At 39.2% G+C, this 72,089-nt stretch overlaps 6 pseudogenes; all 6 read left to right on the forward strand.

The window, feature by feature from the left end:
- The first annotated feature begins 29,778 nt into the window (after positions 1–29,778).
- On the forward strand, positions 29,779–30,051 carry LOC148348254 (U2 spliceosomal RNA; annotated as a pseudogene).
- Positions 30,052–30,079: 28 nt separating this feature from the next.
- LOC148348255 (U2 spliceosomal RNA) lies at positions 30,080–30,307 on the forward strand (annotated as a pseudogene).
- Positions 30,308–30,335: 28 nt separating this feature from the next.
- LOC148348256 (U2 spliceosomal RNA) lies at positions 30,336–30,623 on the forward strand (annotated as a pseudogene).
- Positions 30,624–30,651: 28 nt separating this feature from the next.
- On the forward strand, positions 30,652–30,879 carry LOC148348257 (U2 spliceosomal RNA; annotated as a pseudogene).
- Positions 30,880–30,907: 28 nt separating this feature from the next.
- Positions 30,908–31,195, forward strand: LOC148348258 (U2 spliceosomal RNA; annotated as a pseudogene).
- Positions 31,196–31,223: 28 nt separating this feature from the next.
- On the forward strand, positions 31,224–31,451 carry LOC148348259 (U2 spliceosomal RNA; annotated as a pseudogene).
- Positions 31,452–72,089: the final 40,638 nt, after the last annotated feature.

The raw sequence follows: 72,089 nt of genomic DNA on the forward strand, positions 1-72,089 counted from the left end.
AAAACCTCAGGATAAGGAAATGAAGAAGCCTCGAGAATGGGTCGCATTTGAGGTAATACCTCTTCCCGGATGAGCAGGCTGGAATGGGTATCAATATACACAGACCTCAACATGAAATATTATAGGTAATAACAGAATATCCAGTTGGCAGCTTCTTGAGTTTGACATCATCCATAAGCTATTGAATATAGTGTTTTTTAAGCCTAGATTTAAACACTTCCACTGAGGTTGCAGATCAAATATCATAGGGCAGAGCATTTCTGAAAATCAAGCAGAAATTTGTCCCCCTATTGGCTTTGGAGCTAGTGAAGTATATCGTGGTCAAAGATTTTCAGAAAGAAAAAACTCCCACTAACACCCACTGCAGCCGGCAAAGTTTCATCAAAACTCTTAATAGGAAAGTCAAAGTGCGAGCTGATTTCATGCAAAAAAGGAAAAGGAAAAATCGCTGGACTGTGGGAGCCGTAAAGGATGAGTGCCGTTAAAACGTACTTTCCCCCCCTCAGGCGATTATATAACACGGCCATTCAAAAGCACTTATGGTATTTCTATTTTACTTATTCTAGGATTGAACGGGTACTATTTTTGGAGGGCTAATATCATCGTTACTCCATTTTAAGTAAAATGCAGTTTGTGATAATATGCATTTAATGATTTAGTTTGAACATTTTTGAAGAGTACAACTGATTCAGTTTAACCTACATATGATTCATTTCAGTTGTGATATACTCCTTTTAGGATGTATTTCAACCATTCATTCATTATCTGCACCGCTTATCCTCAGTAGGGTCGCGGGGGTGCTGGAGCCCATCCCAGCTATCTTCAGGCAGTGGGCAGGGGACACCCTGAACTCGTTGCCAGACAGTCGCAGGGCACACAGAGACAGACAACTCACTCATTCTCACCTCGGGACAATTTGGACCGGCCAATTAACCTGACATGCATGTTTTTAGAATGTGGGAGGAAACCGGAGTGCCCGGAGGAACCCCACGCAAACACGGGGAGAACATGCAAACTCCACACAGGAATGTTCGATCTCATGACCTCAGAACTGTGCCGCACCGCCGTGCTGCCTAGGATGTAATCATATCAGATTTTTGTGTGGTCTGGAACAATTTTTGTTTACGATTACAAAATAACAGAAACCGTAAAGTCGTCAAGTTTTTGGGTCGAAAATAAACTCGGATTCAGTACTTTGTCCTGATTTTCTTTGACCCGTTTGGATCAGCGTTTGTCATAGTCTGATCCTGACAAAAGTTGTTATACCAGTTCATGATTCACTTCGATTATTGATGTTGAGTACACTGCGATCCAGTTCAACCTAGATCCAATTCAGTTCTGTTACGATTCGTTCCAATTCATAACACAAACTTACCAATAAGAATAGTCATTATGTCTGTTGTTACATTCAAAAACAGTTACCGAGCTTCGATTCCATCCATCCATCCATTATCTGCACCGCTTGTCCTTAGTAGGGTCGAGGGGTGCTTTCGGGCAGTGGGCAGGGGACACCCTCGCTCATTCACACATGGGGACAATTTGGACCGGCCAATTAAACTAACATGCATGTTTTTGGTATGTGGGAAGAAACCCACACAAGCACTTGGAGAACATGCCATCTCCACACAGGAGGTTCGATCTGCAAAAAGCTCCTGAAAATATTCTATGAGACAGTAGTGGCAAGCGCCCTCTTCTATGCAGCAGCGTGTTGGGGAGGCAGCGTCAAGAAGAAGGATGCCTCTCGTCTCAATAAACTGGCTAGGAAAGCGAGCTCTGTTGTGGGCAAAGAGCTGGACAGCCTAACAACAGTAGCTGAGAGACGAGCACTGAAAAAGCTGAGGTCAATCATGGACAATCCATCGCATCCACTACACAGCATTATCTCCAGACAGAAGAGCAGTTTCAGCGACAGACTGCTGTCACTGTCTTGTACTACGGACAGACTGAAGAGATCTTTTCTTCCTCATGCCATGAGGCTCTTTAACTCCACCCGGCAGAGTAAAGGCCCACATTAAACCACACCACCTACATTGGATATTACCGAATCTTACTGCAATATGTATTCTGTGTAGCACTATTTAGTTACTCTATATAACACGCTACAGTGAGCATTTGCACGTCACACTGCGTATTTGTATATTGTATTCTTTTGGCTTTATTATTGTACTGTTCTCAGCTCAGGGATGCTGCTGGAAATGTGAATTTCCCTTCGGGGATGAATAAAGTATCTATCTATCTATCTATCTATCTATCTATCTATCTATCTATCTATCTATCTATCTATCTATCTATCTATCTATCTATCTATCTATCTATCTATCTATCTATCTATCTATCTATCTATCTATCTATCTATCTATCTATCTATCTATCTATCTATCTATCTATCTATCTATCTATCTATCTATCTATCTATCTATCTATCTATCTATCTATCTATCTATCTATCTATCCATCTATCTATCTATCTATCTATCTATCTATCTATCTATCTATCTATCTATCTATCTATCTATCTATCTATCTATCTATCCATCTATCTATCTATCTCATGACCTCAAAACTGTGTCGCACACATGCTAACCTACTTTGATTCCCTCTGGTACATATCCACTTTTTTACGTATAGATTAACTGAACTAAATAGACCAGAAAAGTCGTCATGTTTGACAGTTGTTTTGATCCAAAAATGTCTCTAATTTGGAACTCGGGCTTGGGCAAAGTCCGGCATAGTTTGACCGTGACAAAACGAATATCCATTAATGATTCACTTTTATTATTTATGTTAAGAGTACGACCTGATCCTGTTTAGCCTTAATGATATTATGTCCATTTACGATTCACTTCCGTTCAGGTGTAACAAGATCCCTGAAGCTGTACAGTATGTCTGTGATCACCAACGAGAACAGTCATATTTATTGGTTGTTACAATCGAAAACCGTCTGCGGTTTTGTATTTTGAGTCACTCCAGTGTAAATCAATTGGGATGCACTTTGTTACTAATCAATTGACCTGAATTGACCTATCAGCTCGGTAGCCTAGATGTTAGGGCGCCCGCTCCGAGATTGGGAGGTATCTGGTTCAAGCCTCGGCCGAGTCATACCCAAGACTTACAACATTGGTACTCATTGCCTCCCTGCTTGGCGCTCGGCATTAAGGGTTGGAATTGGGGGGGTTTGGTCACCTAATGACTAAAATGGCTGCTCCCTGTTTGGCTGCGGCTGCATCGGCTCGTTACAGTTTAACTGTATGGGTCAGGTGTATCGACATTTCGTTCTGTGTGCATGGTTACAAAGAATGACATTAAAAATAAATTCTTTTTCTTCTTCTCAAATAACTCAACAAGAATAGTCATCATGTTTGGCTGTTTTTACGATTCAAAACAGTCTCAGATTCGGATAGGATCAAACTGAATCGAGTTCGACTTAAATTAGATTCAATTTAGTTGTGATTCACTCCGGTTTGGATCTTTTGTTTTGGTTGTCCGACTCGTTTCAATTTGGATATTCTTTGTTCACACTCAATTGACCTATGGCTAAGCCCGCCCTCAAACACAATGAGCTTATCAAAGTGTGCGTAGCAAACCCATGGACTTTGACATTCCGAGTTCCCTCGCCCATAGAAACTCATCGCAGTTCGTCAGTTTGCGTTCATTTTTTTTAATGTCAAATGTTGTGCATAAGGGTACTAGCAATTCTGATACGAGACATTCTGAGAAGCTGGGTAATAGTGTGTATTTTTGACCCTTTCCAAAGCCACATCTAAATTGAGACGAGTGTCTGCTTTGGATACAGCTACATGGTCATCCACAGCACCAACTTAATGTGAATACATTTATTTAGGATGTCTGCATCTATTTTAAAGTAAGTGAACATAGTATTTGAAGCAGCATATTGTCATTTTGCTGGAGAAAAATATCAAGTTATTTGTAGTGTTAACACATCTAACGTTCGGCTGACGTCAGCTGATGTTAGCTCTTGGCCGCATTCTACATAACATCACAATGTTTATTGAAAGTTCATTGTACTTTCGTAATCATATGTGAGTGAAAAAAAAACTAGCCATTGGTAGAATTATTTAACTTCATTAGAATAGTCATGTCTGTTCGTCAAAAACAGTCTTGTTTATGGTACTTTGACTTGAAGCACCTAGATCAGTTTCAGGCTAGTTGTAATTTGTGTGAGTTGTTACGATCATAAACAGTCTCAGATTCAATTGGCCTCCTTGGAATTGATTCACTTAAATCAGTTTGAGAATAGTCATCATTTCTGTCGGTTGTTACAATCAGTAAGATTCGCTACTTGGACTTGAGCCACTTAGCTCCGTTTGAGAATAGTAGTGATGTTTCATGTTGTGATTGAAAACAATCCTGAATTCTGTACTTAGACTTGATCCACTTTAATCCGTTTGAGAAAACAGTCTTGGTTATGGTACTTTGACTTGATGCACCTAGATCAGTTTCAGGCTAGTTGTAATTTTTGTGGGTTCTTACGATCAAAAACAGTCTGATTCAAAACTTGGACTTAATCCACTTAGGTCAGATAGATTACAATTGGATCCAATTTTAACAAAATCATATTCAATTTAGATATAAATCATTTCAGTTCAGATCCAATCCTTAGGTAGTCTGACACATTTCAATTTGGATGTACTTTGTTAATAATCAATTAACATAACTAACTCAATGTGAATAGTCATCATGTTTGTCAGTTGTTATGATCACTCGGACTTAAACCACTTAGATCCGTTTGAGACTAGTTTGAATGAATGAATGAAACTTTTATTTCAAACACGACAAAACAAAAACAAAAAATCAAAAAAAAACAAAACAAAGAAAACACAAACAATGTACATGTTCAAAAGGGAGTAGGAAGAAACATATATTTAATAAATCCTAAATCTTTGAATTTATAAATAATTGTGTCCCACAGTTAGGTTTACTGTGTATTTACAAACAACAAACACCTCTCGAATGTACATATTCACATTGGCTCCTTGGATACACATTCTCTTCATTATCATAATCATCACCATCACTACTTCCGTCAGTGTTATTATACTACTAGATTAATTTAGTTTTACCCATCTATTAACTCTATACTGCTAGTACTTAATGTAATTCAGTCACCAAAAATGACAACAACAATTAACAACAGTTATAATAACAGTTATGATAATTATTACAGTATTATCATATTAAAATTATAATAATTATAATAATGACAATGACAATATAGATTTACTATTTACCTTTTGCTATATCATTAAGACGTCATTTTCTTCCTCTGTGCTCTGCCAATATTGTTTTTTTTTTTTGTATCTGGATTCGAACAGGTGAATATTCTGACATGTTTGAGCTCATCGTGTATTTTTTTCCAAAGTTAAACTCCACATACAGAAACACACATAATTTTCCTGGTAGTTCTCACCAGATAGATTTTACAGTTACTACATCCCATCTAATTATAACTTTCTTCTTTTTGTGTGAATAATTTTTGTATGTTCTCTGTCTAAGTATATCTTTGTTCACTTTGAATAGTAGTTGGGAAGTGGAAAACTCCACTAAATCAAACAGTTTTAATAATTTGGACTTGAGAAATCGAATATTGGTATGATTACAGTATCCTGCCTTGTGTATAATTCTCATTGCATGTTTTTGGAGTAAAGAAAAAGTATGGAGTGGACTTTTGTAATTATTGCTCCAAACCTCTGCAAAGTACGTTAAGTATGGCATAACTTGAAAGCAATATAATAAATGCAATGCAGTATGATTTAGAAAAAAAATGTGGCTTGGTTAATTGAAATGCTTTTAGATACCTTGGTTTGTATGTGTCTGATGTGTGTTTTCCAGTTTAATTTACTGTCCATTGTAGCTCCTACTAAAGTTTTTATTTCTGATGCATTGCCTATGGCAACACCATCCATTTTTACCGCCAGGTATAGATTTGCCTTGTGATTACCGAATAATATCACTTTAGTTTTATTTAAATTTATAGATAATGTAGTTATATCCAACCATGATTTAAGGTTAATTAATTCATTAATATTTGTTACTAGATTAATATAATTATCGTTGGAATAGAAAATGTTAGTGTCATCTACAAATATGACTAATTTTATTAGTTTGGAAACATTAAATACATCGTTAAAAAGGAAATTGAAAAGCTTTGGACCTAAGATAGAACCCTGTGGTACTCCACAACAGATGTCCAAATATCCAGAGGTCAATGCTCTAATTTTCACATATTGTTGCCTCCCAGTCAAATAGCTTTGAATGCATCCCAAGGCCACTCCCCTGATGCCATATTGTTCCATTTTTTGAATAGTGAATTACGATTAACAGTATCAAATACCTTTTTTAAAATCAATGAATATCCAAGCTGCGTATCCCTTTTTTTCTATGCTATTGGTAATTCATTCTATCGCATTAATAACTGCCACTGTTGTTGATCTTTTAGCCCTAAAACCATATTGACATTAATTGATTATCTAATGCTTATCCATACATTTCTCTAGTCTATTACTATAACGTTTCTCTAATATTTTGGAGAACTGAGGAAGAAGAGCTACCGGTCTGTAATTTGTGAAGATGTGTTCCTTTCCATTTTTGCATATTGGTATCACTTTTGCTAGTTTCATTTAATTTGGAAATTTCCCTGTTGAAATGATACAATACAGATGTAGGTTAAAGGTTTCACAATGTTATGTAAAATTGTCTTAACTTATACCATATCTATGTCACAACAATCAGTAGACATCTTATTTTTACAGTTGTTTACCACGTGCAATAACTGATTCGGTCATGCCACACAAAAACATTGTCTTTGGGTTTATTTGTATCAGTGACTCAAATTGTTTGCTACTGCACACAGGAATTTTTGCAGCTAGTTCCAGTCCAACTAAAAAAACGTATTCAATTACAATTTGATTTAAAGCCCATCCCAACCATCTATGGGAAGTGGGCAGGGGCCACCCTGAAATGGTTGCCAGCCAGTCGCAGGGCACACAGAGACATAAAAGCATCTAATCGCCCACTCACACCTAGGGACATTTCTAAATTTTATCTGACATGCATGTTTTTGGGATGTGCGAGGAAACCGGAGTGCACAGAGGAAACCCACCCTGGCACGGGGAGAACATGCAAACCCCACACGGGGAGGTTGCGGTAGCTGGGCTTCAAACCTGAACCTCTGCACCGTGGGGCTGTGCGCTAACGACCCATCCGCCGTGCCACCTATCACAAACCAATAATCCATTGTCAAGATTGTTGCACTGTGTGAAGTATTTCAACTGGGTCTTAATAGTTGTCATTTATGTGGGTTTTTATTATCAAAAACAGTTTCAGATTGGGTACTCGGATTAGATCCTCTTAGCTTCCTTTAGAATGACAGTCATTTGTGTTAGTTGTAAAAATCAAAAGACAGTTTCAGATTTGGTACTTGGACTTGATCCACTTAGCTTTGTATGAGAATAGACATAATTTGTTATGATCAAAACCAGTTTCAGATTCAGTACTTAGATTTTATCCACTTACATCTATGTTAGCAACATCTTTTAGAGTTCAACCTTAACGAAAAATGATCAACCATCTCAAACTATGGATTGAAATCCTCAAACAAATCGAGCTACCAAACCTGTCCGCTAAGCACCTGACCTTGCGTTCCTGTCAAGGTCTTTATTCTTCGCCCTACCTCCGGAAGCAATCACATTAGGACAACTCGACATTACGAGTGCAGAGAAGAAAAACCCTGTTAAAAATGGGGTGCTCATTTAATCAGCACCCGACCCATCAGCTGGTCTCCCCAGAGGCGGGGTGCTCATCGTAAATCAATGCCTAAGTGCTGATGCTAAATAGGCGATCGACGAAAAGGCGGACGTCGGAATGCTAAGCCTTCAGCGTTAGAAAAACGAGATGCGCTAATGCGATCGCTTTAATGAATCCGTTTTCGGGAAGACTTTCTTGGGGCGATACGATGATTCATTTTCAGTCCAAATGGAAGTTTCTCATTATGACAATGTTTCTCTGTTGGCGGCCAAACTTTGTTCCTACTAGCTTACTTTGGCATTTAGCAATTCTAAAACCAAGCCCTTTTCCCACCAATTGTTTTTGGTACCCAAATCGGACCTTGTGCTTGATACGCATGGTCCTGGCAATAACTGCCAAGTATATTAGCATATCTAAAGTGATGTGATTGGCTAAAGCAGGGATGTTAAACAGGCGGCCCGCAGGCCGGATCAGGCTCGCTTAGGGATTGAATCTGGCCCGTGAGAAAACGCTGAGAGAAGCGCAAGAGAAAAACGAGCTGCAGGTTGAAATATGTCCACTTGATGTTGCCAAGGCCAGGTGCCTCTCTTGCTTACCCCTTCTTTTTTCCTCCCCTTCTATCTTTCTCTTCTTTTCTCTCTATCTCTCTTATTGTTTTTCTTTGGATTTCTTTCTTTCTCTCTTTCTTTCCCCCTCTCACTACTTCTCTTTTCACCTTTTCTGTTTCTCACGTTCTCTTTCTCTCTGTCTTTCTTTCTGCCTCTTTCTTTCTCTCTCTCTTTCTCCCTTTTTCTCTTTATTTGTCCCACCCTCTATTTTTCTCTCCCCCTCTTTCTCCTATTTCTTTCTCTCTAATCTACTAGTCCGGGCCCCGAGAGAATGTTTGTTCGATCGTGTGGCCCCCGAGTTCAAATGAGTTCGACACCCCTGGGCTAAAGTGAGGTTAAACAGATACTTTTTGTTATGTTTTGGGTAGGCGACAAAACGTTGTCTTAACTAGCTTAGATTGGTAACGAGCGTCTAGAAACCAATCCCTTTTTCCACCGATCATTTTTGGTACCCTCAACGGACCTTGTGCTTGGTACTGGCCATGCATCTAAGTTTATCTTCTAAAATATTAAGTATTTACTGATAAAGTGATGCTATTGGCTAAAGTGAGGCTCAAATATGCTATTTGTTATATTTTGGGTAGGCCACCAAACTTTGTCCTTACTAGATCAGTTTGGTAATATGCTTCTTGAAACTAAACTATTTTCCCACTGATCGCTTTTGGTACTAGCTATGACTCTAAGGTTAAGAAAATCTTTGCTATCTAGACACATAACCTAATTATTTCTAAATTTACCTATCCATCTCTCTATAGTTGTATCTAACTCTAGGGGGCATTGGTTATAGTGCTCAACTTGGATCAAACGTTGCAGGTTTAATTCCCGGCTCCTTCGAGTATAATGTTTAAGTGTCTTGGGCAAGACACTAAGCAGGCACCTTACTTGGCTACCTCCACTATAGGTGTGTGAGTGTCTGTGTGAAAGGGTAAGTAGTGTAAAGAACATGTAAAGCGCTCTGGGAAGTCTTCAGTGACTGGTTCAAGCGCAACACACTTTCAATCAGTTTACCATTTAGATCTATCTATCACTAAATCTTTCTGTCCATGTCTAGATCTTTTGATCTCTATCAATCACTACGTATATCTATCCTCTAGATCTATCTATCTATCTATTTATCTATCTATCTATCTATCTATCTATCTATCTATCTATCTATCTATCTATCTATCTATCTATCTATCTATCTATCTATCTATCTATCTATCTGTCTATCTGTCTATCTGTCTATCTGTCTATCTGTCTATCTGTCTATCTGTCTATCTATCTGTCTGTCTGTCTGTCTGTCTGTCTGTCTGTCTGTCTGTCTGTCTGTCTGTCTGTCTGTCTGTCTGTCTGTCTGTCTGTCTGTCTGTCTGTCTGTCTGTCTATCTATCTATCTATCTATCTATCTATCTATCTATCTATATATATATATATATCTATCTATCTGTGTGTATGTCTATAGATCTATCCATCTCTACATCTATCCATCATTATTCATCTATCTATCTAAATATATCTCTCGGCTAAAGTGACAATAAGCCACGCTATTTGCCAATGTGGCTAGTAACTTTGTCAACAAAATAAAGAAAATAGGTTGAAGCCAAGGGCTGTCAAAACAGAATAGAACTGAAATCAAGGACAATCCAATGATCTTTTCCATTTTTTATTTTAGATCAGGTTTGAGTCCTACATAATCCAATATGGTTACATGGCAAGCTGAAACCTCATGCTGCTTCATGAATACAAAAAAAAGGAATATCCTGCGCTGCCCTTGACCCGAAGAGCCGCCATTAGCTCCATGGCAGCCGTTCTATGAATCATTGAAAAAGTCAAATTTCCACCCGGCCTTCAAGCTTTCATTTTTTTAATACCTCGGAGGCGGCAAAGCGCACAGCTTGCACCCTGCTGACCGCTAATATTCTTTTTTTCATTTCAAAAGATAATTGCTTTACACGATCTGACACAAAAATGTGATTTGATTAAAATTGGCCGTTTCACAGGCGTGGGGGATCAACTTTTTTGTAGGTTTTATTACTATAAATTTGCATGAAATGTATGGTTGGGGAGGTTGAGCGCTATCTTTTGATATCGCTAGGTTGATGCTAGCGCATTAATCAAAGGGACGTCCATTTAATGGAAAATTCACTTTTTAAATGCGAGTTACATAATTTCATCATGTGGACAAGCATTTTTCTGTTTTAGAAATGTCTATCTTTCCATCAGGCTATGTAGATCTATGTAGATCTTTCTCAATCCATCCTTCTTAAACTATGTCGATCCATCTATGTGAATCTAAATATGTTAATCTATCTATATCAATCCATCTATGTCGATCCATCTATCAGTCTTTCTCAATCCATCTCCATTGATCAATCAAACCTTCTGGATCCCTCTGGGTTGATGTACCTCGATGTGTCCATCTCAGTCCCTCTCGATTGATCACTATCTCTAGATCTTTCTTAACCTATCTCAATCCATTCCTCCTGATCTCTCCCAAACTCTCTCTCTTCCTCCCGATCTCTCATTGTCTCGCTCTTTCTAGATTGATCCATCCATCTCTCAATCCATCTCTCTCTTTCGATTATATATGTACAGAGTTTCCGTAGTGCAGTGGTAAGCAGATTTACCTAACACACGAAGGGTCCCTTGTCTTGAACTGGGGACCCTTCGTGGTGGTGGAAACAAATGTTGTCCGGGAGAGGGAAGGCCCACCAGGCTGTACATGCCCAAGACACACCACAGGATGTAGTGCCCCTAGTGGTTAAGGGATCCAAAACCAACCACACACACACATATATATATATATATATATATATATATATATATATATATATATATATATATATATATATATATATATATATATATATATATATATATATATATATATATATATATATATATATATATATATATATATATATATATATATTACACACTATAAAGCTCTTTAGATCTCATCCTTGCTGTAGGGTTTGGTCTCCCGATACTGTGAATTTCCCTGTAAAAACTGCTAAAGCGGCCCCCGGCGGCTATTCGTCACTGCCAGCCTTTTATTGCCAGGTGTGCTCGCTCCCACAACGCACTTGCATACATAAATAAAGAGTTTTTTTTCTTCTTTTTTTTTTCAACTTTTTCTGCAAAGAGAAGCGCAACGCTTGCTCGGGTGATGGATGGTAGTAATCGGAGCGCTAAGCAAACGTTCACATGCCTCCCCGTAAAACATGTCATCAAAGAGTTTTCGGAAATAAAAGTGATGGGGAAGGAGTGTCACAAAAAAGAAAAAAAATGAAAAAGATGAAAGGTGGTTAATAAATTAACAGGAAAAGTCACTGAAGTTTGACACAGTGGTTATCAACTGGTCTGACTCCAGGACCCACCATTCCACCCTATTTACTAGCCATGACCCAAATCACTTTTCAAATGTATTGAATGATAGGCAGTATCAAGGTAATCTATTCACATAATTTAAATTACAATGAGCAGCAAAACCAAAATTACCTCAAGTAATAATATTCTCTTCAATGCTCAATTAGCTGCATTTTTTATGCAACTTCAGCTATTTTTAACAGATTCAACATGTTCAAATATTAATGCTTGGCCTGGCGGCTCTTATACTGTTCAAAATGTGAACTGCACGAGTGTGTCCTTTTTTCATTTTCCCTGATTGCATATTCCTGCAAGCAGGGACTGCCAGAGCACACTTGCCAGGCATGCTTAGTCCAGGATATAATTCACCCAGTACAGTAATACTTTCTCCCACTACCACCAGGGCAGAGATACAGAACAATAACAATCAGGAAGGCCCACATCGGGAAGAGCCTGATGCCCGCTGCTGTCACCCTTCGAACCAAAACGCCCCACTGACCCATTCACTCAGTCTACCCTCATTGTTCTACGGACATGTATGTTTTTTGTTTTTCTTTATTGGCGGATGGGTTATTGTGGGCATTGGCTCAAAAAAGGTTGGGAAACACTGGTGTGGGGGACGTTTTAGAAGCGGAAAGAGCTTATTGTTTTTTCCCTGAGCTGGTGGAGTTGTTTACCGGTAAAAGTCTGACCATGGATAAAGATTTCCTTGGCGTTAGTCATTTAGAGTGAAGCGTTTTCGTAAGCATGATCTTTATGTTACGGTTATCTGAATACCTCTTAATTTTTAACGTCAGTACGACGTATTCAAGCGTGTCTAAGAGATGCCCGTATGTGTAATGTTAGTATGCCATGTTCTCTATTTTGTTTTTATTTTAAATTGCTTTTCAAGCAGTGGCTCAGGAAGTAGAGCGCTCGTCTTGGGATCAAGAGATTGCAGTTCGAATCCCGGTTCCTCCGTGTTACATGTCGAAGTGTCCTTGGGTAAGACACTGAACCCCTAATGCCCCCAATAAGCAGGTTAGCGCCTTACATGGCTGCACGGCCGCTATTGGGAAATGTGAAGAACATTGTAAAGCGCTTTGGGAAGTCTTCATTGACTTAAATAGCGCTATATAAATGCAGATCATTTCATTTCAAGATAACATGTATGTTTTTGGTGTTTGATTGAAATGGTTTTCCTTCTAAGTAATGCATTTTTATCTAGTGTGACTAATACTCTTGAGAGACTTGTAGTCCAGAAAATACAGTACATAATTACCGATTTCTGATTTTGGCTTCTCAGGGAAACAGGCGGAGTATAAAGTTCGCTGATTGCGGCGGCCGATCAAATATTAGCAAACACCGCCAGCAATGTTTTAGGGCTATACAATAAATGAATAAATATATAAATGTGTGACTTAATGCCGTGTTAGGAATTTCAAGTACAGAAATGTGCTAATAACAGAGACCCGACTTCAAAAATTCATCTTTTCCTTGGAAATGTTTCTGATTAGTGATAGTGGAACAGAAAAAAAAATATATATATATATATATTTATCTTTAGGGCACTTTTCAGACTGCTGTAATGTAAGTCCACAGATCAGGGGTTATATTCTTTTGGGGGTAACTCCAGCGAGCAAGGCATTACAATAATCGAAACATGAGGATATAAATGAATAGAACAGAAGTAACATTCTTGCCTGAAGTAAAAAAGGTTTAATTTTTCAAACGATAAATTAGAATCATTTTTGATGTATTTTTGGGGGAGTCCAGAAAGCAGGGAATTACAATGATCAACTATATTCTTCTCATTTAAGGATCTACAATCTTTTTGATGGGTATTAAATATTTGCAGTGTGTGTTAAACATAACTGAACTTTCTCAAATTTACAGGAATTAGCTTATGGTATTTTCCAGAGCATAAGTTGATATTTTTTTTTTAGGTTTTGAAAAACAAACTTTAAGAAATAATGGAGCAGATTTATAAAGTTAAACAATTTTGCTATTTATTTCATATATTTTTATTCATTTATAAAACAAATTATTTTCTTTTTATCTTATATTTTTGTTTTCTTCTATTTTATTTTATTTAAGTTTGACTGTATTAATATATATATATATATATATATATATATATATATATATATATATATATATATATATATATATATATATATATATATATATACATATGTATATTTATTTATCGACTATACATTTTCCATTTCCTATTTTCCTATGTATTTATTTTATCATTATATGATATTTTTATTTCAGTGTGTCTTCATTATATAATAAATGTTGTCCAAGCTATTCTAAACAAGACACAGGTATGTCCGTTTTTTGTTTTTATTTGTTTTTTGCAAAAATATAAAATTCAAAATATTACAAGCATGTTTATGATAGCACCAGCAAAATAAACTTAATTATAAAATCCAATACATCATCAATTTTACGTGAAAGTAGCCACATGAGGCAAATGGGCAAATGTGCTTTTTTGCACCTTCGCTTTTTGTATTCTTCTGTCCAGCTGCTTGCTCAAAATAAAATCTAAGCAACAGCAGCAGCAGAATGTGTTTTGTTATTTATTTTTGTATTTTTTCTTTGTGGGCGCCTAGCAGATGCCGATAGTCAGCAGCATCGGGAGCGCCACTTTAAAATGTGCTGCTTGAGCACCTTTCAGTATTTGTCATTTCTAAACGGTGACACTCCCAGTGTTGGGACTAATCCTGGAACCATTATTTTTCTCACTAACTTGTCCTGCAAAATGTTATTAATAATATTTTGTAACTCAACTTTTATCACAACATGGTGTGTTACCCGTTACTTATCAAAGACAGATCATGGATTAGAACGCTGAAAGACACGGTGAGTATTATGTGACCACCATATGTAGCTGTATTTTGTAGCAAAACCAAAAAATTTGTGCTTAAAAGCACACACAAAAATACAAACTATTTTGCATCTCATTTTTTACCTAACCTTTTAAGGATTTTGAATACCCGTAGCAGCAATTATGCCAGCTACCTTTAGGTATGTGTTGGCAGATCGTTGGGCTGTTATGTAAAATAAATACAAATTTCTTCATGTAGGAGTATTTTAAAAATGCATGTTCATATTATACTGCATGTATGTTTGCACATTATTTGAAACAATAGTTTTTTTTAATTATTCTTTTTCTTATTTTAACCACTATTTGTTAAATAATACACACTGCCCCGTAGAAGGAGGGTGGCGGTATTATATTGTATGTATGTCTACATGCAAAGAACAGCTGAATACAGTTACAGTGGCAAGCACAGAGGCAAAAAAGCTGAATTTCTCCTTATTGAGATATTTCCCCTACACTATATCCTCGCAACTAGGCTATATTCACAACTATAAAATCGAATACTAAATATAGGGAGTTCAGTTTATCCACGCAAATTTTCAGTGTCAACAAAATCAAGGTGGCTATTTTAAATACATTTTAGGGGGGCAGCTTTGATGATAGAGTACACGGTATGTATGACTGGATTATTACCTTCAGTGTAAATACTTTTTTTTGCAAATTTTTGGTGTCAGTAATCCCAGGGATAACCCAATTACTTTTAAAATTAAATGGCTAATACCTGTAACCAAACACTGCTTTTTAGGAACAAATCCAACACTGGGCACAACTTTATGAAGTTTGGTTTTCCTGCCCAAAAAGGCGGGACGGCATAAACAGGTGCAAATATATTCCATTCAAAGGGACAGTGTGTAATATTTGTAAGGTTATGTGCAACCAAAAATGAGTAATACAGTAATACAAACTACGAAGACGAAAAAAACAACATTTTGCTTTTATTTTTTTTGCCCAACATTTTGCAAAGACAAAAAAGAAAGACAGACAAAAATGAAAACAAAGACATAATGACACATAAATAAGACAGAAAGAAAAAAAAATAACAACAGAAGGACAAAAAAGAAATGAAGAAAAAAGAAAGAAAGACAGAAATAAAAAAAGACATATGTATATTTATGTGTATATATGAAAACATGGAGTCACAATTGCCGGTGCTCAAAGACCCAGTGTGTAATACTTGACCACTGGTCAAGTAAAGTCATGTTTCTTTATAAAGCCCTTAAACACCAGAAGTCTTGAAGGGCTACAAAGACTACCGACCATTAATACACTATCCCCTGATTTAAAACCGACATGAGGGCAAGGAAAACCTCAACATGCGAATATTATGACAAGGCTGTAATGGATGTTGTAAGGGCATCAACAAACAATACACAGACATTGTCTTCATGAAATATAGGTCATTCATAAACTATCATATCATAAACTATAAATTATGTGAATTTCCCTGCAGGGATGAATAAAGTATCTATCTATCTATCTATCTATCTATCTATCTATCTATCTATCTATCTATCTATCTATCTATCTATCTATCTATCTATCTATCTATCTATCTATCTATCTATCTATCTATCTATCTATCTATCTATCTATCTATCTATCTATCTATCTATCTATCTATCTATCTATCTATCTATCTATCTATCTATCTATCTATCTATCTATCTATCTATCTATCTATCTATCTATCTATAGAGTATCAGTGTGTCTGGATTTAAACGGTCCCACTAAGTTTGCAGATAAAATCTTAAAGAGCAGAGCATTGCACAGCACCGGGGCCCAAATGGGGAACACTCTCCAACCTGAGTATTTCTTCTTGGCTCTTGGGATCACTAGAAGACCAGCATTTTCTGAGCAGAAACAAAAGGGGAAACTACATCTGAAAAATATGAGAGAGGGAGGGAAGTCTCTCTCTCTCTCTCTTTCTCTTACTCTCTCTCTCTCTCTCTCTCTCTCTCTCTTTCTCCCTCTCCCTCTCCCTCGCTCACTCTCTCTCTTACTCAGTCTTTTTCTCTTTAAAGTGAAAAATACATTACAGTATGCGCTCCCATTTGCCGCCTCCATAGTTCTACCTGGCACTGCAGTGTGCGTATACTTAAATCCAGTTATGCTCTTTGTGTCTCCTTTTCGGCATGCTCTCTGTGTCCTCTTCCCACTCTGTAAACATTCTACTGTATGGTACAGCCACAAAGAGCTAGAATTCACAATGGACGCCACGAAAGACATGCAGAAAAGTGGACAAGGAGAAAAAAAGAGAATGAGAAAAAAGCAATAGATAATAATATTGTGTGAAAAAACACACCTCCATACAGGATAAGTTAAGAGATGACAAAGAGGAGGACGCAGCCATCATTCCATCAAGCCCAGTTAAAGACATTTTGGCGAAAGTAATCACTTAGAAAAAGTGTTGAGAGATCAGGCTGCCTAGCGCATTTCCTACGGCTTTGGACAACCCGGAAAAAGCAGATGTCATTTGATCCGTTTTTTTTAAAGAAACGCGAGGCAAAAAACACTGCTGAGGACCAGTAAACAAAGAAGCTAGTTAAAAGGTCAAATAATCTTTAATTTTTCCTCTATACTTCTTTTTTTATATTATGTGCCTCTCGTTTTATGTCTATTGTGCAGTATTCTAATCTTAACATGTATTGGTTTCATGTTATGTTGCTCTTTTGTGATTTATTAAAATAATTTATCGTACTCTTGCGTGACTTTGGAACAGATTAGTGCATTTGCGGTTAAAAGGCGTCCCTACACACAAATGTTTCAGGTTACAAAGCTACTCCCAGAAGGCATTGAATTTGTAAGTAGAGGTAGGACTGTTTTAGGTCCCAGTTTTTGAACACTATATTTGATATTAAGTTGTGGAGTAATTTTGTAGTATTTCCGAAGTATTTCAGTATTAGTATCATTGTGTTATACACACAAAGCAACAATGGGGACAAAGTTGGTATCCAAACCCTTTTTTTTTTTTTTATGAGTGGTTCTTTATTTACTATTTTATATTATCATTATATTGAAGATTTTTGTTTGCATGTGGCCAGCTGGCCGTAGTTTGTCCACCCCAAGGACCCCAAAGCTCTAAACCTTAAACCGCGCCTTCTGTTAGGCCACAGGGTTTCACAAAATTCTATGAGAAACACTGTAATCATGATGCCATTGATTGCAAATGAAGAAACTTTTTTTAATATGTCAATAACGTTTTTCTCTTTTTTTGTGACTCTAAATCCGATTTTTCTTTCCGACACTCAAGTTTGACAAAAGGCTTCAAGTGCTCAGCGTCTTTTCACTTTTTTTTATTCCTCATATTTCACAGTTTGCAAGTGGCATGCCGCGAACGATAAAAAAAAAAAAAAAATTAAATATATAACGCGTTACTTGAATAAGTGGAAACGTTTTACTCATTAGCTAATGATCCACTGTGCTGATTATAATGGCTTCTAAGGGAAAAAAAATCTAAATATTATAATTGCTTTCCTAAAAAAAAAAATCTTTTCTCCCCCTTGTTTTTTTGTAGACTCGTAATCAAAGAGTGGAGCGTCCGTCGAGCTTTGATTTACGACGTGTCCCTGAAGGCATCGGGCCAAGAGTGGCTCGTTCGATTGAAAAAGAAAAAAATAAATAATACAGTGCTTCAGAAAAACAGCCTTATTTTGCAGGAAAGTAAGAAAAGAAAATATGTTTTTTGAATTCATGCAAATACTTGTTTGGATTATTTCAAGACACGATACGGTTTTAAGAAAACAACTCTAAACTGGCTAAACACTTAAAAATTTACAAAATTTTAGGTACTCGAAAAGATCAAATTATGGTTTCAAGACAGAGTTAACCGTGAAGGAAAAGTTCATTATTCATACCTATGCTAAAAGATATTTCATTTAGGATTAATGGGATATTATGTATTTTAGAACATGAATCACGTTTAAAGAAAAGGTTGGGTTGTCAAAGGAGGGTTTAAGGCAAAAATTGGGGTTTTAAACACATATTTCAGGTTTTATACCTGGTATTGTTTTCAAAAAAAGGTTTAAGCTCAAAATGGAGTCAGTCAAGTTTCTGACACCTCAACTGGGTTTTAAGAAAGGGTTCATATTTCAATGAAGGGTTTTATGAATGAAAAAGGGGTTTCAACAAAAAAAAAAAATGTATTTTTTTAAGACGTTTAGACAAACGACTCAGGTTCCAAGAGCAGAATAAGATTTATTTGTGGGGTTTCAAGCCAAATTTAAGGTTACCGCGGCTTAATTGGGTTTGAGGAACAGGATCATTTGTTTATGAAGGGTTTGAAGAACAAAATGAGGGTATGAACAAAAGACTGTTTCGACTGGATTTTCTAAATCAAAAAGTTAGGGTGGGCAGCACGCCGGCGCAGTGGTTAGCGCGTGTGCGGCACAGTTTGTGTCTTGGGAACCTCCTGCGTGGGTTCAAATCCAGCTCCAGACTTCCTGTGCGGAGTTTGTATATTCTCCTCGTGCTTGCGTGGGTTTCCTCCGGGCACTTCCACATTCCAAAAACATGCATTTCAGGTGAATTGGCCGGTCCAAATTGTCCCTAGGTGTGAATGAGCGAGTGAGTTGTTTGTCCCCGCGTGGCCTGCGATTGGCTGGCAACCAGTTCAGGGTGTCCCCTGCCCACTGCTCGATGATTGCTGGGATGGGCTCCAGCACCCCCGCGACCCTACTGAGGATAAGCGGTGTAGCTAATGAGATGAGAGAAAAGTTAGGGTTTTAACAAAAGATTTGGGTTATGAGACAAGGTTTGTTTTTAATGAGGGGTTTCAAGAACAGAATTAGGGTTTAAAAGATCAAAGTTTAAAAAATGTGTATATTTTCTAAATAAGATTTCAAGCCAAAGTTAGTGTTTCAGCACATGATTGAGTTTTGAAAAACAAATCAGTTTTTCATTGGGGGCATCACTAGGGTTTAAATACTAAGTAATCTGGTGTTTTTGAATCCAGTTCAAGATAAAAACCATTGTGAGGTTTTTCCAGATGAGGTTTCAAAACAAGATTGATTTTCAATTAAGAGGTGGACCGAAGAATTTCTGTGGCCTGTGAATTATTTTTGGGGCAAAAAAGAAGTGATGCTGAGTCACTGGGCTGTGCTTAACTTGATCTATTTTCCCGTTTTTCACCTCGCTTGAGATAAATGGCTGTGAAAGGAACATGGCGCAAAGTTTGGCCGGCCCCCCCCGAAGTGTCCCCGCCAGCGAGGTTAGCAATCATGGGAACTGTCCACCGCCCACAATGCATCTGTGCCACCTTTCCCCCTTCCTTTTGGAGATTTTTAACCCTTACCTTTCCTATGCGCCGGATAATTAGCAGCCACTAAAATAAGAGGAAAAGAAAGCAACAAAAAATAAATGATAAGAGAAAGAGAACAAAAAAGGAAAAAAAAAGAAGAAAAAATAATGAAATAATGGAAATGGAAGAGAAAGAGAAACAAACAAACAAACAAAATGAAATCAAAAACTAATGCAGAAAATAAACCATGGAAAACAATGAATACAAATGAAATAGCAAAATAGAGAAATAATAAGTAAAGAGAAATAAATAAAGTAAGGGTTGAAAAAAAGGATGAAAGGAAAAGCAAATGAAAGAAAATGAAGAAGGAAAAAAGAGAAAGAAGAATAATAGGAGACAGAATGAAAGAGTGAAAGAGTAAAATAACAAAAAGGAAGGAGAAAAAGAGAAAGACTTAAAAGAAAGGAAGACAAAAAATATAGAGAAAGAAAAAAAATGATGAAATGAAAGAGCAAGAGAAAGAATGACACAGAAATGAAAGAACAAGAGAAATAAAGAAAAAGAGAGGAGAGAAAGCAAGGAAAAATACGAAAAAAATCAAGCACTATAAAAAGGAAAAAAACAAAGGAAAGGAAGAGATTGAAGGAGAGAGAGAAAGAGGAACAAAAAAGAGAGAAAAAAAAAGAAAAAGAAAAAGAAAAGGGGAAGAAATAAAGAAAAAATAGAAAGAGTAAATAAATAATAAAACAAATGTTTCTCTTTTTAACCGTACTTCGCCTACGTTCTGGCCAATTAGCGGTTGCTAAAATATTCAATCAATACATTTAGCCTGTTTCTGCCACACCAATTAGCGCAGGTAATTGACTCCACAGTTTGACCTTCGAAAGGGCGAGGAACGAGGCTACCAAAATAAGAGCCTCATTACGGGAAATGAGAAGCTTACGTTCACGCTTGCCACGAGATTTCCAGACTAAATTGAATTTGTATTTCCTAATGCTGACCTTGAGTCAATCTCACCCTGTCGATAGATAATTTTCAACATTTGAGGCGTTTTTTTTTAAGTGACGTCAAATATATTTGTAAAACCATATCATAAATTGTCTCAAAGGACTGCACAGGCCACAATTACAACATCCCCTATTCTGAAACCTTTATTCAATTCCAGTTTCTTAATCCAGGCTACAAGAAGAAGCGGAGAAACATAAAAAGAGACATACGAGGCCGTAAGTGTCAAAATTTGGCCTCGCTGCCATGATTCACGGCGGCTGTATAAAGACAATTACGCGGCGCTCTACGCTGAATTTCTCATCCATATTCAAATGAGTTGCTCTAAAACGTTTCTTCCTCCGAGGATTGTCGCTCCGGGCGTCCATTTTTTTTCCTCAGATGTACCCGTTCTTTTATAAATCTTCTCCACCAAAACAATGGTGCAAGGGTATTTAAATGAACCCTCAGCCCATGCCAGGAATCTTTGCAAAAAAAAACACATAGGCTAAGGTGTGGAGGAAAGTATGGCCCGTGAGCCAGGTAGGGAATACTTCGGCAGTATTCCCTACCTACCTACTGGCGCAGCTATAAAATAGGGGACTATAGTATTGTTCTCCAAGACATTTCAATGTGTGTACTGCATCCAACAGCAGTTGGTGTGAGGTAAGGCTACACCCTCCAACTTAATTCAACATCTTCTTGGAGAGGGTCATGTACAAAGCTCTGGATGAACATGAAGATACAGTCAGCATTAAAGGACACATTACTAACCCCTGTTTTGCTGATGATATTGCTGGACTGGCAGGTGAAGAACAGGAACACAGAGAATATCAAACCTTTTTTGGGATGGTAAACAGTACAAAAATAACAAAAATAATGACCAACAACCCTTAAGTGAAATGAAATGAAATGATCTGCATTCATATAGCGCTTTTCAAGTCAAGACTTCCCAAAGCGCTTTACATTGTGCTTCACATTTCCCAATAGCGGCCGTGCAGCCAAGTAAGGCGCTAACCTGCTTATTGGGGGCATTAAGGGTTCAGTGTCTTGCCCAAGGACACTTTGACATGTAACACGGAGGAGCCGGGATTCGAACTGTGATCTCTTGATCCCAAGACGAGTGCTCTACCTCCCGGGCCACTGCCGCCCCGAGTAAGTATCACCACAGACATCACCATCAACCACCAAGAGCTCGAACCTGTCGCCAATTTTAAAAATCTTGGAAGTGTCAAACCAAAAGAGGGTTCAGAAGCAAAAATCACAGCCAGAATAGCTCAAGCCACAGCCGCATTTGCCAGACTTACAGTACTTCCATCTCCCTCTGGGATTGATATCTGTTGACTCTCACACCAAAACTGGAAAAAAAATCCAGGCCTTGGATATGTCATGTTTCAGGAAACTTCCAGGCAACAGCTACTGAGCCCATGTGACAAACGACAGGGTGCAAAATCCCATCAGAGACCCTACGAAGAACTGGTGTCAACTCTATGCAGACGGAAACTTCAGCGGTATGGTCATGTCACAGATCATAGGACTGACTGACCAAGATAAATCTCCAGGGCAGAGTCCAAGGGGGCAGAACACCTGGGCCCACAAGATCAAGGAATGGACAGGTGCCAACTTTACCACGACCAAAAAACAGTGAGCAGTGGATAATTCTGTCCAGAGTTGCGTTCTCTGTGGTTCCCTGATGACCCAGGCGTTTAAGGGATCAGTGGACCATGAGTTTTCGGGTTATAAGGTGCACCTAAAAATCCCAAATTAGCCAACAATCTTAAAGTGAGCCTTATAAACCGGTGCACCTTGCATACACAGAATATGGTGGATTAGATTGCAAATGCATACCGTATTTATAGGTGTTCATTACTACAAACGATGTTATAGTATACTTCCATATTTGAGCAATAATTGATCAATTAAAAAATATTGCTGCCCAAATTTGGGATTTGAGCCTGGATTGTGGTAGTGAGTGTGTTGGCACAATCAGTAGTACAGATTATATACTCAAAGACTTACAAGAGAGCTTACAACTTGGACCACTTATCATAGCTGAACATAAACACATGTGTAACCTTCTCATTTGCAGTATTTTATGACATTTTTACAAAAGAACTCTACTCGCACTTAGTTTTAAAACCATTATTTGCAACAATAGTGGGGGTCAAAATGAAACTCAACTACCGTAAATTCCGGACTATAAGCCGCTACTTTTTTCCCAAATTTTCAACCCTGTGGCTTATTCAGAAATGCGGCTAATTTATGTAATCTTTTTAATGGCTGCCAGTGGCGCTCGAGTATAAAAGGTAAAATTTAGACCGGTGTAATATATGCGCCGAGGAAGATCACAACTTCTGAGCGTAAATCTACCTTTATCGTGCAAATTGCGCAAAATGAGGCTCATGACGTAGCTTCCAACTAAAAAGCAAACGGGCATATTGCTGGAATATATTGAAGCAAGGGAGTGTGGGACGACGTTATCATGATAAAGTTCTTTCCGATATTGAGAAAGACAACATAGATGTCATTAACAGTGAGGAAGAAGCTGATGGTCTTTTTTTTGGTTTGAACAAATTTATTGACACTAAAAACAGAAAACAATCATGACAATCTCAACAGCAATTAAGCACATTCACAATATTATATTCCAATATTACGTTTTTAACAGCAAACACAAAGTGAGGTTTGAACAAACCTTCTCGAAAATCAAACATATTCACAATTTCATTATATAACATCTTTGTTAGTGTCAATAGATCCGTCCAGGCCAAAGTCGATTGTCCTCGGTCTGAACAAATCCACCGACACCAACAGCAGCAAAACACAGCCATCAAGCATATTCACAATTTTTTTATATCTGACAATATGACGTGACGATATGACGTTTTAACATTTTTTCCTGACATTTTCAACATCAATTAAACAATTTCAGAGTTATTTTCTTTTAACAGTAGTTAACCAGCGTGTAAAAGGCAATACTATTGTGCAAGGGCATAGCTCTGCCATCCCACCCTCCCAAGCAGCATTCTTCCAGTCCTCTGTGTGGGTCCTCTCCCTTCTGCATGGGTCCTCTCCCTTCTGGGTTCCACAACCCAGGCCGTTGCTGCCGGGACTCCCACAGTGTAGCTCCGGCTCCCCCCTCCGGGTGGGTGCAGACGAGTCTTCTTTATGGCTGCGTCCTAGGCCCGCCGCTCGCAGATTGTATGGTATCTGCAGCCATTTGGAGCACAGCCACGGGGGGGATCTGCCTGCACCTCCATACCAGCAGGTTTCTGGAGGTCCAGATGGCGTCCTTGATGGCGGCGAGAGTGAGCCAGTCCCTGGCAAAGTCGTTCCGAGGCCTCCTCGACCGACTCACCCCGTGCATCAGGGACCTCTCCTGCTGGCAAGTCCGGGAACTCTCCTAGTTGTTCGGCCATTGTCCACAAGACCTGGGCAGCGCTGCACTCACAAAAAAGGTGCCTCACCAACTCCTGGGCGCCACAGCCAGGTCGAGGGCACGTCGAAGTCGCTGACATTCCTCGGTGGTGCATTACAGCTCTGACTGGGAGAACTTCATGAGCCACCATCCATGACAAGTCTCGTAGTCTGTTTGGGAGGGCAGGATGATTGACGTTGCTCCAAACCGTTGTGGATTCGCCAAACGCAAGCCCCCGCACAGGCTTACTGTAGCTCGCTCTTGCACAATAGCAATAAGGGCCCTGTGGTTTTGTAAAGTGTGACATTCTTGTGTTTCCAAATCAAACTTCTTCAAAAAATCCCGAATAAAGAGATGTGTTGGTGGCAAGTTAAACGAAACTGGAATCAAACGATTGTCAGGTACAAGTTTTAGCTTCCGCAAATATGAGCCCATCCAAAACCGGGTCATTGCTTGACTTTTCGGGTTGTTGGGTGGGCCCACAGCGTTTTGGAAGTGGAGAGAGACATATTTGCTTCCCAGGAAAAGCTGGAGGTCAGGCACTCCTTTCCCCCCTTTTTCCTTTTTCTTTTTCATTGTATCTCTTTTTATCCTTTCCCACTTTGAGCCCCAGACAAAGCGAAAGATGGCTCGGTCCAGTTGTAACAGCACGTTTCTTTTAGGCATAAAAATTAAACTGATTGACAAAAGCATTGGGAGGATGATCGCTTTGATGATTAGGACCTTCCCCTCTATTGTCAGTTTTCTTATTGACCAAAAAACAAGTTTTTGCTTAACTTTCCTTGTCACGTCATCCCAGTTGGTCTCGCCTCCTCCATCCGCATTGAATTTTATCCCTAGGATTTTCTGGTCTGTCTTTAACACCGTCAGCGGGAGTCCTGCCTTTTCTGTCTCTTTCCACATTCCATAAAACTTCACTTGTGATTTTTCTCTATTTAGCCTTGACCCAGACGCCCTCCCAAACAGGTCAGTCAAGTCAAGGGCTCTTTCAACAGATGCGCGGTCAGTACACAAAATATTAAAATCATCCATGTACAAAACACACTTGGTAATTTGTCCCCCACTTCCTGGGATATTGATGCCTTCGACAAATCTATCTTTTCTTAACATTTTTGCCAAAGGTTCAATGCAAAGAACATAGAGAAGGGGAGACATAGGGCAACCTTGACGTACACCGCACCGATCTGGTGCTAAAATATCCCAAAAAGTCCGGTAAAATTCGAGGTTGAGTCCGTCCTCCCCGGGTGATTTGCCTTTTTTCATAGTCTTTATGCAATCATTCAGTTGGTCTTGGGTAAAGTCCGATGTTAAAAAGGGGTCTTGACGCACTGATCTTCAAATATGATCTAATACATGCCCCATTTCATTCTCATATGTTTCTTTCTTTTCAAATAATTTTTTGTAGTAGTCTTCGACCAATCTGGTTATTTCACTACTTTCCTTTGTTATTTGCCCGTTTTCGTTTTGAAGTTTGAAAATCCCCTCATTTTTGCCCATATTTTTTTTTTAAAAAGTAGCGTGTACATTTTTCCCCTTCTTCTATTTCTCTTTCTCTGCTTCTTATTATGATGCCTTTGCTCTTTATTTCCGCCAAAGCGTTTAGTTCTTGTTTGGTCTCTTTGATTTCATCATTAAAGTCCATCCCCTTTTCTGTTAGGATGAAATAGCGTTGGAGTCTTCTTTGTAGTCCCGACATGCGTTTCATCTCTTTAAGTTTCTTGTTTTTCCCTGCATTTTTAAAAAAGGTCTGTGTTCGTTTCTTTGTCATTTCCCACCATTGTGCTCGTGAATCATACGAGTCTTGAAGGGTCTGCCAGTCTTTGTACAGCTCCCTGTATTGTGCGGCTAGAGCCTCATCCTCCAGCAGGGAGCAGTTTAACTTCCACAAACCCTTCCTAACAGTCATACCTGAAGGAAATGAGAAAGAGCAGGACAGTAGCAAGTGATCCGAAAAAAAAACTGGAATTAATCTTGCATCACTCTGTGCTAAACCCCTCGTAAATATGTAGTCTATTCGAGAGGCTCTGGCATTGTCACTACTGAACCAGGTGAAGCCCTCCTCTCCTGGATGTATGGATTTGAAACAGTCCACCAGTTTAAATGTCCGGCACATGTCTTGTAATAAAGTTGATGTTTTATCTACTTTAAACTCCTCATCGTTCCTCTTTCTATCCTTCCTACTTAGGATGCAATTAAAATCTCCTCCCACGATAGGTGGTTGATGGCCTAGCATATGCGACTGGATGTCCTCTAAAAGTTCGTACCTGAGTTGTCTGTCGGCATGGCCGTATATGTTAATGAGGTTAAAATCATTCCCTATATAAGAAAGTCTTGCTAAGATTGCGCGTCCGTCTCTCATCACAGTACTCCCCTTTATGATGAGTTGAGGGTTGTTTATTAAAATGGCTACCCCATCGTTACGGTTTTCATTCGAGCCACTCCATAATGACGGATATGGCCAAATCTCTTCCCACTGTTTATAATTTTTTAGAAAGGGGATGCAGCATTCCTGTAGTAAAAACACATCTGTTCTGATAGTTTTTAAGAACGATAAAACACTGTGAGCCTTAACCTTTGATCTCACACTTCTCACATTGATAGTAGAGAATGTAATGTTCATAATTGTTGTTAAAGTATTTAAACTAGTTAGACAAAACCGGGGGATCTGAGTCCATTCTTTGGTGATCATCGAGATCATCGAGAGTGTCACCTGTGTCAGACACATCACTTAAGAGTAGTACCTCATTTTGAGACTCACCGGGGAAAACTCTGGGACCCTCTGACTCTCTGTCTGTGGTTCCAGGTCTTCCCCTTTTTTCTGGGTTAGGGGGTGAGCCAGAGGACCTATCAAGGGGTCTCTTACTTCCCTGCCCACAAAGGGTCAGATTTTTTCCCTCCCCGACTTCCTCCGTCTCAACTTCATACAGTTCCCTTGTGGGCTTATTCACCGGCAATCGGCTTTCTTCTAAATCTCTTATCTTTGTTTCTGTTTTTTTCACCACTCCCAATTTTGTCTTACTTTTACTCCTCTTTCCAGTGCCCGTATGGGTTTTTGGAGAGTCATTCGCCTTTTCGATTTGTTTGTCTTCTCCAAATCCCGGCAATGGCGTAGCAAACAAATTTGCTAATTTGAACTCTCTTCCAGGCCCTTCCTGATTAATATGTGTTTTCGGAGTGGCAGTTGCTTTTTCTATTCGTTTGTCATGTCCAAATTCAGGTATTTTATGAGAAATCGAATTAGAATTTCCAGGTTCTTCCTGTTTCAATTTTGATTCTCTGGTCTCTGCTCCAGGGGTTTTGGTAGGTACATCTGTTTTTTCAATTTGTTTGTCTTGTCCAATTTCTTTGTGCATTTCTTGATCAATTTCATTGGGTATTTCCATAACTTTATTCATTTCCTGTTCATCTTCATTGGGTATTTCTATAACTTCATTAATTTCTTGTTCATTTTCATTTTGTATTTCCATGACTTTATTAATTTCATTGTCTTTGTTATCTTTATTCATTTCATTGTCTTTGTGACATTTATTCATTTCATTATCTATGTTGTCTGACATCATTTCATTGTCTTTGTTGTCTTTGTTAACTGCCTTCCTAGCTTTCAATTTGTTAGCAAACGAATTCGGGCAGTTTCTAAAGAGGTGATTCGTTTCTCCACAGAGATTGCATTTTCTGCTATTGATACATTCCTCAAAGGAATGTCCAATTGTTCTGCACTTTCCACAAAAAATTCGATCACATACCTCAGCCAGATGCCCATGCTCACCACATTTGCGACAGAGTTTCGGTTGCCCTTGATAATGGATAAAGCCACGGTTTTCCCCCAGGAATATAGTCGACGGGATTTGTTTCAGTCCAAGAAAGCCCTGAGGATCTTGCCGTAGTTGGACTGGTACCCTCCAGGCACCAGTCCAATAGCCTTTCTCACACCTCACCTTCATAGCCTGGCCTTTTACTGAGCAGTATCTACTCAACCAATAACAGACGTCATCAGCACTGATTATTTCACTAAACATTCTAACAACGACAATCTTGTTAGCATTATCAGTCAGCTTCTCCACTGTAAATCCTGAAAACTGGGACCTCACTCCCTCAAAGCGATTCCAAAACTCTTGATAAAGAGCTGCCGTTTCAAAACTCACATCAAAGCCTTTGCCAGAAGTCATTTTTATGACAGCATGTACCTCCTCCTTTTTAAACTTCAGAATCTTTTCAACAAACTTGTTAATAAAATCCGTCCTTGACATTCCCTCCGAAATTGCCACAACATCTTTAAGCAAGAATCTCACGCAGTTACGTCTCCGCCTGCCGGTATAATGCCCGGCCATGGCAGGACTCGGCTGCTTTACTTCTAACTATGTTAAAATGGTTAGAATTGTAAAATTAATAATTAACAATACTCTTAAAACCGACGCCAATGACAGTATAAACGCATAGAACGAGCAGTGCTAACCTGATGCGTCCACCATGTACGGCATCCACAACTAAGCCCTCCCAACCCTGCTGGTAGTCAAAATGCCATGCCGTGATTCTAACAATTACGGCATTTATTTCTTTAACAGACTAATTTGCTGGTATGCAAGCGTGTTCTTAGTAGCGTGAGGCTACCTCCCAAAGGCACATTTAAGGATGAAAGTTATATTATTATTTTTAAAGCTTTGAAAACTCTCTCGATGTACCATCTTTCTTTGTAAATATGTGTAATATGTATTTGCAACTGTATATTTTAATTTATTCATTTGTATTTATTTGAGACACTTATTCTGCACGAACCAATTAAAAAAGAGGGGCGGAGCAAACGCGGGCTGATGGGAAAGTGGGGACCGGTAAAGGTGAGTTTTTGTGGACACCGCGGACAATAATGGATATATATTTTTCCCACCCTTACCTTTGGAAATATACACTTTTTTCCTTGGATTACTATCAACGGGCACCAAGAGTCTGCAGGTCTGCAACAAATTTTAAGTACCCATATCATTTTGCGTTGATAATTGGCGGCTGCGATTTTTGTACTGTGTGCTTCGTACTGTGTGCTTCGATGAAGGAAATTTAGTATTGCCTTTTACACGCTGGTTAACTACTGTTAAAAGAAAATAACTCTGAAATTGTTTAATTGATGTTGAAAATGTCAGGAAAAAATGTTAAAACGTCATATCGTCACGTCATATTGTCAAATATAAAAAAATTGTGAATATGCTTGATGGCTGTGTTTTGCTGCTGTTGGTGTCAGTGGATTTGTTCAGACCGAGGACAATCGAATTTGGCCTGGACGGATCTATTGACACTAACAAAGATGTTATATAATGAAATTGTGAATATGTTTGATTTTCGCGAAGGTTTGTTCAAACCTCACTTTGTGTTTGCTGTTAAAAACGTAATATTGGAATATAATATTGTGAATGTGCTTAGTTGCTGTTGAGATTGTCATGATTGTTTTCTGTTTTTAGTGTCAATAAATTTGTTCAAACCCAAAAAAAAAAAAAAAAAGAAGGAAATTTAGTTTCAGATGTGTCGCCACGCATCGCAGCAAGGCTTTAGGGCTAGGACCTTAGCTTAGCCTATTGGCTGAGAGTAAGTGTTCCGGCTCCTAGGCTTTGTAGCGTATTATGGCTTGACCGATAATGAATAACGAAGATAGAACAATAACACTTAAAGACCCCAAACCCCATTTCTGCTGGAAGTGGGTTTCCAGCAGTTTTGGCATGTGTCGTCATTTCTGCAGTAGATTTTTGCAATCCGGAGATGGAATAGGAGCTTGCTCTGTCCACTCCACGCATCGGCCCGGTATTGCAGTACCTCCGGGAACGGTGTATTCGCAATGATCGCAGCAAGGCTTTGGGGTTAGGACCTTAGCTTGGCCTTTTGGTCGAGAGTATGTGTCCCGGCTCCTAGGCTTTGTAGCGTATTGTGAACTGACCGATAATGGATAATGAATAACGAAAATAGAACAATAACCCTTAAAAACCCCATTTCTGCAGTAGATTTTTGCAATCCGGAGATGGAATTGGAGCTTGCTCTGTCCACTCCACGCATCGGCCCGGTATTGCAGTACCTCCGGGAACGGTGCTTTCGCAATGATCGCAGCAAGGCTTTAGGGCTAGGACCTTAGCTTGGCCTTTTGGCTGAGAGTAAGTGTCCCGGCTCCTAGGCTTTGTAGCGTATTATGAACTGACCCGATAACGGATAATGGATAATGAATAACGAAGATAGAACAATAACACTTAAAGACCCCAAACCCCATTTCTGCTGGAAGTGGGTTTCCAGCAGTTTTGGCATGTGTCGTCATTTCTGCAGTAGATTTTTGCAATCCGGAGATGGAATAGGAGCTTGCTCTGTCCACTCCACGCATCGGCCCGGTATTGCAGTACCTCCGGGAACGGTGTATTCGCAATGATCGCAGCAAGGCTTTGGGGTTAGGACCTTAGCTTGGCCTTTTGGTCGAGAGTATGTGTCCCGGCTCCTAGGCTTTGTAGCGTATTGTGAACTGACCGATAATGGATAATGAATAACGAAAATAGAACAATAACCCTTAAAAACCCCATTTCTGCAGTAGATTTTTGCAATCCGGAGATGGAATTGGAGCTTGCTCTGTCCACTCCACGCACCGGCCCGGTATTGCAGTACCTCCGGGAACGGTGCATTCGCAATGATCGCAGCAAGGCTTTAGGGCTAGGACCTTAGCTTGGCCTTTTGGCTGAGAGTAAGTGTCCCGGCTCCTAGGCTTTGTAGCGTATTATGAACTGACCCGATAACGGATAATGGATAATGAATAACGAAGATAGAACAATAACACTTAAAGACCCCAAACCCCATTTCTGCTGGAAGTGGGTTTCCAGCAGTTTTGGCATGTGTCGTCATTTCTGCAGTAGATTTTTGCAATCCGGAGATGGAATAGGAGCTTGCTCTGTCCACTCCACGCATCGGCCCGGTATTGCAGTACCTCCGGGAACGGTGTATTCGCAATGATCGCAGCAAGGCTTTGGGGTTAGGACCTTAGCTTGGCCTTTTGGTCGAGAGTATGTGTCCCGGCTCCTAGGCTTTGTAGCGTATTGTGAACTGACCGATAATGGATAATGAATAACGAAAATAGAACAATAACCCTTAAAAACCCCATTTCTGCAGTAGATTTTTGCAATCCGGAGATGGAATTGGAGCTTGCTCTGTCCACTCCACGCATCGGCCCGGTATTGCAGTACCTCCGGGAACGGTGCTTTCGCAATGATCGCAGCAAGGCTTTAGGGCTAGGACCTTAGCTTGGCCTTTTGGCCGAGAGTAAGTGTCCCGGCTCCTAGGCTTTGTAGCGTATTTATGAACTGACCGATAACGGATAATGAATAACGAAGATAGTACAATAACCCTTAAAAACCCCAAACCCCACATTTAGTTTCAATCGCGGTACTTGAAATTTGGTCTGGATTCATTTTGTGTTTTTTTTATGTGTGCGCATGCGGCTTATATACAGGTGTGGCTTTATAGTCCGGAATTTACGGTAGTATCTGCAGGAGGGAGACACCTTTTAAGTTGTTTATTTTTCTATATCGGACACAGGCTCTGGTATTATAATCATTTCATAGGTTTGATTAAATCATCAAACATCACACTGTGAAATAAAATGCGCTGAAGAATTAGCTTTTTCCTGGAGAGCGGGTTTGGCGGATTTGTTGCATTTTGTCTAAGAATAGAGAGGGTGTGGCTCTCACTGAAAAAAAATCTAAATTTTTGCTCCCATGGCTCTTTGAGTCAAAAAGGTTCCTGACCCTTGATGGCCATGGCGTGAAATGGTTTTCGTTTTCGTGGTGGTTTCGTGCAAGGAGGCGGGTAGAGACAAATGAAGGGGGGCAGAGAAGAGTAGAGGCGGACGCCCTGCTGAGCGTCCTTCTGGCGGGTTAAGTGCACGGCGCATCACTGCCGGGACAGCAAAGTTCACGTTGTGGCTTCAAGGCCTTGACACGGAATAGCTGGCCAAAAATTAATAAGCCTTTTGTTTTATGGTGGCGGTTTTGCAGAGTCACATTTCAGTCACTTGGAAGGAAGGGAGAAAAGAAAGGAAAGACAAAAAGAGAAAGCATAAAAGAATGCGAAGAAAGCAAGCATAAAAGAGTGCAAAAAGGAAAGAAAGAAAAGAAAATAAACAAACAAAGAAAGAAAGCAAATATGAAATAAAGAAAGCAAAGAAGAAAGAAAGCAAAAAAATAAGAGAAACAAAACGAAAGAGGATAAAAACAGGAAAATTTAGCACATAAAAGAAAAAAAAAGAAATGTAGACAATGAAAAAAGACACAATAAGTAAATCAAAATTAAACAAAAAAACAAAAGGAATAAAAAAGAGAGAGAAGAAAGAAAGGAAATTAAAGAAATAAAAATAAAGAAAGAATGAAAAAGAAAGAAAAAAGAGATAATACAATTCGAAAAAAATGAAAATATAATCAAAGAAAATGGAAAGCAAAGAGGCAGGAAAATTGAATACAAATGAAAAAAAGAAAGAAAAAGATAGAAAGAACGAAAGAAAGAAAATGAAAGAGAAATACCATGCAGAAAAATAAATACAATAAAAGAGAAACTTACCGAAGAAGGAAGCAAGAAAATGAAAAAAAAAATGAAAAAAACTATGAAGATACGGAAAGAAAATAAAGGAAATGCATAAAATTGATAGAAGAAGCAAATACCAGAAAGAAAAAGAAAGAATGAAAGGGGAAAATAAAGGAATGGAGAAAGAAAGTGAAAGGAAAAAATGACAGCCCAAATATCTGCCGCTTTTGAGGACTTTAAATGTCAAGTCTGTTGGACTTATATTGCAACCAAATTTTAGCTTTACGTGGCGTACACTTCTCATGCTTTATTACAGTAGAGTCATTTTACCACTTTTTAGTAGCTTTATAGTAAAATTCTAAGTCACACATAATACATCTTGAAAATGACTTAAGTCGCATCTAAACCCAAATAGAGTGTACAATTTAAAGAATGCCTCAACATTGCTTAAACCAGAGTGATCCATGAGTTTCAGTTCTCATTTATTTACAGAGGTAAAATGCTTAGAGATGGCTTTAGTCGCATTTTACCACAAACTGAATATGTCACCACTAGGACTTTATATTTCAAACACTGAAAATCAATGAGCTAAAATATAACTCAAAATTCATCTCATCTCATCAGCTGCACCGCTTATCCTCAGTAGGGTCGCGGGGGTGCTGGGGCCCATCCCAGCAATCATCGGGCAGTGGGCAGGGGACACCCTGAACTGGTTGCCAGCCAAAAAAATCTTGACTCTTAAAGATGACTTTAGTCGTATCCAAACACAACTACTATTTACAATTTAACTTTAAAAGTATTCCTCAACATTGCTTTAATCAAAGTGATCCATGAGTTTCAGTTCTCATCTATATACGCAGGTAAAATGCTTGGCGATGACTTTACTTGCATCTAAACAAAAATTAAACATGTCACTACCTGAAATTCGTTTTTGAACAGCAGTTCAACAGAACTGATTATTAAAGTACAACTCATAATTGCAAACGCAAAAATACTGGCGGTTCAGGGTGATTTAAGTCACACTTAAACACAAATACAATGTACAATATAACTTCAAGATGTAGTGTATGCCTCAATATTAGTAAAATTAAAGCGATCAACATGTTTCAGTTCTAATCTATTTGTATTACTAAAATACTTGATTAGGACTTAAGTTGTTTTTCGTTGCATCCAAACAAAAAAACAAGTGTTTACAACACTTGGATTTTTGAACACCAGTTCATCAGAAGTGAGGATTCATAGTACAACTCTAAATCGAAACAATAACAAAAAATGAAATTTTAACCTCTTTTGTCACATCTCTGAAGGTTAATGGTTACTTTAGTCACATCTAGTCACATTTAAACACAAATCATATGTATCACAAATTTGATTTATTTTTTCCAACACACTGAAAATTAGAAGTGCAACTCAAAAGTTCAAAAACAAGAATTATGAAGCTTAAAGATGACTTTAATTGCAGTTAAGATACAACAGAATTTAGGAGTTAAATTACGACTAATTACTGCAAAATTCAAAGTCATCCACCAGTTTTAGCTTTAAGGTGACTTTAGTCGCATTTAGTCACACTTAAACACAAATCGAATGTATCAAAAAAATGTATTTTATTTTTTTAACACTAGTTCAACAGAACTGAGTATTTAAAGTGCAACTCAATCTATCTATCTACTATCTTTCTACCTGGTCATATCCCTTGGGAGGGGTGACCGACGGCAAGACAAACACATACAAAATCAAAGAAAATATAAATAATTAAATAAATAAAGAAATAAAAATAATAAAAACATTACAAAAAGTGAAAAAGTAGCAAAAAACACACAAAACTTTTTTGACCATGGCCAACCCAAATGCCCAGACATCCAAACAAGTTAATCACCTCAGCACCCAAGTTGATCATGCTTTTGTCCCTCCAGATAAAGCGGGAAACAAGAAAGCGGCCATGTCCCTCGGATCAGGGTGACACAACACACTCTTCTGTTCAATAGCAGGCCCTGACAGCTTTCACTGGTTTACCCCTGCCGCATCATATAGGTGCTCTGCCCATCCCTTTGAACACATCTAAACATCCCACTATCCTCTTACAACACCTATCAACTCATTCCTATCACCAACAAGAGCTCTAGCCTCCACTATAATTAGACCTCTTTCCTGTAGTACACTTATAACACCATCCATCCATGTCAATCGCGGCCTTTCTCTTGGTCTCCTCCCATTTACTTCTGCTAATTGGTGGGTGGGATTCTGAAAGGTCTCGCAAACCCTAGTAATAGGGTCACTAAATGTGAGAGGATGTGGAAGTAAAGCGACTGAGTGGAAGAAAGAGGAGATCAAAAGTACAAAAACAAGAATTATGAAGCTTAACATTGTCTTTAGGCACATCTAGTTGCTTTTAAACACAGATTAAAGGTATAACAGATGTTAGATTTAAATTCTGGCTCAATATTGCTGAATTCAAAGTCATCTACGAGTGTTAGTTCTAATCTATTTGCTTTAAGATGCCTTGAGACGCACTTAGAGTCATGATTGCCGATTCAGAGCACCTGCAACTGCTTAATTGGCGCCAACAGCCCAGAGAGCTGATTGACCGATGAACTCCTTTTAAACCCCCGGCTTTCAAGAGATCCCTGTCAGATCGTTATGCGAACAGTTGCTCCCAGGTCGGCAAGCTCTTACGTCAGGCTCTGTTCCTGCCCAGTTTTTCTCTGCCTGATCCTCGTTGCCAAACTGTTTACGTCACTGACTCTGCCTCGTTCTGCCTTCCCGTTATCCGATCTGTTTTGCGCCGCTACATGCTTGCCTCCTGTTGCCGACCTTGTTTCCGAACTTGCCTTGCTCTCCCTCTTTATTAATAAAAACTGAGAAAACGAGCGCTAATGGGTCCCCTGTCTGTTTCTGGTCTATGACACTTAGTCACATTCAAACACAAATTAAATGTTTCAAAATTTTTATTTGTTTTTTTGAACCGTAGTTAAACAGAACAGATTATTTAAAGGGCAACTCAAAAGTGCAACAACAAGGATAATGAATCTTAAAGGTGACTTTAATCGCATCTAGCCGCATTTAAACACAAATTAAAGGTATAAGAGAATTCACGACTTAATTCACAGCTCAAAATACTATATTCAAATTAATCCCTGAGTTTTAGCTCTAATATATTTGCTTGAAGATAACTTTAATCCCATATTGTCACTTTTAAGCACAAATTGAATGTTTCAAAGCTTTGATTTAATTTTTCTTGAACCCTAGTTCCAAAGAACTGAGGATTTAAAGTGCAACTTAAAAGTGCAAAAACAAGAATAATGAAACTTAAAGGTGACTTTAGTCGCATCTAGGGTTGTTCAAACACAAATTCAAAAGTTTAACTTGTTTTCTTGAACCCTAGTTTTTAATGTGCAACTCAGAAGTGGTGGATGCTGGAGCAAGAATTATGAAACTTGAACTTGACTTTAGTTGTACTTAAAGACATATTAAAGGTTTAACCAAATCTAGGGTTTAAATTACGGCTCAATATTGCTAAATTCAAAGTCATCCATGCGTTTTAGTTCAGATCTATTTGCTTTATGATGATCAGACAGGCAAGAACCACAATTGCTTCACGTTAAGAAAGTTTATTTAGGGACGGGGGAAACGGGAGAGAAGGTCTTGGAGTAATGATTTAGGACCACCTTTAAGGAAGATGGCTTGAAAGATGGAACGAAGAGGAAACCAAGCAACAAAGTTGGCGTGGAAGGTCTCGGAGTAGCTAAAACACAGGTCTGGAAGATAAGCAGGCAGAAGATAAGGCAGAAGGGTCAAACAGGTCCAGATTCAGAGTCAGAAACGCAGACAAAAAGGTTCCGGGTGTAGGTTTTGCAGACGATCTGACAAAGGTAGGCTGTAAGGCAGGGCTTTAAAAACAGAGCTTTATTGGAAGGGAATTCAGAACAGCTGGTGGTAAACGAGAACAGTCGGGTGGAACAGATCAAGGTGCAGTGACAGAGCAGGGAGGTAATTGGTGCTGGTTACCGGTAGAGATCTCATGACTGAATCTAGATATATAAATAGATAGATGGATGGATAGATAGATAGATACTTTATTCACACTCCCAACAGTCTCATTTGTTGTTTATTAACAGATTAACAGGATCCCCTCGGGGTGCTTTGTTGTAGTTTAGCCACAGCGGAGTGGATGACGTCACATGCTAGTCCAAAAGTTTGACATCCCTGCAAAAAATGGAAATCTTTTCGCCCAGGGATACACCACCTTGTGTTAGCGAGTCCATCTCCTCTCCACTTCCCGCAAGCTTTCGTGTCTCTGTCTAACAGCGCTGGAGCCGGATAGCTCCGGATAGCTCCGGGTAGCTCCGGGTAGCTCCGGGTAGCGCCACGTTAGCGTCCAGGATGCTAGACGTGAGCCACGTTTCCATAAAACACAGCAAACTGCACTCCCTGTGCGCTTTGATGTTTTTTCACCAGCACAGCCAGTTCGTCGATCTTATTTGGTAGAGAGTTCACATTTACCATGATTACGGACGGTACCGGAGACTTATAACGCCGCTAGCCGCTTAGCTAGCTCCGGGTCCGTATCCACGATAGGGCCCCCTCATCACGCCAGCACGATAATTCTTCAGGGCAAGGAGTTGATTCCTCAAATAAACACATTTTTGTGAGTTAAAACCCATACTGATAGGATAGAAAGTAATCCAAAGTATAGTTGTAAAACGGGACGAAGAACATTAAAGATAGAAGCAGACACTTAAAACATCAAATCACAAAATGTGTGAAATAACACGGAGCCGCTGGAAAGGCCGATGCTGGAAAGGCTGCCGCTGGCGGCGGCGCCGCTTTGATCTGATCTAGTCACATTTGAACACAAATAAAATGTATCAAAACTTTTTTATTTGTGACCACTAGTTGAACTCAACTGATGATTTAGATCGCAACTCAAAAGTGCAAAAAAAAAAAAAATCATGAAGCTTTATGATGACTTCTTAGTCCCATCTCGTCGCATTTAAACACAAATACAATGTTTGAACACTTTTTGAACAGCAGTTTAACAGAACTGAGGATCATTCAAAACAAAATTTATGAAACTTAAAGATACCTTTGGTCGCATCTAGTTGCATTTAACCACGAATGAAATGTACAACCAATCTGATGACTTCCACTTGCTAATTTCCTTAATGGAAGAGCAAACACTGCAGATCCGAGACAATCTAATTTATACGTCCGAGAAAAACGTCTGAAATGGAACGAGATTATAAATCCGAGCAGACAAGAAACAAACACGTTGGCATTAAGTGCTTGACGCCAGCATTTAGCGCATTGCATTTAACTGGCTTGACGTTTTATTTGTGTACGAGCGAGAAATGCATTAGGCATATTAGGTGTGCGCCTTTAATTCTCTCAAGCCTTTTAAGCATCTGCTTGACGAAAAGGCATCCATTATTTAGGGCTCTTTAAGCGCACCAGTGTCACACGGGCTAATATCTAAATGGCCTTTTTAGTGCACCCCACCCTATTTTTGTTCGTTTTTTTGCACACTTCAGAGCATCCTGTCAATGCGCATTTCCGAGAGAGCTATGTTCTTCTTGTGACGTTTATTTGTTCTCTCGTTTGGTCAGTAAAAATGGCTGACCTCCACAATTTTTTGGGAATGAGCTAGCCGCAGCCATTTTTGAAAAAACTTCTCTAGAAGAGCCTGTAAAAATCTGAATATCCTCAAATTGGAATCCAAAATGCTAATAGGTATTCCGCGAACATTTCAAAAACTTTTTTGGGGTGAATTTTTAAAATATAAATTCAAAATCTACTTGTGCCCTCCATTTTACTTCTACTTTTAGGGTCATTTATTCGTTCATTCATCCTGTAAACATTATGTATCTGTATACCGAAGCCACAACTCCTTTTATTTGGAGGTGGCTAAAGTCAAACAAACGCTCATTCACAAAACATTAATTCCACTTTGCTCTTCCCAACCTGACACAGAACATTAAGCCTGCAGAACAACAATGGGGTGGGTTTCTTTTCCATGCGACCCTTCATAAGCAATAAACAAAATATCAGCAAAAAAGACTGTCCACTACCATTCTTTTTTGTTGTTGTTGAATACAATTAATCCCCCCCTCAAAATTTACGCTGTAAACAACAAAACTGAAATTTGTTGAAAAAAAAAGGTTAATTTCCAACAATTAACAAAAAAATCTCCAAACAAATAAATGATTATTAACTTATACAATAAAGCTAATCCGGAATCACTAATAATAACTACCGGTATTTTAACAATTACTATGTATGCAATTTTTGGTGTATAAAGAATCTCTGAACAATTTGATTTTTGTGTGTGTGTTTTTTTGAAAATATCTTAACAATATACATGCATTTTTATTAAATAAAAACAAAACAAAAAAGGCATTTGAACATTTTCAAGGCCGATTGTTGTTAGAAGTATAAACATATTAGAACATTTTAAATTCAGATTTTTTGAGGGTGTATTTTGAAATAAATTTGGAAGTTTTAAATGCTGACTTTGGGGGGGCATTCAACTAATACCTCAACATTTTAAATGAAGATTTTTTTTTGGTGTATTTAAAAAAAAAAAAAGAGCATTTTATATGCAGATTTTTCTTTTGCCTTTTTTTCTGAATTTTTTTAAATTTTACCACAATGAACCTATTTGGGTTGTTTTTTATCTTAAACCTCACAACAATATTATTATTTACATTTTAAAATTGTTTACAATTTTTTTCTTTTAACACCACCATACATCAATATTATTTTCTCATTTACGTATTGTGAAAGATTTTGTAAAAGCCGCTTTTTTAATAATAGAATGTCATGATTACCCAAGTGGAGTCACCTGGGGTAATCATGTGGCGCGCTGGAATGTGCTTCCTGATTGGTCAATGCTCCCCTTTTAAACGCGTTACGCGGAGAACTTCTTGTCGGAGGATTAACATCTGTGCCCGTATGACGCTCCCGATTACCTGTGCCTTGTTTACCTGATTCTGCCTGCCTGTCTCCGATCCGACCTGCTTCCGTCCCAAGCTACGATCTTCTCTTCAGTCCCGGTAAACTCAACCTGCTTCCGTCCCACGCTACGATCGGCTACGTCTTCCGAAGTGTCTTCACGTCGTTGCTGCTGACGTTCGACGGTCATCGCGTCTCCCGCTAACCCTGTACGCTTCCCCCAAATAAAAGACATGTAACGAACGCTCTGGGGTCTCCTGCTCTGTTCTGGTAATCCTCGTGACATAGAATACATTTGTTATTTTCTTACCGGGGCGGAATTAGCTCAGGAGGTAGAGCGCTCGTCTTGGTTCGAATCCCGGCTCCGTGTTACATGTTGAAGTGTCCTAAGACACCGAATCCCCAATAAACAGGTTGGTGCCTTGCATGGCTGCACGGCCGCTATTGGTGTTTGAGTGTGTGTGAATGGGTAAATGATGTGTGTGTGTGAAGGGGTAAATGTGAAGCACCTTGTAAAGCGCTTTGGGAAATCTTCATTGACTTGAAAAGCGCAATATAAATGCAGATCATTTCATTTCATTACCCAACATTTTATCATTTGGTGAGAACAAAATAACAGTGTGTTACGCTATGTAACATTTGGCCATTTTGTTTTAAATAAATGCATGAAGAAATAAAAATAAAAATGTCGTTGTGCACAACAAATTTACACAAAAAATAGGGTTGTGATTTTCGGAACACCGTAATTAGTTTTTCCCAGAGTCAATCATTCAATCAGAAGATTTTGTTTTCAGAGTAAAGGGTCTGGCACACAAAAAGGTATACAGAAAGGAAATAGTAAATATTGTGCAAAACAAATTGTTAATTCAAGTCATATAAACGTACAAGTAAAACTTCTCCCAGCGGCTTCTTTTCGATTGTTTTGCTTTGTTTCCGTATCGTTAGCCGGCAGATGTTTGCCGACATTTTTTTTTTTTACGATAGGAGGCGAGGTGCGTCCTCAGGCCACGTTGTGTTCCTGACAAATGTTGTCAATTACTGTGATGAAGTTGCGAAATGACGCCATTATCATGATGCCATCTAATAGGAAGGGGCCGCAAGGGCATCTTGCTGATGGATGAGCACCTCCCCCCGGCGTTGTCACGGCGACACATATCGCAAAATAAACCCGGTTGTTACGAAACTCCACGAGTTTAACAAACTTTCAAAACGATATTAAAATAGTTACGGAGAACAAAAACAACAAAAGTGATAATACGGGCAAATTAAATGTGAAATAGTAATATGTAGTCTCTCCAGACCTTTTAGACGTCTTGTGATTCAGGGCTATACAAATATACATGACTTGACTTGACATGAATACTATAAAGTCCAAAATCTACTTTACGATTAATTAAATAGGTATGTAGGGGTTACATTATCATGAACATTTTTTTTAATAAAAACACAACAAGAACAAAAAATTAGAACCAGCCTTAACATATAACTTTCTTCAGAGACTGTTTCCTACAGTATATTTTTCCCCAAAAAAGCACCTCAAAAATAGACTTGTCCAATAACTTAAGCTACCCTATTTATCAGACCATGTATGAACTATAGCCACACATCTCAGAACTATACTATTTTTCTGATTGTTGACAAAATCATAATTTCAAACTAGACAAATAATAGACATTAGTATTATAAGTTTAACACATTTTGCTCAAAAAAGGGACTTTGAAATGGGCAACATCAATCCCTTTGCGCATTGCGTATTGCCCTGAGCGCTGAATGACTCCTTTTAAACCCCGGCTTCCAAGAGGAAGCTGTCAGATCGTCCTGCGAACCCACGCTTTTGCTAGGCAAGCTCCATAACCTCCGACACTCTCCCGCCCTGTTTTCTCCTGCCTGATACTTGTTGCTGACCTTTTTTCTGGACTCGTTACTGCCCTTGCTCCACGACTATCCTCGCTCGACACGGAAGTGCCATTTCCGTGTTCCTGCCATCAGCTACCCGTGTCTGACGATCATCAGATCGTGGAGGCAAGCACTGCTCTCTTTCTTAATGAAAATGAGTAAAAACAAACGCTATTGGGTCCTGTCTCCGTCTCTGGCTTGTGACAGAACTAGAGCTACAAAACCTTAAATATTTACATTTCTGCACTTATTTGAGTACAACATGCACTCGTGTATAATGCACATTTAGATCACACTCAGCATTGTACGTAACAATCTTTGTTGAATACATATGGCCATGATTAAAAACATTTAACACCGTAAACTATGAACACAATACCACCCATTAAATGTATAATGTATTTTTTTGATGTCCTTTAAAGTCTGATTCATCATCAGATACACTCAAGCGATGTTTTTCCTTGTCGTGCATTAATGTGTTTATATGTTTCAGGATGACTTTCTGTTTTCTCCATTCTCTATCAATAGTCTCTGGTACCCTGAGTAAAAATAGTGTGATAATGAAATCAATAGCAATCCTTTTTTAGGTATCATTCTTATCACTGGTGGTTTATTGGTAAGGGATATGCGCTCTCACTGCCATGATGCGGGTTCAATTCCCCTTGCATCCAATGTTTTGCTATTTTGGTCAGTGATGTTTAATGACTGATAATTCATTTCATAATTAGGATAATCTACTTAGATAAAACCTTGTGAAACCTGTTGTTATTTTCCATGCAAAAAAAAATTGCATCATACAAAAATAGATACTGTAACTCAAATATAGACCAGTCCAGGAAATGAAACTACCTTATTAGTTCAGAAATGAGAAGTACAGCTAGAACCCACCCAAAAATGAAAATTTCTGCATATGATTGGAAACCCTTGTATCCCATGGAGACAGGACACAAAATGTTCTTGTATGCTCGATAAACCGACAGCTGATAACAGGGAGGAACGAGGCCTCAAACACGCCATGGCCCGCCAGTGAACCCCTTGCCGGCAGCTGCCAAGAAGCAGCTGACCAATCGGAACATTTTGCTCACGTAAGGGGAACGGGGCCCGATGGCGGGGTCAATAGGGGCCCTCCCTGGGTACAAGGCCGACTCAAAGTCCAAGTAGCTCGCTAGCTAGATGACTCCCAACCTTTTAAATACAATGATATCTTGTAAACAAGTACTTCTAAACACAATAATTTTGGGAACAAAAATCTTGCTCGCTATACCAAGAAAAATAGTTATTGAGCAGTCCCACACGTTACCACAGAGCCCGCTTGTATTACTTACTGCCACTATCAGGTCATACAGTTTGCATATACAAACTACAGTGGGTAAAAAATAAAAAAATAAAAATTGTGCAATAGAAATGTTTTATGTGTCTGTTAATTCAAAGGTGGGGAGCGTCATTTTCGGTGGCATTAATTAAGTTTTGTATTAAGCATGTGCTAACAATGCCCAACTGAGTTCAAACAGCCTTTATAAAAATACCACACTAATCTGCTTTTGTTTAACCTTTTGCACTTCTGTTTCAGTACTTGCTGTAAAGTTTTTGGAGGATGATGGACCCATGTGAGGGAGGCAGGAAGTGGAGGCAGGGGTGCTCAAAACAAACAAAACTAGGACCAAATAACAACTGAACAAGGAGACAAAGAAAATGGCACGTCCAAACAAAAATCAAACCTGACAAAGTCCGGAGCAGAAACAAAGACTGAAATTAAAAATGGAAATTGGCGGGAACAAAGTAACAAATGAAACCAAAAAAACAAACACCTGGCATGGTGGTAGAAATGAAATTGAGGATGACACAAAAAGATGACAATGACTCTAAATACATGTGGAGATCAAAATGTAATTTTTAAAGGGTGCAGGATGATTAGGCACACGCATGTGGTGATGCGAACCACCTCTACCCCATTCAAACCTCAGTTTGGGCCCTCTGGTCGTAGAAGATGTGTCAGATCCTGACAGAGCCTCCTTCCTAATGCCCGGATACAAGATGGCCCCAAAAACAGCAATTGGAGCTCAAGGGCCACGCCCCATACCGCCGAGACAGGAACCAGGCGCTGCCAAGATGTCTTTCTCCTCGCCACCGCTACAGGAGGAACCAGGTGCAGCCCATTGGGCTTTCTTCTCGCTGCCAGGACAGGAACCAGGCATGGCCGAGGGGTCTTTGGCTCCGCTGCCAGGACAGGAACTGTGGTCGACCGAAGGGGCTTTCTCTTCTCTGATGAGATAGAAACTGGGCGCGGCCGAAGATGCAACTCGCCTCCGGCCTTGGGTCCTTTGATGGTTGTGTCATCCACTTGTGATTTCAGGGTGGATAAATAGACTCAAGTGGTGGAGTCAGCAACTGAGGCAAGGGTGCTCAAAACAAGCACGGTATTTTTTTTTAACAAAACTAGGACCAAAGTAACAACTGTACAAGGAGGCACAAAGCAGATTTCATGTCCAAACAAAAATTAAACGTGACAGAGTCAGAATCAGAAACAAAGATCAAAACTCGAAACGGAAAATGCAGGAAAAGTGACATAAAACCAAAAACAAACAAACCTAGCGTGGTGAGGAAAGAACTCCAAAAAATGACAATGAACCAAGAAACGTGTGGGGATGAAAATTTGGAATGTTCTTAGTCGCTGACACTATCTTCTGTGTTTTTTCATCATTGCAGCCTGTGTCAAGCTCCTAGTTTTGAGCGTGCAAGTACGTTCATATCTCAGATGTGTTCGAATAATTTCTTTTTGGAGATTTGAGTTGGCAGTTGGACTGTACTTGACAGGCCATTTCTTACTTTCACCATTTTCATGCTACAATAAACCATAAATCTCCAGTGATGAGCAAAAAGTTACTTTCCACCCCAACCCTAAATCCACGGCCCCATCAGCTTTGCTAAAAGTAGGATAAAAGCAGATAGGCAAGGTGGAAACATTTCATAATCTACTTTGAACTCATTTGGGCATTGTTAACACATAACAGGGACAATATTGTACTTTAAACTTTTTAAGGTCACTTTAAATGACACACCATAGATTTAAGTCAAATAAACAAGGGACCATATATGATTTCATAAATTCGTTAACCCTTTAATTACCACGAGGGCGCCGATGCCCCTGTTAGACAAGTCAAGTCATGTTTATTTGTATAGCCCTTAATCACAAGGAGTCTCTAAGGGCTTTACAGACCACAGATTATTGCAAACTACAGACTATTATTACATCATGCCTTGATCTAAAACCTACATGAGGGCAAGGAAAAACTCAAAAAACCTGAAAATGAGGAAAATGATGAGACCTTGAGAACGGACCACACATGAGGCAATCCCAATGCTATAAGTGCCATTCAAATTACCCTAACTCCGTGACCCTTGGACTGAAAGAGAAAATTCAAACTCTTCATGAAAGAAAATAAGGCAGATTTTGGATAAAACCCAATTTTGTCACAATCACCCGGTTCGGGAACACCTGTGTTCAGGATTTGGCGCCAACAGCCAGGACAGCTGATTGGCGCACCCTGTATATTTAAATCCCCAGCTCCCGGTAACACTTTGTTCGATTGTACTCATGCTACCTGTTGCCTTCAGCTCAGTAAGCCCGTACCTCTGACTCTTTGCCTGCTCCCTGTTCTCTTCTGATTGATCTCCGTTGCCGACCCGTTTCTGTAATCTGCCCTGCCCGTCTGACTCCTGAACTCTTTTCCGAACACTACGATTACGCCTGTCCGCAACTATTCCCGCCAAGCCTTCACCCGCCTGTCAAGTTCCGTCAATCCGCCAACCAACGGATCAAAGAATCCCACCTTGTCATTTCCTTCCTTTCAATAAAACCAAGAAACGAGCGCAAGTGATCTCAGTCTTCCTTTCGTCCTGTCTGACAATTTTCAATGAAATTATATCAAAATAGTTCTCCCAAAAACTTGGCTCATAAAGTTAAAGCTATTGGCAGTATTTAATTATTTGTTTTTTAATCTACATTTACCAATCCTAAAGGAGCTGTATGGAATTCAGAACTCTTTACCTTCTGCAACCATCTCCTGGCTCATGTCATCATCGCAGCCATAGCCAGAACATTCATGATGTGCGTGCAACTATGTACATTTCTTAGACGTGCTCGAATAAACTCTTTTTTTAAAATGCTTTTGCAGGTTTGGGTTGGCGCTTGCAGTTTGCCAGAAGCAAGCCTTTTCTTACTTTCACCATTTACATTTTCAATTACAAAAACATGACCAAAACCCCTAGGGACAAGCATGAGGTCAGCCTCCATTTCCCCTATTCTTTCTACCAAATGTGTTCTGCCCGTACAGCTTAGATAAAAGCAGATAGGCACAGTGGAAAATAAAGCATACGGGCACTTTAAACTCAGTGGCTATTGTAAAACAAAAGTAAAAAAATCTTAAACCTTCAACTTTTTTAAATGACACATCAAACATAGCAACCCACCTTTGAAGTTAAAATAACTTTAATGTACACTAAGTGCTTATGTATCAACAGTCTCTTGATATCATAACTGTCCATCTCCCCTAATTGCTCCCTTTATTATTGATGGCAAATCTTGCTTATTAAGCAATACTAATCCTTACAAACACGGCACCTATTTACTCATACAACACCGACTATGTGTAATACCGCAGAGGTATTAGCAATCTTTGATTATGTTGTTGTTGGCTACAAGTGACCACGACGATCCGGATAAGAGCTGAAATGAGCAAGAGGAGATCTGTGTTTTTGCAAGATATTTTTCCTGGTTAAAAAAAATTGTTATACAGTGTACACATTGTGAAATGATCAAAATATTTATTAAAATCCAAGGAAAAAGTATAAGTTCACCGGTATACGATCTCAATAAGTTTTCCTTACATAGTGTTGAGTGATCAGGGAGATGTGTTTTCTAGCAAATTAGGATTAACATGGATGCTTTTGAGAGGACGGGCATAAACAATTTGTTTTTAATTGATTTTAAATCGGGAAAATGTGCTTGTTACACAGCAATTCAAGGTACGAGCACGATGCTGAAACGTATAAAGCTTGCATGAAGCTGTACCGCTGTATCAGCCTTCACTTCATATTTAATCGGACTTTCTCAACCAATAATTTTCCCGAATCCACACTTTTCCACATGTCAGATCTGAGGCCAACTGTAATCACTTCCTGCGAATAGAAAAGCTTGCTCACGCATCCTTCACTTTTCTTTTTATTTGCTTTGACTCACATGACAAGCAAAGATCAAAACCAGCAGCGGCACAAAAGAGACTAGAAAAACATGTTTTATTTATTAATTCATTTTTATGTGCCTCGTGTTTGCAGTTACCTCTCTTCGAACTAGATTTAAGTATTATTGATGCTTTTTAAGAATCATTTTGGAGTGCACATTTACTCAATTTTATGTATTTTATAGACAAATATATATAATGTAAATGTGGTAGACACGCAAAGTTTTACATTATTTAAAAGTACATGTTTTTTCAGGAAGAATAATAAAGATTTAATGTCCATGCAGACTGCCCTCACAGTCGGGGGTTGATCACTCAAGCGGAATAAAAACACAGAGCGGAAATAAGTTAAATGGCAAATATGTACATGCTGGAAAATGTAAACAGGTTTATCATTCATATGGAACCAAAACATGTTCTCGATATGCTTTAAATGGCAAAAGCGTGGATGATGAAAACTATATACGGGGTTTAACTCTCATACAGAACAAAAACCTGGAGCAGAAAAGCTTTAGGTGGCAAAAATAATACATGCTGGAAATATATACGTGGGTTTGAGCACTCATACGGAATAAAAACACGTTAAGCTGGAGAAATGCTTTAAGTTGCAAAAATGAATTCATGCTGGGTTTTCACTCATATGGAACAAGAACATGGAGTAGAAGTGCTTTAAATAGCAAAAAAAATAGATGATGGAAATCTATATAATTGGTTATCACATACAGGACAAAAACACGGAGCGGAAATGCCTCAAAGCAACAGTTTGTAATATTAAGTGGCTCATAGTGGTACAAAAAAAAAAAACTACCTAGAAAAAACAACAACTAGTCTGTCCTTTCAGTTACACCTTAAGAATATTAATAGAACAGCTATTTTTTCGTCTTTGCAACATTACAAAAATTCATCCTATGCTGTGCCAGTCTGATGCCGAGATTAAAATTCATACATATGTTACCTCCTGTCTCAATAACTGTAATGTACTACTCTCTAGTCTCCTGATGTCTAGCATCAAAAGCCGTAACCGCAGCTTGTATAAAATACTGCGCAACTTACGTTACCTGACCTGCACTAGTTCCCTGTCAGTGTAAGATGTGATTTTAAGGTTTCCTTGGTATTATACAAAATTATTATTGAACTTGCCCCATCATATCGTTAAGATTTAATTTTACTCTATGTTCAAGTCCGAAGCCTCCGCTCTGAAAATGCTGGTCTACGAGTGATCCCAAGAGCCAAGAAGAAATCCGTAGCTTCTAGAGCGTTCTCCATTTGGGCCCCAGTGCTGAGGAATGCTTTGCCATCTGAGATTTAATCTGGAACTTCAGTGCAAGTATTTAAATATAGGCTTAAAACACACCTATATTCACTAGTTTCTAAATTATGTTGAAATCAGGAAACAAAAAAATAAATAAATACATGTTAAAGAAAGTACTTGCTTGCCGTGAGTATTGCAGAATTTCTTTCATCAACATCAGCAAAAAAACAAAACAAAAAACAAAACAAAAAAAACATTCTGACGATTGTTGTCAAGATTAAGTCTAGTTTAAGCATTCTTTCCACAATAGTCTCCCTTTTAATATTCAAAATAAAATAACAAAATAGTCAACAAAAAACATTTTTTTTTGTTCCAGCAAGATGAAAAACATTCATTGTAAAAGTTAAACAAGTGAGTTTTAAAAACCAGTGCAAGATGGCGGCTGTCAAAAATGTTCCAAACAAAGACTGTGAACTGTAATTCGTTTGAAGTTATTCGAGAGAAGCGAGAAGGATTTTTTTTCACTCCCTTGACTAATTACGGAGCTATGGCAGAGATCCAATTAGGAAGCTGCTAACGAGCTGTGTTTATTCTTATCGGATGTCTGTCGAAATGTGTCGGAAGGTGCCACCGTTGCCGGTTTTGTATCTCTTCCATCTCAGTGTCAGCGTTTGTGTCTTTTTTTTTTACGATATTAGAAGCTACTTACATGATAACGCGTCCTGGAAGAAAGACGTGCTAAGGCTACAGGTCCTGCTCGATCTCAAATATTCAAAGAAACCACCAAATTAAACGTCAACAATAAATCAGCATTTTATTTGTACCAAAAACTGTTCTTGGGACACCATAGCGACCCTCAATACGATCTATATTGTTGTCAGGTCATTTTACTTTTTGCCTATCATAACCTGTCTTACACTTAAGTATCCAGTTCCAGGTTATTCAGAGCCAACTAATAAAATTATCATTTGAATCAGTGCTTCAAAAGGAAACATTTTGAACAACAACAAAATTTAGAAGCAGATTTAGACATACTTAAAAGTCCAAGTTTTAGCCTGACATTTTGCTAGCTGATTTTGCCTAAGGTATCCAGTTCGAGGTGTTTCAGAACCCACTACTAATATGAGTGTCTGGATTAGAAGTGTTGTAGAAGGAACCATTTCTAAGCAGCCCTCTGAAAGCTGATTTGAAATGAAATGAAATTATCTGCATTTATATAGCGCTTTTCAAGTCAATGACTTCCCAAAGCGCTTTACATTGTGCTTCACATTTCCCAATAGCGGCCGTGATCTGTGCAGCCATGTAAGGCTGCTAACCTGCTTTTTGGGGGTATTGGGGTTTCAGTGTCTTACCCAAGGACACTTCGGCATGTAACACGGACAAGCCGGGATTCAAACTGGGATCCCTTAATCCTAAAACGATCGCTCTACCTCCTGAGCTACTGCCGCCCCACAATAGTCTCCCTTTCAATATTCAAAATAAAATAACAAAATAGTCAACAAAAAACAGTTTTTTTTTTGTTCCAGCAAGATGAAAAACATTCATTGTAAAAGTTAAACAAGTGAGTTTTAAAAACCAGTGCAAGATGGCGGCTGTCAAAAACGTTCCAAACAAGGACTGTGAACTGTAATTCGTTTGAAGTTATTCGAGAGAAGCGAGAAGGATTTTTTTTCACTCCCTTGACTAGCCAGTTAAAAGTCTTAGTGGTCTTACGATTGGCTTGCTTATTATACCTTGTTTCCGATTCCAGTCTTTTCAGAACATACTAATACGATGAATATTTGAATAGGGAGTGCTAACCAGAAGCATGTTGGGAGCTGATTTTGATATAGTTTCAGTCTGACATTTTGCTAGCCTGTTATATCCTGTTTTGGGTCAATGTATTCAGAAGCTACTAACAGAATAATCATTGGAATCAGGAGAATTGGAGAAGGAACCATTTCTAACAAGCAGCACTTTAGAGACGTATATGGACAAACTCAAAGCTCCATGACGGCATCCGATAATTGCCACGACCTTTTTGCCTTTTCTCCGCCATTTATTATTTCGCTTTATTTCTTATTCACGCCAAGCACTTCGGAATGTTTTGGCGGCATCTGCGACAGGTAATGACAAACATCAGAGCTTCATTAGCGAGTGTCTTGAAGATGATTACTTCTGCCACGGAGGTGATGTTTTCATCGCGAAATAAATTGCTTATTCTTGATGGCCGATTTCTCAAGTAGGCTCCTTTTACCTGGGAGGGTAGCCGCTAGTTTTTCAAAGTTCTGTTTTAAATTTTAAATCAATCACCAAAAAACTATTGCATTTTGGAATTACTGTAGACCCCTGGTTTACAAGATGAATCAAATTGCCGTATAGCGGGAGCTTGACATTTATGCTATTTAGCGCCGAATCTCCGGTACCCCAGATAAAAAAAACATTGAAATAAGGAAATACTGAATTACAAATAATAATTGTGTGTAATTTACATTCATATGATTAAATACCCATATTTATAAATACAGGAAAAAGTGAATTTTATTTAACCTTTGATGTGATGTGACTTGATCTGGTATGGTGGAGTTAGTGGGTGGATGCCCAAGGGGGAAGAAAGGTTAGATTAAAATGTTAACCCATTTCAAAACTTCCTCCTAATAGGATTTTCTTGTCGTTATTTTGAACAATAGTCCTGATCGTCGATTTGTTGTGGCCATATTTTCTAGCGAAGGTAACAATTTAAATGCCTTATTCATTGTTCTTGATAATCACAAGCTCAGTTTCCCTGGTTATTATTTTTTTGCTTTTCGCATTTACACCACTTCAAGTTTCGGACCCATAGTGAATAAAATACAGACCAAAAATTGCGTAATGCTATCACTGTATTGCACTCATGATTTCGGAATGTATAAGGGGAAAGGCACTGTTGAAGGTAGTTCGAACAATAGCAAAAAGGCCTTTTCATTATGCCGTGACGCAAAACAATAACAGAGCAGCATTTTTTATGACATGGGCCAATAGCACAAATGCATCCTAGAGACAGAATTGGTTATAAACACATAATCACAAAACATTGTTTTTGCGCACGAGAAATATTTGGTTGTTGATGTCGTAAGGTGGAGAAAATCCTGTAAAGAGGGGCTAAAAAACATCTTATCCGACAACCAAAGGTGAAAACGGCGTAAGGACGGGACGCCGTATCCCGGGGCTCTACTGTATTAATGTAAGATTCTGAATGCTACCCTAATTCTACCGTAATAAAGAAAAAACTCTCCTGTTATGGAAAAAATGATCCGTAAGTATAAGAAACATAAGACATATTTCAGAAAGCAAATAAAGCGTAGAGTTGAGCCAGATGTTTTGTCCGGATTCAACCTTTTGGAGTTGACTTATAACCGGAGTGTTTTATGGGTCGATTTTCCGTGGACTTGAGATTTTTTGGGGGCTGGCTTGAGATATAAAAGCACGTAAACCTCCCTAATAGGAAGTCAGAAATGTTCTGACCTTGGAGGAGTTGATTTTTTCTTTTGAGTTCTCTGGAAATTTGTCAAACTTTGCTGTCATTACTCTAAGAAAAATTGGGGGTGCTGAAAACAGTCAGAATTCCAAACAGCTTCTAAAGTTAGTAAGAATCCGAATCTTATCCTTCAAACTCTTCTTGTCTGAGAATGTTTAGGTCTTAATGAACCTGGTGAGCTACAAAACTACTAAAAGGGCTGGTGTTTTGTGTATTTTATGTTTCAATAAGGAAGAGCAGATCTCCATATCCCCGGCCACTTTGCCCAGCTTGAAAGGATCCTGAGGCATTCCCAAGAGATTGTCTCTTAACAATGTCTTTGGAAGTGCTGGTAGGACATATCGAAAACACCTCCAGAGGAGGGCACACAAGGGACATCAGGACCAGATTCCTCTGCCACTTTTTCCAGCTCCTTCAGGATTAAGAGGAATATCCAGTTTAGCCTAGAGAAAGGATCACCTGGGTCCAGCCCACGGTCTTTTGCGGGACATCTCTAAAATACTTTCCCAGGTAGGCAATCAGGCTTTCAGACCTGATGCCTAAGCTACCTCAACTGGCTCCTCTCAATGTGACAGGGCAGGGGATCCATGGCAAGTCCTGTGAACATGAAACTTCTCAGCCTGGAAGCCTTTTTTGGTAAGGTTTGAGATCCTGCACTGATTGGAGGAGTTTCTAGGAAGTTGAGGTTTTAGAAATACCTCTCCATAGAGGTTAATAGGCTTCTGGACCAGCTTCCAAAAGCAACTCAGATGTCTCTTAATGCAGAGGAGCTGGCGATCAACTCTGAGTCCTTCCCCGGAGACCTTAACTATTTCTCGGCTGGAAAGCCTTCTCTGGCTAGGGTATGATCCTGTGCTAATTGGAGTTCAGTTTAAATTTTAGAAATATCAATAAATGAGCTCAAACTGCCATATATGGTGTGAATCCTCTACCTATGATTTGCAATGACAACACATTTCTCTCTCAAGAGAGAAACAGAAAGAGACTTAAGAACCAGCGCTAATAAACCCTTTCCGGACCCCGTCTCCTTGTTGGAGTAAGATGTGAAAGTTGATTGATGGTGACCGCTCCCCCCGAGCTTCCATTAATCAGAACATTTCATTTGTGGCCGTGTCATCAAGGTACAACCCAGCGAAGTCATTTGTGCTAAGGGAGCCATAAAGAGATTACAAGCACATCTCTTACGAGACGTCGACAGCTCACCCGGACACGGCCTTGATGCGTCGCTAAAAAGCTGTTGATAACCTAGCCCAGCATTTACCGAGGTGAAAACATTTCCCTATCAAAAGCAGCATTTTTCGGCAGGTCTTCAAAACGCCGTCGCTCGCCGAGGATTACCAGCGATAAACATTCATCTTGGCACCCTCTTAAAGGGATATTTGAGAAGTCGAGGGATTAGGGCACCGCACGCTTGTAATCGCTCTCGACAGATAAAAGCAAAAATGTTGTGTGTTGAATGAGTCCAATTAGGAAAAATAGACAAGCTGTCAGTCTTGCGGCATCAGTTTTTCGATCTTGAGAGTCTAAAATATATGTGTCAAACTCAGCCCCGCGGGCCAGACTTGGCCCTCAGTGTGATAATAATTGGCCGGCGAGGTCACATCAAATGTGCATTAGAGCTAGCCCACGGTATATACTGTGCCGGTAATACTACAAATCCCACAATGCTTTGCTAATATTTTGGCTCACAGTAAAACCTGGCAAGCGCTCCTTACTTCCGTTCAAAGTCATTCATCCATGCCCCGTCACATCCGACAAATTAATAAATTTACCCTCCACAAAAATGGCCAAATGAAAGATGGATAACAGGACCTTCCAAGACAGGTGGGAGGATTTTTTTTTTGTTCACGACTATAAAGGACAATCCTGTTTATCTTGTGTGCGAATCTGGCGTGGCTGTAATAAAACATAAGAAGACACTGTGAAAAAAAACATTATGAAAAGTACAAGGACCTGGATTGATGTCGAAAGCGCACCAACCAGCCTCCAAATGGAGCTAATTGAACTCCAATGTAATGACATGCTTTAATCAAAATATGACTCTGTTGGTGCGGCGCAGTTTCTATTTTTTTTCCCCGACACAATGCCTCAATTACGCACGCAAGCTGCTCAGATGCTCTCAATGTTCAGCAGCACATATCTATGTGAGCAACTGTTCTCTATGATGAAGGTGAACAAAACATCGTACAGAAGTCGATGAGCACCTTCACTCCGTCCTGAGGCTTTCCTCAGCTCAGAGCTAGACTCCAGTCTTTGACGAACTTGCATCTTAAGAAAAGATGCCGGGTATCTGGTTTAGACCAATGTGCAGATTAAATCAGAGCGGAGCAAACTGAGCTTGAATATACAGTATCTGTTTCTCATGCACTTTTTGTACTGCAAACCATGGTCTGTCAATAGTTGATACGTAGGATTTTTATCAAATGACATTATTATTTTTGGGTCTGTTGTTATTGGCTTTGAAAATGATTTACTTGAAAAATGAACTTGAAAAGATAAGGGGAGGGACATACTACTATTTATTTAAATACGAAATTAATACCACTGTCTCTTTTATTTCAAATTTAGTTTCTTATGTTTTTGTAATACCAAGCTTTGGTTGTTCCAAATTCCGTGTTTGAGCAAAACTAAAGTTTGTTTCCATATGAAAAGTTTAAACATTACATGTCTGTTGCAGGTAATTTTTCAATAAATATTGACTTTGGCCCTTGACTTTACTTCTTTGCTTAATTTTGGCCGACTGTGAATTTGAATTTGACACCCCTGGTCTAAAACCACGAGGTAGTACAACCTGAACAAATGGAGTCACATCACCCTCACATTTGGTAAAAAAAAAAATGGGTGTGGCAACATCATTTTGAATTTTGAGCTAGTTCTGGTCTAGCCCGTTTTTGGGCAAAAAATGGTCGTGACCACATCCTTAGGTAACCTTACTTACCAGCACTTTATGAAGGTTCTGTTAGTTCTGGTCAGCCCGTTTTTTGATTAAAAAAAGACGTGACCACATCCCGAGGTACCCTTAACTAAAAGTTTGTCTCAATCCGGCCTAGCCAACTTTTGGCAAAAAATGGGTGCGACCACATCCTTAGATGCCCTTAAATCACCAGCACCTATTTATTTTGACAAAATAGGGGCGTGTCCACATCCTTATGTATTCTCAACTATACAGCACTTTTTGGAAGTTGGCTGGATCCAGTCTTGCTTGGTTTTGGGCAAAAAAAGGGCATGGCCACAAACTTTTAAACAGTTAACTTGTCAACACCTTTTGGGTGTTTAGCTAGTTATGGTTTTGCCCGTTTTAGACATGATTTAGTTCCAAAATGGATGTAAAAAAAATTATCAAATTGAGCCCCATCCATCACTGACATGAAAAACAGTTTTGTTGTGTTTACTTCAGACATGGGACCAAGTCACACATGTGCAAGTCTCAAGTAAGTCTCAAGTCTTCACCTTCAAGTCCCAAGTAAGTCCCAAGTATTTTTTTCTTGGGCAAGTCAAGTCACAAGTCAAGTCCCGAGTCTTAGATTGCCAAGTCCAAGTCAAGTCACAAGTCATAAAAACAGCGACTCGAGTCGACTCGAGTCCAAGTCACTAAGTCTCAAGTCCCCATGTCTGGTTTACTTCATCTTAAGTTTTTTTAAACTTTGACTTTTCATATACAGACGACTTAAGCACAGAACGTTGGCACCTTTTGGACGTATTCGTAACCATTTTTTACTGGGTTGAATCTTACTTGTATACTGTATTGCTCTAGCTACTTCATCCACACAATATTTGTATGCTATGTTTGCTAGCAATACAGTTGTCATTTTTTCCAAACAGCACCAGACATCTTTTGGATTTTTTTGGATTTTGGGCTATATTTAGCCTGTTTCAGATATGATTCAATCCAAAAACAGACCTAATAACTGGGAAGTTGTGTTCAGTCCATCATTTTGATTACCTAATCTAGTGTGGTGGTCATGACTGCTGATTCGGGGCACCTGCGAATGCCCCGTTGGCGCCAACAGCCTTGAGCGCTGATTGGTTCACCGTCTCTTTTTAAACCCATGGCTTCCAAGAGGAAGCTGTCAGACCGTCCTGCAAACCTACGCTTTTGCCAGGCAAGCACCGTAACCTCCAACAATCTCCTGCTCTGTTTTTCTCCTGCCTGTTACTTGTTGCCGACCTGTTTCTGGACCCGTTTCTGCCCTGCTCTTCCGTCATGGCCATTGACCTGCTTCCTGCCTGATACTTGTTGCTGACCTTTTTTCTGGACTCGATTACCGCCCTTGCTCCCCTGTCCCGGCTACCAACCAGCTTTCCTGCCAACTTCGACTATCCCCGCTTGACACGGAAGTGCCACTTCCGCGTTCCTGCCATCAGCTACCCGTGTCCGACGATCATCGGATCGTGGAAGAAAGCACTGCTTTCGTTTTACATAAAACTTAGGTATACAAACGCTATTAGGTCCTGTCTCCGTCTTTGGCTTGTGACAGTTGTTCTTATATCGCCTCATAAAGACATAGTACTAATATTATGAAAAATCATTTTTTCAATGTTCACTTTTAAACCAGAAAAGGCCGTCTTTTGGACAGAACCTTGGCCTCTTTTTCTCATTTCTTTCTTTTCTTTTAATGTATTTTCAACTGTTTTAAGGACAGATTGGCAAAAACTGGTGTTTCCACACCTTGTTCCACATTTTAAATCTTTAAGCTTTGAAACTATTTAATTCATTGTCACAAAATATATATACAATATAACAAAAAAGGTAGGTAAAAAAAAAATGATCATAATATATCCTCTTGCAAACCGCTTTATCGAAGCTTGCGTTCATTAATCTTAAGACCCCAGAAAACCCTTGGAGGCATTGTTTCCAATGCGCTTTCTGATGAACAAATACATTAGCTAACGTTCATGTATGAGGCACTATCGGCTACTTCTGCCTTATTATTGCAGCCTCTTGAACCCCCTCAGGAAATCTTTGGTCCATTGGGTCCATTAGACGAGGGGTAAGGGCCTGGAGGGTTGCGACCCTGCCAGCTGACACAGTAGGGACACAAGGCTAGTGATCAAAAAGCCCAGAAGTATATAACCTAGTTTTTTGTGTATACCACACTCTTTTCCGACTTTAAAAAAATAACTAAGTTTTGGTGGACTTTTTAGACAAGGTTTTAAGGTAATACGTTACCATATGGATGCAATGATTGATCAGTAAAAAAATAAGGTTGACCACAATTGCAAAACATTGGATGCAATGGAAATTAAACCCGGGTCACGGCGTTGAGTGCTGAATTCTTACCACTAGAAATATATATACATATAGACAACATGAAAAAAGGCATTACATGTTATCCTATCATCACACTAATTTTATTCACAGGACCAGATGAATGTTAGAGAATGGAGAAAACAGAAAGTCGTCCTGAAAAATAAATAAGTACTCTAAAACACAACGAAGGAAACACGTCTATGGTGTGTCTGATGATAAATCGGACTTTGAAGGACATTAAATCAATATGTTTTAAATGTTATGTTGGTATTGTCCTCATAGTTTACGTCAGGGGTGCCAAACTCATTTAACCGAGGACCATAATGGCTGTCCTAAGCGGCCCTATACAATTCATAGATGTGACTAAATCTCTATTAAATTCAATGTAAAATAAATGTGACTTAATCTTCATGTAAAAATATTAATTATTCAAGTTGCAAACATTAATATTCCATTGAAAAACAATTCACTAGACGTACAAACTCTTTCATAGCATACGTAACGTGGTACGTCACAGCTGCGAGGCAAAAGAATACTCCGAGCTGATCAACACATTGAAGAAACTGAGCTTTTGTTTCTGCTATTTCTGTTTTAAAATGTCCTCATGTTGTGTGTATGTTTTCTAGAATCGGCGAAAAAACGATAGTGATCGTGAATTAAGGTTTAATATGATTCCAGCGATAGATCAAAGAAAAAGAAGAAACTTGTGGATGCATTAAAGGGAAAAGATTGAACAGAGGCACTCATCAAAAATGCTCCGTTTGGGAGGCTACACGCTAACAGTTATCCAAAGCTAAGAAAATAAGATATTTTGTAAGTACAATAAGTTATATGGGGGTTGATAGCAACAATCATAAATGTTTAATTTCCCTTATCTTATATGAAGTGTGCACTGCAAACGAGAGCATTTTCTTTGAGTGCATCGGTCCAATAACGTGCTGGAGATCATCCGGGCAAGACCAAGCTAACAAGGCTGGACTGGTAAATTACAGGAAAAGGGTACCGTTTGGTAATCGGACTCTCCGTGGTAAGTTCTTCTTTCTTTTGCTCTGTAGGACTCGTTTCCAGTCACACTATACGATAAAGTGACACCTAGTGGTCAAAAATTACATAATGTACCTATAACAAAGATGGCGGTGCCCCTGTTCGGCTGCGGCTACATCGGCTCGCTACAGTTTTTTACACTTCGGCCACAAAACCCAGTCTTCGACTCAGTTTTGACGGCGCACAAAGTCTACTCAAACTGCAGATTAATATACGATCGCAGTTTTTTTGCTGGATATGCGATCATCCAAACATCAAGCGCTGGGTGCTACGACCACTCGAGAGTGTTTATTTAGCCACGGACTGCTACGTCAACAAGACCCAGCGGCCTAGAAAAGCAGCGAAGCAGAGTGGCAAGAGAGCCGTGTGACCGGAGGAGGAAGCGAGGTTGTCGGGCCGGGCTAACCGCTGGGCTAAAGGCTAAACCCTTCAAAACGCCTCTCCCATCCATTTTCCTCTCCAACGTTCGCTCTCTGGACAATAAACTGGACCATTTACAACTTGAAGTAACATCGAACCGCGAGATGACGAACTGCTGCGCTAAAGTTCTGACGAAGACATGGTTAATCTTATCTATCCCGGCTGACGCTCAAGGAAACTGTGCGGGTCAGATGTATCGACATTTCGTTCTGTATGCACGTGTACACGAATGACAATATAGTATATCTGAATCTGAATCTGAATCTGAATCTGAAATCAATAAAATCACGTTAATGGAGTCTTTTTACAGACTTCACTTTTAGTGCTCACAGGTCTAATTTAAACCCTGGAGTAGGGCTACCTAGTTGGGTCAATATTTACTAGATTTACAAATTTGACTTAATACAGGGTTTGAGTTGGAGTTCTAGTTTTGAAATGGATTGAAATCCAATGAATAACCCTAGAGGTAAACTTTCTAACTACAATTCCAAGACACAGTTAAGGTTCTTAAAGAAGTCAAATCCAGTTAATGATGTTAAAATCCGTGATCACTTTACGGCCTCTTCACTTTTTGAAGCTTTAATTCCTTCAGGAGCTTTACGAAGAACACCAGTGGTATGCCTATAAAAGTCGGAAACTCTAGAAAGTGTGTTGCATTAAAAGTAAAATAGCTCGTCCATTTGTTCCTGTCGCAGAATAGAAGTTTTTTCCCGCCTATACCGTCGAGCCGGCACCTAAAATAACTACGGCGACGGCGTCCCTCTGAGACAGTTTGCCACTTTCTATTCTGGATCGCAATGCGTTTGACAGCGAAGCGTGATGAATTGAGTTTAAAACTCCTGACATAAAAGAGATGAGAATTTAAGAAGTCGGATCTCGGGAGGTCCTCTTGTTTCGTCCTCGACTCGCCGCAAACTTAAGCTCATTACCGACAAGACTTCAAATGGAAAAGTACGAGTAGCGCCCGTTCGCATCGTCGCCGACGTTTAATTTGTTCGCCGTCTCCGGGGAATGGCAAGGCTTGGACGGAGCTTAAATTCGGAATCGATTTGAAACGAACGATCATCAAGTAACTAGGATAGAACATTGCAATAAGCTACCTGGCGAGCTTTTTTTAAATATAACATTCCTAACACCCGATTACCTGCAATTGTACCTTAATTTGCTCGTAATTTCTCAGAGAAAAGCGACAGTCGAACGTAGCCTAAATGCTGAATGAATTCGGAAGATCCTCAAATAATGTTGGTCTGAGGGCCCGGTCACACAGCCGTTTGCGTCTGTATCGAGGCTGAATCACGGCCAGAAATTTCTGCCTGTGAAGCGGACGCTATTGAACGCTTTGAGATCGCCATACAGACGAGATACAGCAGTGCTTTACACGCGGTCGGAAATTCACACGCGGTTGGCAGCGCGAAAAAGTTTTGCGCTGCTCAAGACTTTAGGGCCCGGTCACACAGCCTTTCACGGGCGTATCGAGGCTGAATCACGGCCAGAAATTTCTGCCCGTGAAGCAGACGCTGTTGGACGCTTTGAGATCGCCATATAGACGAGATACAGCAGTGCTTTATTCGCGGTCGGAAATTCACACGCAGTTGGCCGCGCGAAAAAGTTTTGCGCTGCTCAAAACTTTAGACCACGTGTTAACCGCGGGCGGCACACGTGGTACACACGAGGTAATGACGCGGAAATGACGCGGAACGACGTGCTATGGCCGCGGCCAGGGCGTGGTTACACGTGGGTAGGACGCGAAATTTCAGCGGGTAATCGTGGGTGGAGCACGGTCATAGCATGTTCTGCGCCTGTATCGCGGTGTTATTACGTGAAATTAGCGTGTTACGCGTGTGACGGTCAAACGCCTTTCTCCGCGTATATACAGCGCGATTTGCCGAGCACACGTCAGTTGTGCTCGAGACGTCAAGGGGTGAACATGGATCCCCGTCACCGTAGTGACCTCGTCTTAATCCATTTTTATTTCTTGACATTTATTTTCATTTCAAAACAAGATAATAAAATAAAAATGAAAAAGTATTACAATAATAACATATTGGCTTCTTCGGTGCCATAGCTTGAAATTTTGATCTTCACGGGACTGTGTCTTGAGCGGTTATGATTTCTACAGCCCGGTGTTATACCGAGAAATGCATCCCTGCCGAGATTTGCATCCCCTCGCTACTACAACCACTTTTACCTCGTTTTATCTCACTTTTATATCACTTTTAGGGAATGTAATGGCGAACATATAACCAAATCCACTTCGTCTTGCATTTGTTGGGAATGTAATACAACTTAAACCATTCCGTCTTTGTTTTTGTTGTGAACGTAATCGAACGGTAATGCACAACGTATATAAATCAGGATGCATTTCTCGGCATAACGCCAGCTCAGCAGCTTTTATACCCGTGGTCCACACGAGAAAATGACGCGCAAATGACTCGATGAGGAAGCGGAACAGTCGCCGGCGTCTGTTTTGCGGGCATACCACCGATGAACAGCGGGTTGGCCAATTTTGCACATTTTCCATCGCGGGCAACCACGGGCAAAAAAAATACGCACAATTTTACCCACGATACAGACGCAAATGGCTGTGTGACCGGGCCCTAAGATAGCTAGCTTGTTTTTGTTTTAGAAAAATGTTCACATTGGATTAGCTGACATCGTACATTAATTTGTTTGTCTTCTAAGGAGGAAGGGTAAGGGTCAGACAGTGTTATTAGTGTTATGCTAAATTGATTTGAAACAAAAGATTATGGAATACCTTTTAGAACCTTTGAATTAGTTAGCAAGCATGTTTTGACAAAAAACAGTTTACACCTGATTAGCTGCAATTGCACCTAAATGTGTTCGTAGTCCGTGGAAAAAGTTCAAAGGCAGACAGAGTTTGAGTGCTAAATTGATTTGAAATGAATCAGCCAATAACCTTCGAACATTAAAGTAAGCTAACTCGCATGTCTTGTTTTTATGAAAAAGCGGTAACACCTGAAGAGCTAGAATGGTACCTTAATTTGTTTGTCGTATCTTGTGGAAGGTTGACAGGTGGATGAAACCTAATTGCTGAATCAGTTTAAAGAAAAGATAATCACATAACTAGGATAGGACATTCGAATAAGATAGCTGGCTTGTTTTCTCTAAAAACAACTGCTAACACCTGATGAGTTTCAATTGTACCTTAATTTGCTTGTCCTCTATGGAGGAAGGGCAAGTGTCAGACGGAGCTTTAATGCTCAATCGATTTGGAAGATAATCAAATGACTTTAAAACTCTGGCATAGGCTAGCTAGCTTATTTGTTTTTACCAAAAGTGTTTACATCTGATAAGCTTCATTCGTACCATCATTTATTTTGTCGCTTATGGAGAAATGGCTATGGCTGGTTTAGTTTGTGTGACCTAATCAAGGCACATCCTAATAAATATTCATCTTAAACACAGCCAGGTAGCCCTGTTTGATTGTTTTGAAGCCTCATTCATATTTTCCTACCTCATCTCATCTATACCCTACTGTCTAAAAACACACCGTATGGCAATTTTCATAAAATTCTAGTAAATGCTGTCTTCAAACCCAACTAAGAAACCTTGTTCCATGTTTTAAAGCCATATTTTTAGTTTCTTACCCCGTCTCATCTATAACCTACTTTCCAAACACACAACACATGGCAATTTTTATAAAATGGTGGTTTAGCGCTCGTTAATTTTGTTCAACTCCATCAAACACAACCTTTAAAGTACTGACTTTAAACCCAAACAATTAACCCCATTCCATAATTTGAAGGCAGTCTCCAGTATCCGATATCAATCCCTCCTGTCTCATCCTGTCCGGTATCTTGCTACGGTGTCCGGTATCGACCCCATCTGTCTCGTCCTTTCCGGTATCTTGCTCCCATCTCCAGTGTCTGGTATCGATCTCGTCTGTCTCCTCCTGCCCGGTATCTTGCTCCAGGGTCCAGTATCCGATATCAATCCCAACTGTCTCGTCCTCTCCGGTTTCTTGCTCCAGTCTTCGGTATCCGGTATCGATCCCGTTTGTCTCGTCCTGTCCGGTATCTTGCTCCAGTATCCGGTATCGAACCCATGCGTCCCATCCGGTATCTACCTGTGTGTCCTGTATCAATCTCATCTGTTCTGTCCTGCCTCAATCTCGTCTGCGTCTGACTTGTCTGTCCCTCTTCCTCCGCCAAGTGATTACCGCATCCCATGCGTTTTTGTTCATGCGCATGACTGCCCCATTCCCATAAAATAAAGCTTGTGTGAAAACGTTACGCGTCTGGGTCCTCCGTCTCTTCAGGTTCTGACAACTTCACCCAATCTTATTACTATTTCACAAAAAACACACTGTATGGTAATTTTCTTTAAATTATGCTTCAGCACGCTTGTTTATGTTTATTTTATTCAACTTCATCAAGGCAAATGGCAGAGACTTTTCAGGTCTGGCTTTTCATCACTTTTAATGCAACTGAAAAAAAATGAAATATATATATAACGCTACATCGTCTTACCGGAGAAAGTGGGTCATAATTGTCTCAGCAACGGAGCTCCACCAGGAGTAAATATTTACTATTTTCTCATGACTGTGTCAGCTTCAATGTCTTCATTAGCATGCACACATTGTTGGCCTCTGTCCTTTCAGGGTCCAGCCCCTCTTTTGCATTTTTGGAAAGCTGACAAATTCGTGGGCTGGGGGAGGATGGCCACACTTCCTAATCAGGGGCCACTTAATGGATTTTGTGGAGTAAAACTCAATTATTCATGGAGATGAAAAAGGTGCGAGTCGAGCATGTTAGGATGCTTTTGGGGTTTTTATCACGATGGTGCGAAATCCGTGACTTCTAGTGCGTGACAATCAAACAAAACAAAACTATTTTCCATTTTATGATGTTCGACCAAGTTTAAACACTAACTCTGGTTCTACAACATTGGAAGCACAAACGCACTATTTTTGTTTCGACAATGGTCATACAAGTTCCAACACTATTTTGGGTTTAATGATTGTCTAAAAAGATCCAACTATCATCTGGTTCTACGCTAACCTCACACATTTCAACTCTATTTCTGGTCATATGATTGTAGCACAAAAACATGGTATTTTGCAAAAACACTTTTTTTGTTCTATGATTATCACGGAAAAACACACCATTTTGGAATCTGTGACACGCATACAAAAACACGCTTTTCCTGATTTTATGACGGCCGCTGATTCGCAAAACTTCAATTTCTGGTTCTTCACCGATCAGGCAAAAACACAATATTTATGTATTATTCGACGCCATGCATGATTCTACAATGAGCAACCAATAGACTATTTTGATTTCCCAATGATCATGCAAAAACACACAAATTCTTCTACAACAAACATGCAAAAACAACTATTCCTGGTTCTATTATGACGGCACAACATCCAACACTATATGTTCTTCTAGGATGAATGCAGATGTTCTGTATCTATGCCAATCATGCAAAAACAGACCGTTTGGGTTCAACTATTCTATTCTAGTTTTCTACAATGATCATGCAAAAACACGCAATTTCCGGTTCCACAATAACCGCACAAAAACACACTTTTTGGTTCTACGATGGTCACGCAAAAATACCCTATTTCTGGTTCTACGACAGAACATTTTGATTTGCACACGTTTAACGTTTGTTGAACCAAGCTATTTTTCATATATTCATATAATTCAAAAGTTTGAATGACTTTTAACAGTTTTGCATACAAAAATAAAATAACCCCCTCCCAAAAAAGAAACAAAACAAAAGACCGACAGGCAAAAGAACAGTTCATCATGTGATTAAAAAAAAGGAAAAAAAAAACAAAAAAACAGTACACTTGACAAGGAGTGTGGTGTTATGCACTATTGAGCGCTAGAAATTGTGCTTGTGGACAAAAAGTTCCCAAAGTCATCTGATTGTTCATTATTCCCATGCAACCCATTCACTCCCCTAAGCAAATTTTCACAAGCGATTGTGTCCATCATAGTTTTCCAAATGTTCATAGCTGGGCTATCTGGGAGCATCCAGAGTCTCAAAATTATTTGAGTATAGGTCATGAATCCAGTCTTTGGTCCCAGACGGGCGTTACAGTTCTGTCTCCAAGAAGACACAGTCTAGGTGATTTTGGAAGAGTACATTTCCACCATTCTTTTTATACATTCAATAATCATTACCTGTACGAGTGCTGTTTTAGAACATTCCCTCACAGATCCTTGCTACATTTTCAACAAAAATAATTTTTGAGCAGTCCGATTCTGAAGAGTTTTGAATATGTGAAATTAAGTATATTTGTTATTTTATATTGGATAGATTTAATTTTAGCTTATTTTAAAAATTCCTCTGACCTGGAGAGAATCCCCTCCCATGTGTTTTTATCAAAGTGGTAAGATAGGTCCTTTTCCCAGGCCCGCTTAAGGTTATAGGTAATTGGAAATCAATTCTCTTGTATTTTTATGTTAATTGCGGAGAGGATTTTCATCAGGCAGTGTTTGCAAATATTTCCAAAAATTACTCCGAACTACTGGGTGAAATTTGTATTTAAGTCTACTATAACAAACAGGTGTAGCCCGGTGGTGCAGTGGTTAGCACGTGTGCGGCACAGTTCTGAGGTCATGAGATTGAACCTCCTGTATGGAGTTTGCATGTTCTCCCTGTACTTACGGGGGTTTCCTCCGGGCACTTTCTTCCCACATTCCAAAAAACATGCATGTTGGGTTAATTGGCCGGTCCCAAATTGTCCCTAGGTGTGAATGAGCGAGCGAATTGTCTGTCCTTGTGTGCCCTGCAACTGGCTGGAAACCAGTTCAGGGTTTCCCCTGCCCACTGCCCGAGGATGGGTGGGATGGGCTCCAGCACCCCCGTGACCCTACTGAGGATAAGTGGTGGATAATGAATGGATGGATGGATGGATATAACAAACAATATATCCATCTTCAAAAAAGTCACTCACCGTCCTGTCCAGGAAATCATTTCAGTAAACGGTGTCATCAAACTTTTACTTCAGGGTTACGGCATGTTGGTGCATGCTTTTGAATAATCTGGGAAGGTTTGCAGATTTTGTGTTTTTCCTGCAGGAACATTTTGGGTGTTTTAAAATAGGACTGATTGTTCCTGTTTCATTATTGTCAAAATATGTGAAATACATGATTTTGGGTTGAAAGGGGAAGTTATCTCCTGCTTGATAAGAATCCAATCGGATTCAGCATTACTTCAAATCCAACGTTCTGCAAGTTTACATGTTTTTAAATGAAATACTATGATATTTAACGTTAGGCAGTGGCAATTCACCCCTCCTCCGCAATACCTACAATACACAGACGCTTCCCAACCTATGAACGAGTTACCTTTCGGAGGAACGTTCCATCATTTGTTCGTAAGTTGCTACAGTGCTATATTTTGTATGTTTATGGTTTATATAAGTATGTTTAAGGCTTGTATAAGCAACTTTTATTGTTTTGTACTAAAAAAATAAACATTTCATAAAATGATATGCTCTATAAAGATAAATAAAGTGAGGTTTCACTTACTTTTATACTTGTGCTTCAAGAGGTCCTCCTCCGTGGTAAAGAATGGTGAAAAAAGTGTTCTGACAATTTTCTCAACCGCATCAAGCTTTCTTATTCAACTTTCATTTCAAAAGAAACAGGTCGCCTCCCCTTTACACTTTACACCAACCATATTGAATGGATACACGAGATATTACACAATAAAAACGTCAAAGTTCTTAGCGCTCTGGAGATTCGGTAGAGAATGTTTCCCACAAACTAGGAAGAGGAAGCGGATTTCTTCTTCGGTGTAGATGCTGGGTGACCTCTCACAGCGCCATGCAGCGGGAAGAAGCACTACAGTACTGTCCTCTACTCAGAAAAAGGTGCACACAATACAAAATCTAACTGACAGCAATGTCCGGATATTTTTCGACATCCCGAAAAAAATGATCGTATCTGCTGAAATCCGTAAGTCGAATGTACGTAAGTCGGGAGGCGTCTGTAGACCAATTATTGGTTTCTTTTCATGCCACAAATATTGTTTTATCATATTATCATAGTCCATCAGTATTTTGGGGGATGCATATAGGTATCATTCCTGTTGTGTAATTTATGTGTGGTACCACCGGTAGTTTGATTGCATTACTTTTCCCCATAACGTCAGATTCAGTTTAGTCCACTTTTCAAGATTAATATTTATTTTGTCCAAAACCTTTTCTATATCAAATCAATAGTTTCGTTAATATCTAAAGGTAATTTAACTTTAGGCAGAGCTCTTACAGAACTCTCTGGTTAATTCTAGGTTCAGCTCTGATCAGTGTAGCTAGAGGATCTTAAAAGATGGGGACTAAGATTGCATCCTTCTTTTGTTGACCTGCGTAAAAAAAAGGTGGATATTATTCAGTTTGTAAAAAGTTCAGCTTTCTGGCATGAGTACAAGATTTTTATCTATTTACAAAATGTATTCCCAGATCCAAATGTAGTCGTTGTAGCAAACAGAAATGTCCATTCCACCTTATCAATATTTTCTGGCACCAGGCGATACAGCTGAGGTAGGGAGAGGATTATTCTTTTTCATCTTGATCAAATGCAGTATTGGCGTGATATTATCAGATGAACTCCTGTTTTTAATGAAGCCCACTTGATCTTTATCGAAAATTGTGGGGAGAAACTTCTCTAACCGCAGTGATAATAGCTTTAACAATATTTTGCAATCTACATTAATGAGACTAATTGGTCTGTTATAACTTATATCTGTTGCAACTGTTCTTTCTCAGCAGTACAGACAAAAAGGCTTCGTTAAAACTTTTTGGAAGGCAACCATATTGAAATATTTCCTAAAGCAACTCAGTGATTGATGGATATAACATATCTATATATTTCTTATAGTACTCAATTGGGAAACTATTGACCCCTGGTCAGCGTTTTTGGTGTTCATGCTCATAATGGCTTATCTGACTTTAGGAGTATTTAAGTTTGTCTCCAAGGCTATTTCTGGTCCTATTGTTAGGTGAGGTTTGATTTTTGTTGCTGGTTTCTTGTTTGGACATTTTGTTGGTTTAATTTTGCTTACATCTCCGTTGCTGCTTTGAACCTGGTTTTGTTATTAAACACAGCATTCTTTTTGAGAACCCCTGTTTTAAAATTCTTTCTCCCTCACTACCTCATCCATTGTCAACGAGCAAACCATGGAACCTACAATGATAGCACAACTTCCAATAATAAATCTGGTTTACGGCAAATGTGTAAAAACATGCATTTCTGGTTCTTAAATATGTCTGGTTCTACAATGATCACACAACATCACACTATTCCTGGTTCTGTGATAACTGCACAAGTTTTATAGCTCTTTTAGGTCCATCACTGATAGCACAAGTTCCAACGATATGTCTAGGTCCACACCAGTTGAGCAAAAAAACTCAATTTATTTTTCTACAACACTATTTCTGCGTCTAGGATGATCACTCTATTTTGAGTTCTACAATATACACACAAAATTACCTTAATAAAATACTTGGCAATAACAATGCCAGTTTTCAAGATGCTTGCATTACTGCGCTCAGGGAAGTGCTCCGCCGAAAAAGTCTTACTGCTCAAAAACAGTTTTGGCCCCCCTGGGGCCCGGCAAAGGAAACAAAACCAATTTGATTTACTAGCGAATGGCCGAATGATGGAAGCGGCTGCGATGAGTGGTAAAGTTTGTGAGGGCATCTGTCTTTTTTCGTAAACAGATGTTTCATATAATCCATCTCTGATCTGCTTTGCTGCCCTCACTGCTTTTCTTTTTTCTTTTTTTTTGTGTGTGTGTACAACTCAGCGACTTGGGCGGACAAAATTTGAAGGTATCTGCATTTATTTTTGGACGGAACAATTGATCGATACATTTCTTTTTTCCACTGGTTATCATATACAATGTTACAATGAGTACAATGAGAAAATAGACAGCTTTGATGAACAATTGACAAAACAAAAGACAAAAAGGGCAGAAGATAAAGCCAGAGCTTTTCTTGGTCCTGTTCCTTTTACAACTAAAACACTTTTTACATTATTCTTGTCAGGTAATCAGATTTTTATAATGAGGCATATTGAGTAACGTAAATCACATCTCATCACACAAGAGAAATAATCATATATGTAAAATCTATATCAACATCATCATGTTTATCATATGTCAATTTTATTTTTGCCTCATGCAGCACGGCGGCGCAGTGGGTAGGGCATGTGCGGCACAGTTCTGAAGTCATGAGATCGAACCTTCCTGTGTGGAGTTTGCATGTTCTCCCCGTGCTTGTGTGGATTTCCTCCAGGCAATCCAGTTTCCTCCCACGTTGCAAAAACATGTATATCAGGTTAATTTGCCGGTCCAAATTGTCCCTGGGTGTGAATAAGCGAGTGAGTTGTCTGTCTCAGTGTGCCCTGCGACTGGTTGGAAACCAGTTCAGGGTGTCTCCTGGCCACTGCCCGAAGATAGCTGGGATGGGATCCAGCTCCCCGGCGACCCTACTGAGGATAAGCGGTGTAGATAATGGATGGATGGATGGATAAATGAATTGCAAGGATCCACTACATTCCATAGTCATAGGGACAGTATGGATTATGAAGCGTTAAAATACTCCTTCTTCATTAAACATTATTCATATAGTAGCAGGAAAATATTTTTTCCTGAACACAACAAGCTTTAGCTATCATCAAGACTTCAGGCCTTGGGGCAAATTGTGGCCCGTGGGATTATTGTTCGAAGCCCTCGCCTTAATATGAAAGTTTAAAGGATCAGTGTCTATTATTAAGCACGTCCTGGTGGTACAAAAAATGAAAATAAACATTACTGTTTGAAATAATAAGCAAAACTACAGAAAAATACATTAATAAGAGTGCATTTTAAAAAATAATCTTAGGTTGATAAATGTACATATATTGTATTGAAAATTAACCTCACCTTGGCGGCGCTAATATTTTTTTTCGCCATCTTACTGCTAAGAGTATTAAAAAACCTGTGTGGTTTGGTCTCCTTGAGCCTCCATTATTTGTATTATTCCTTGTGCTTTTATCTCAGTTAGAAGACACTATATAGTGACATCTAGTGATATATTAATACACACTGTCTTTTTAATATTTGTGACATTTCACTTCACCCAAAAAAAGGAAAACAAGGTCATTTTCTTGGTCATCTTGAGTCTTCATTGTTTATATTCTTCCTTGTGCTTTTTAGTGCTTGTTTTTGGTTTATGACACAATGCAGGGACATCTAAAGGTTAAAAATCACAAAATATCCCTTTAAAATTGTGACTTTGGGTTTTTCTAGTTGGTATTAATAATTGCAAGACACAGTACAGTGATGAGTAGTGCTCAAGACACTAAATCGTATGTATATATAAATATACAAAACCTTGTGGACTAGTAGTATTTTGACTTGGTGTGAGGAGCCGTTTGTGCTTTTGGTGAGAGAAGGTATGCCTTTTGACATATTTCACCCCCCAAAACATTAGGTCATTATCTTGGTCACTTGAAGTTTTTGTAGTTTCTATTCTTCCCTGGACTTTTTATCATTGGGTTGCAAAATACACCCATATTTTGTGTCTGGAAAATACACTGTCCCTTCAAGAATTGTCATAACAAAGATGCATTCGAAAGGAAAAGTGCTACTAGAAAAACGACGCAAAAACAACCCAAAAATGACCAGAAAAATGACTGAAAACAAGCACAAAGACAAAACTTAAAATTAACAAAAATTGACCAAAAGTAAGAAAAAGACGAAATTTAAAAAATATTTGCTGCACAGAAAGGTATAGAAAAATACCTGAAAATGTACTAAAAAGCACTGAAAAGTATGGAAAAAGTTCAAAAGCTAGTGAAAGTACTGAAAAGTATGAAGTACTGAAAGTAGGAAAAAGAAACATTTTTCAGAAGTGTGGAAATCAATGAAAGACGACTGATTAATGACCGCCAAAATAAACTAAAATAACATAAAAAAAACAACTTAAATACCTGATTGATTGAAAAATGACAGAAAACTCAAACTGAACACGCAAACATAAGCGCCCCCCCCCACACTCCAAGGAAAAAAAACAAAAACAAAACGTCATTAAAAGTTTTAAAAAGTGTTTTTTTTCTTCCTCTTTTTAAGACAGGAGCGACAAACTATAATCCTGCGTGTTTGAGATCCCTGCTTTAAGCAGCAGCATTTTAGAGATTTCAGTGGAAATAGCTCAGGGTCAAGGTGAACCCAAACAAAGACTACATCCATGCTCTTATTGTCAAACGGTGGCGTTATGTGTCCATACTCCAAGCAGCAAGGCTTATTGGAGCTAGAATGTTGTTTTGTCCGCCTTTGTGCCACTATCTCTCTGAAATCTGTGCATCGGAGCGTCCGGATGAAAAATGCTTTTGGGCAAACAAACTCCATTTACGTTTCTGGCGGCACTCAATAAGACATAGATGTCACCAAGAATCGATCCGTGAGCGCTCCTGTTTTTTTAATGAGCGGTTGGTGGCCACAAATTGATTTTATTAAGGGGTACAATCATTTCTAGGATAATTGAATGAAAAGCAATTGATTACTGACTTGCGGGTACTGATGAGAATGTTTATCTGGACAAAGCAGAATTGATTTTCAAGACCGCTCTCCAAAACGTTTTTTTGTAATACAGTTGAGCTCCAGGATACAACGTGAATTGGTCCTGAGGTGAGGATCGTAAAAGGAAATGGCTTATAGCGGGTAAGGGGTGAAACCTGAGCCAATTATCTCTGAGCCCCTGCTATGCTGTATAAACATGTAAAGAAAAAAAAATAAAGTTCATAGTAAGAACTCCTGTTGAGTAATATATGATGAAATAACATTAGAAACACATATAAATGTGAAAAAATATATTAGTTCAGTAAAAAGGATGCCTCCTGGGAGGTCTTCCTGGCATGTCCTACCGGCAGGAGTCCCCAGTGTCGACCCAGTTCACACTGGAGAGATGTCTCCAGGCTGACCTGGGAACGCCTCGGGATCCCGTCGGATGAGCTGGAAGAGGTGGCTGGGGATAGGGACGTCCGGGATTCCCTTTTAAGGCTGCTGCCTCCGCGACCCGAGCCCGGAGAAGCAGAAGACAATGGATGGATGGATGGGTTCGGTAGAGTAGCAGATGGATGAAGAACAGGAGACAACAGGAACGGCTAAATAACATTAAAACTGATTGTAAAATATTAACCGCCTCAAACTTGAACTTTGGCTGCTGCCTTTAGAACCATAATAGGGATGATACCCACAACAAATAAATGTAGGACAAAAAAATACAGTATCGTATAACTGACTTAAATCTGATTTGAACAAGCAGATCAGCATTTCATAAGGTGTCAAACAATGGCAGAAGTAATTCATTATATGCACGAGCACAACAAAATGTATATTGTATACCTTTTAGGGCACGTGTAACAATGGTATTAACTTTTGTATTAACTCTGGAATGAATGTTTTGTTAAATAACTGTCCTGAGAACACTTGTGCCACTAGTAAAGTTATTTGCACCCTGACTATCCGTATTTGGTGTTGTTGATGTGATAGAAATTTCCTTATGACATCCGGAACTTTTAAAAAATAAACATGGCCTTTCCTGTTCACTGCAGTAAAGCCAACATACTCGTCAGTTTTCTCATTTTCATCAGGATTTTTAATACCATGTTCTACAACAGGGAGGCGAGAGTACCGGGAAAGAATGCAAGCAAAGATGGTCTGCCGGTAGGGCCTAGGCTAAGAAGGCTACCACATCCAGACCAGCGCTTCCGAGCATGTTCCTGACCAATGCCAGATCCATTGTCCAAAAAATTAG

The sequence above is a fragment of the Urocampus carinirostris genome, chromosome 18, assembly GCF_059441175.1.
Source record: "Urocampus carinirostris isolate Australia breed hairy pipefish chromosome 18, RoL_Ucar_1.0, whole genome shotgun sequence".
Classification (NCBI taxonomy): domain Eukaryota; kingdom Metazoa; phylum Chordata; class Actinopteri; order Syngnathiformes; family Syngnathidae; genus Urocampus; species Urocampus carinirostris.